The 60948-nt window shown below is 41.3% G+C and overlaps 7 protein-coding genes, 2 long non-coding RNA genes and 2 other non-coding genes across 14 annotated transcripts in view; 9 read left to right on the forward strand and 2 right to left on the reverse strand.

The window, feature by feature from the left end:
- The window catches only part of LOC109635715 (fibroin heavy chain-like), a 17401-nt gene extending 12104 nt beyond the window's left edge, over window positions 1–5297 (reverse strand). The window contains exons 1-5 of the mRNA XM_069510263.1: window positions 5148–5297; window positions 1808–1972; window positions 1266–1445; window positions 1130–1150; window positions 788–967 (exon numbers count right to left, since the gene is read on the reverse strand). Of these exons, the coding sequence (XP_069366364.1) occupies window positions 788–967; window positions 1130–1150; window positions 1266–1445; window positions 1808–1972; window positions 5148–5223 (622 nt within the window). The 5' untranslated portion in view covers window positions 5224–5297. The remainder of the gene's footprint in view (window positions 1–787; window positions 968–1129; window positions 1151–1265; window positions 1446–1807; window positions 1973–5147) is intronic.
- An 11775-nt stretch (window positions 5298–17072) lies between these two features.
- Window positions 17073–19154, forward strand: LOC109635776 (uncharacterized). The gene is made up of 3 exons (XR_011246195.1): window positions 17073–17242; window positions 18611–18724; window positions 19135–19154. It is a non-coding gene; the product is annotated as an uncharacterized lncRNA (long non-coding RNA).
- A 5844-nt stretch (window positions 19155–24998) lies between these two features.
- Window positions 24999–26684, forward strand: mrps17 (mitochondrial ribosomal protein S17). Its single transcript, XM_020097318.2, has 3 exons — window positions 24999–25156; window positions 25700–25843; window positions 26113–26684. The coding sequence occupies exons 2-3, from the start codon at window positions 25721–25723 to the stop codon at window positions 26434–26436; spliced, it is 447 nt and encodes a 148-aa protein (XP_019952877.1). The 5' UTR covers window positions 24999–25156; window positions 25700–25720; the 3' UTR covers window positions 26437–26684.
- Window positions 26685–27445: 761 nt separating this feature from the next.
- On the forward strand, window positions 27446–34189 carry LOC109635862 (protein NipSnap homolog 2-like). The gene is made up of 10 exons (XM_069539610.1): window positions 27446–27735; window positions 29025–29152; window positions 29284–29329; window positions 29434–29528; window positions 30411–30481; window positions 31117–31257; window positions 31348–31379; window positions 31882–31976; window positions 32334–32417; window positions 32892–34189. Exons 1-10 carry the CDS (start codon window positions 27644–27646, stop codon window positions 32954–32956), a joined length of 849 nt encoding a protein of 282 aa, XP_069395711.1. The 5' UTR covers window positions 27446–27643; the 3' UTR covers window positions 32957–34189.
- A 1324-nt stretch (window positions 34190–35513) lies between these two features.
- Window positions 35514–41385, forward strand: cct6a (chaperonin containing TCP1, subunit 6A (zeta 1)). Its single transcript, XM_020097344.2, has 13 exons — window positions 35514–35775; window positions 36414–36477; window positions 37132–37266; window positions 37390–37563; window positions 37869–37972; window positions 38066–38336; window positions 38691–38773; window positions 39377–39473; window positions 39578–39725; window positions 40143–40276; window positions 40433–40535; window positions 40832–40904; window positions 41003–41385. Exons 1-13 carry the CDS (start codon window positions 35639–35641, stop codon window positions 41073–41075), a joined length of 1596 nt encoding a protein of 531 aa, XP_019952903.1. The 5' UTR covers window positions 35514–35638; the 3' UTR covers window positions 41076–41385.
- On the forward strand, window positions 38470–38608 carry LOC138404920 (small nucleolar RNA SNORA22). The gene has a single exon (XR_011238662.1). It is a non-coding gene; the product is annotated as a small nucleolar RNA SNORA22 (small nucleolar RNA).
- Window positions 39872–40008, forward strand: LOC138404921 (small nucleolar RNA SNORA22). The gene has a single exon (XR_011238663.1). It is a non-coding gene; the product is annotated as a small nucleolar RNA SNORA22 (small nucleolar RNA).
- A 526-nt stretch (window positions 41386–41911) lies between the features above and the next one.
- On the forward strand, window positions 41912–44507 carry sumf2 (sulfatase modifying factor 2). Of its 2 annotated transcripts, XM_020097097.2 has the most exons (9): window positions 41947–42109; window positions 42190–42334; window positions 42414–42528; window positions 42954–42998; window positions 43102–43252; window positions 43440–43495; window positions 43609–43693; window positions 43865–44006; window positions 44091–44507. In XM_020097097.2, exons 1-9 carry the CDS (start codon window positions 42055–42057, stop codon window positions 44191–44193), a joined length of 897 nt encoding a protein of 298 aa, XP_019952656.1. In that variant the 5' UTR covers window positions 41947–42054; the 3' UTR covers window positions 44194–44507. The 2 variants fall into 2 exon arrangements, with proteins under 2 accessions (XP_019952657.1, XP_019952656.1); XM_020097098.2 differs by lacking the exon at window positions 42954–42998 and having other exon boundaries at window positions 41912–42109.
- A 1178-nt stretch (window positions 44508–45685) lies between these two features.
- On the forward strand, window positions 45686–52063 carry bicdl2l (bicaudal-D-related protein 2-like). 3 transcript variants are annotated; one of them, XM_020097236.2, is made up of 9 exons: window positions 45686–45937; window positions 47038–47088; window positions 47202–47275; window positions 47439–47969; window positions 48792–48911; window positions 49054–49212; window positions 49837–49922; window positions 50042–50162; window positions 51145–52063. In XM_020097236.2, the coding sequence occupies exons 1-9, from the start codon at window positions 45769–45771 to the stop codon at window positions 51505–51507; spliced, it is 1674 nt and encodes a 557-aa protein (XP_019952795.2). In that variant the 5' UTR covers window positions 45686–45768; the 3' UTR covers window positions 51508–52063. The 3 variants fall into 3 exon arrangements, with proteins under 3 accessions (XP_019952795.2, XP_019952796.2, XP_069395647.1); XM_020097237.2 differs by having other exon boundaries at window positions 45807–45923; window positions 47202–47327; XM_069539546.1 differs by having other exon boundaries at window positions 45807–45923.
- Window positions 52064–52303: 240 nt separating this feature from the next.
- Window positions 52304–57953, reverse strand: abhd11 (abhydrolase domain containing 11). The gene is made up of 6 exons (XM_020097241.2): window positions 57693–57953; window positions 55836–55971; window positions 55284–55457; window positions 54905–55075; window positions 54460–54641; window positions 52304–54193 (listed from the first exon to the last, which is right to left on the reverse strand). Exons 1-6 carry the CDS (start codon window positions 57815–57817, stop codon window positions 54058–54060), a joined length of 924 nt encoding a protein of 307 aa, XP_019952800.1. The 5' UTR covers window positions 57818–57953; the 3' UTR covers window positions 52304–54057.
- Window positions 57954–58714: 761 nt separating this feature from the next.
- Window positions 58715–60673, forward strand: LOC138413783 (uncharacterized). Its single transcript, XR_011246173.1, has 2 exons — window positions 58715–58911; window positions 60394–60673. It is a non-coding gene; the product is annotated as an uncharacterized lncRNA (long non-coding RNA).
- Window positions 60674–60948: the final 275 nt, after the last annotated feature.

The raw sequence follows: 60948 nt of genomic DNA on the forward strand, positions 1-60948 counted from the left end.
TAGCGTAGATGTGTGTGCTGAGTTGGCCAGACATTTGGTAAACTGGAAAGTGTGACATATAGTAAGAGTCTGTTTGCTGTGCTTACCCTGACCCCTTTCATACGCACCAATGGGAGGAATTTAAAAGGTTCCACAAAGCCAAGGCTTAACCTCTTAAAAATGGTTTGGATATTATCACCAACATTCCTGATCCTGCGTAGGCAACTCACATGTTCGGGGGGAATGAAAAACAGAGAGGCCTGAAATTCCAAAGCAAATCAGTCTTTCTGACTGACGTGATGATTTCCGTCCTTTATCTGGGACCTGCCATGCCTAAGACGTGAGTCGTTATCACTACATGTGAGTGTGTGTGTGCATGAGGGTGGATGGCTTTGAGGCGATGAGGAAATGAAATAGTAGTGCATGTATGCAATCCATATCCTGCGGCACTGAATTTACCAGAGGAACAATATTTACAGTACAGGGGCTGTTGACCACTGATCCATGTGTGCATGAAGTAGTTTATGACCTGATTCAGCTTGAATATTATTAATTTATGTCCAAACAAAGTAATTGCAGAAATTACACAATCTGTTTTTGTTAGTGACACTGATACGATTATAATTGCAGGAGATATAAATATATAAGAAATATACTTTTATATAAAATTGAAAGATTGTATCATTCAAAAAACATTTTAACGTATTTCATGCTATGCCTCTTTTGTGAAGAGTAAACCAACGTGCTTTCAGTTAAATAATTTTCATTACTTTATTAATTTTTTGTGACATTTTTATCGTCTACATACCTGTACCAGTACGGCCTGGTTGGAAGCCACCTGGCCCAACTCCTCCAGTTCCAGTTCCGTAGCCCCCAGGCCCAACACCACCCGGACCGACTCCGCCCTGTCCTAGTCCTCCTCCTACACCTCCAGCTCCCTGTCCTGCTCCAAGCCCTCCAGTTGTTCCTCCACGACCACTGTAGACACCTTCGACACACAAGTATGATCCCAAAATAAGGGGGTTAGGGTTAGGGATATATGTAAGCAGTGTTTTAAGAGTTTAAAACCATCTTGAGGATCTCTCCTATACCTCATCCAAACAGCAACGCAGGGTTGTGTCAGATCAGTGGACTAATAACACTGTCTTACCTGTTTTTGAAGGCTTTCCACCTGAAAGAAGAAAGTAATCATGACAATTTAATCAACAAGAGCATAATGGAAAATACACACCTCTACAAGAGGTGCAATTAAGAATCAATACGTCCACTAGCCGTATTTTTCTTACCAGCACCTCCAGGGCCGACTCCTAGAGCACCACTGCCTGGACCAAAGGAGCCAGGTCCGAAACCTCCTGGTACAACTCCACCAGATCCAACTCCTCCAAGTCTGAATCCGCCTGGTCCTACTCCACCTGGTCCTACTCCTCCTGGACCGACTCCTCCTGGTCCTTGACCACCATAGCCTCCTGAAGAATATGCACGATACACATGTAGATGAAGACAAAACAAGCCTTGGTACAGAAAGTGAAAGCAGCAGCACATCATACATACACTTTTAATTCAATTCAATTCTATTTAATTCAATTTATATGATTCATATACAATTCATATATCTGTGAGAACTCTAGCAATTCCACCAGCAACTGATTTCATTAATACAAAACCTCTTAATAATCTTAAATTGTATCATGATGCATTTGAAAGCTGATTCCTGTGTGTTGCCATGATTCTAGTCAACAGTTAAACATGTTACTCCAGATATTTATTGTATGAAGTTTAACAGATAACGCATCTGCCTCCACCAGCTCCTGGACCAAACCCCTGATACCTGCACCAGCTCCTCCCGGTCCGGCTCCTCCACCAGGCTGAAATCCAGTCCCGGCTCCTCCGTATCCTGTTCCAGTTCCACCTGGTCCAAATCCAGCTCCAGGTCCTGCACCGGCTCCTACACCAGCTCCAGCTCCTCCACCAGCACCAGCAGGTATGTATACACCTGATGCACATCATCATCAAAACCAAATGATTCATTAATTGCTTCAAGTTATAATAGTTTAGAGCAGCGCTCTTCTTGTAAAATGTTTTATGATAACTGTAATTTGTTATTGTTATTATTGCACTGTTCACTTTAGAAGAGCAGAAAAAGAGCATGACATCAGCTGTAAAAACGTGAACTGTGTTTTCATAGTTGCGGACGTCTAACACATGAGTCATCAGTAAAGACTAATGAGGCATAATTTTCTCCTCTTTGCCAGCACTTAGTAAACCACATTTAATTTGTATAAATAAACAAGAATTACATTTAACAAGTGGCATCAGCTGCCACACAAGCTGACTCAAAAAGTGTGTGTAGTGATCATCGGTCCCTGTGCTGAGTTTCTCTGCTGATGATAGCAAACAGCGCCTCATCCAAAAGGCATTCTTCTTTGGTCATAATTCTCACACTTTTCTGCACCTATATTCTGTTTCACAAATCACGATCGCTAAGAATAGAAACAGGGCGAGCAAACAACTATAAAAGGAATGGTTTTTTAAGATCCCACAGTCCAGATGTGAGAAGAATAGGTCTGTAGGGATTCCTGAAGAATGTAAGTTTCTGATCTCAGAGTAATGCCATGTACAGCACATTAACAGCGCACAGTAAATAACTTAACTGCTCAGTCATTCCACTCTACCCGCTGCATTCTGCAGGAGAGGAACCTCCTTCCCCTCAAGCTTTTGTTGTTTTGGGATCTTTGAAATGAAACGTTGCACAGGTAAAAGAGCAGCTTGACATGGTCGTACTTTTCAATTTATAAGTCATAATAAACAAATTTCATCACTCTTTTTTCTCTTTAGCCATTTGGCAGTGTATGTCTGTAGGAATGACAGTGTCAATGTCTGACATATCTCCACCATATCAGTTGGGTTGCCAAGACATTTTGTCCTGACAATAAGAACCCCTCCCCCAGAGAAGTGACTCTGGTGACACCCCTGATATTTCGTCTTGTGCCCGATCCAAACATTTCATATCTCAAATTGTTCCCATCCATCCATTATCTGTACTGCTTATCCTTTAAAGGTTCTGGGGCGGGGAGTTAGTCGGAGCCAATCCCACCTCACTCTAGGCAAGAGGTGGAGTTCACCCTGGATGCATCATCAGCGTATCGCAGGTCTGACACAGACAATCATGGTTGACTTAAATCTCTCAAGAACAGTTAGCAGTGACCGGGTGATTTGCTGCTGAAATTCATGGTTTTAGTGAATTTTTAGAGAACCCCAGATCTTCATCTATATTTGTTCAATAATTAGTTTTGTCTGTCTAACATTTTCATTACAATGAATATTCCAGCCACTATCTTGGCTGTAGACTCTGATACTCAAGCTGCAGAGCCATGAACGAACCTTCCAGGGTTGTGTCAGTAATACTCAGCAAACCCCAAAACCCCTCGACTCAACTCTTTACTGAAAGGACGAGGAGGAAATCGAGGGGATAGCTCCCATCCTCTTTTCAGCCAGTTGGAGCCTTTGAGCTCTGGGAGGTGCTACAGAGCCCCTCTGGGAACTAAATAAGTCTTTAGAAAGTGCCATAATTATTTTTAACTCCACAGAGGTTCTGAAGGTTCAGAACTCTCTTTAACCTTCAACCTCTTGTACATGATTTTTAACAACTGCCAGTTGGTTTTTTTATGGTGTTTAATGTTGTCGTTTGTCTTTAGGATTGTCTGTCCTCATGTTGTTTTATAGCAAGCAAAAGACAATATTCCACATAGGTGGTGAATAAGTTGTATTCTATTCTTAATCTGGTTAAAGGTTCACTGGTGCAGTCTTTTTGATTGTAAAATGGATCTGAAATGATGAAGTGCTTATGTTATGATGATTAGACAGTATACATCCTGGTGGCTGACTATGTAATCACATCGTACTTTGTTTTAGTCCAATCTGAGACCTTTGCTCATATCATCCTCTCTCTCCCCTCTCTTGCTCTACTCTCAGCGCCACTGTCTCCTCCCTGTCACTGTCCCTGTCTCCATCTTCATCTAAGTCTGTTGTGTCCAACATCTGCCCATTGCTGTTATCACAAATATTCTTTGTTGATAACATCTCAGTTTACTTATGACTATTCAAAAATATAGCAACCTAAGCACAAATACTCTTTCAGTCCATTTCACTAAAACCAAATCTCATAAACTTAACAACCAATGACAAGTCTTCTTACTCTTCACTGAGTTTTCACTGGCTCAGCTTGACCTTGTATGAATGGAAATTACACAACAGCCTGAAACACCCGTTTGAACCACCCACAATGCACCCATTCAAATGAGGAGGAGACTGAGGGTGATCTCCTCACATCAAACGGATTACAATTTAAACAGAAGAGGCAACAAGACAGCATGAGTGGATGAGGTCTGGAGCACATGGTCGAAGTTAGAGCTTTTTAAAAGATACAGTGCCTCATTAAAATATTTTTATCATAATTATGTTGTACCGATCTCTAACATTAATAACATACGTGTGCTTTGTGAAGACACAGAGAACTTTGTACTTTTACGTTTCATCCAAACAAAAATCTGTAAAATTAATATTGTGTAGCTCTGTTTAAAATCACATGTTAAAGTTACAGCAGCAACAAACTAGAAATCATTCAGCAGAAATGTCAACACAGGCATGTTTTCATTAATACCCAGAGAAAAAAAATCTGAGTGGAGTTGGTAGAGTTCCTGAAGAGTAAAAACCCATCCAACTCGAGCTGTGTTTGTTTTGCTCCACAATTACATTATTTCTAAAGACAAACCTGCAGAAATTGGAACAATGAATACAAATAATAATGATTCATTGACTTCTAAAATGCAAATACTTCTTCCCAGTGAAACCACACTAAAATTATTGAAACTCTGGCAAATGTCTGCGGTTTTTCGTATCATCAGATTTTCTTTTTATCATCATCAGTAATCTGCAGCAGCAAATTTCTTCTTATGTTAGACAACCTCATTATCATGATCATTATCTTCACTGTCATATTTCCTGCACCCCCCAAAATCACACATGACAATTAAAATGACTGAACTAAAGAAAGAAAATAGAATCTGTGTGCATGCATCCCTCTTCTACTTAAACTGCTGCATAAGTTTAATGTGACACCTGATGCACAGGTGCTGAGCTGCTGCACACATGCAGTAAAGAGGACCCACCTCCTTGCAGTGATGGTTTCCACAGAGCCAGGAGAAGGACTCCGTGTAGGTACGTGGCCACCGTCCCTCTCGCCATCTTGCTCCCAAATGTCCCTCTCTGCTCCTAAGCTCCAGGTTTTATCCCCAGCAAGCCTATCAGGGCTCAACGAGGCCTTCAGAAAGAAGGAGGGAAATGAGTGAGGGCAGAAAAAAATGGGAGGGGGGGGGGCAGGATGCAAGACAGGACACTGCGTAATTGGCTAAGAGACACGCAGTAGAAAGATAGATACGGTAAGAGGCAGAGAAAGCACAATGGATCACCTCATTATACCAAATAGGTTGTTCCAACCCCCACAGTGACTCTTAGGCTGCATTTATTTGGGTCTTTACTGCCAAAAGGAGGGAGTAGGCAGGGTGGGCAAGGAGACAGAGACGGGGGGAGACATGTATGAGATACAGGGGAGACTGTGAATTGTAAAAAATGGGGTTCCCTCCTTTTTCTCCAGTCACCTCAGAAAGTAAAAGCGAACGGTGCCAGAAATTCCTGGTGGATTTCCAAACAGCGTCATGTTTGAGTTGAAGGAAAACACAAGAGTGACTCAAGAGCTGCTTCATGAATCTTTGGTATGTATTTATGAAATACAGCTTTAAAATATGAATATATTACTAAAAATGAAATCATAATATAAATATTGTGAGGCCCACGTGTAACCCATAGATACAGATGATGGATAGAGACATACTATGTCAAAGTCTTATACCTGAATCTGGTGAGTTCATCTAACCTTTAAGTCAGATCATAGCATCTTCTGCACGGGTGAGACAAATGTTTAAGAAGAGTAAAGACGAGAGCAGAAGAAAGAAAAGAACAGAAAAGCAAAGATGGGAAAGATTTTCCTCCCCCTAATAAGAATAAGTCGCATTATGATCAGAGAGGTCATTTTACCAGTGAGTCACCTTTGGGCACGACAGCAACTATCATCACACTGCTGTGGTTTTTTCCTCACCACCTTGAGTCCAAGCGGTAGTGGGGCAACACACCGGTCAGCATACCTGGAAACAATCACTGTTTTTTTTTGTTGTTGTTTGGACCAGTGGTATCGCTGGGATTTTTTCTCCATGTTTGGGCTGGCTGGTCCTGTCCCAGCTCCTGAGGGCTGAGGTCTGTGTCTGGCAGGGTTCTGAAACATTTTCTTTGTTTGGTGGAAATGGGCCTGGAAACAGATGAAGTAAACGAGCTAATGGTACCAATACACTGACATGGTGAGGATCAGAGAGTGGGAGCAGGAGAAACCACGTTACAGAGAGCACAGTACTCATTGTTTGGCAAAAAAATATATATTTGAACTGTAGCAGGTCAGAGGTTATTTATTATTATTATTTATTAGAATGTGGCCACAGATCGAATGTGGTTTTGAGTGATCAGATCTCAGGATGCAGTTGGTCGCGTTCAGACGTGAAATCAGCTCTGACAATTCACACTCGCACCTTTAGACGATCTTAGAGGTAACTTATCTTAACCAGCATGTCTGTGGACTGTGAGAGGAAACACAGCGAGAACATGAAAACTCCAGTTTCCAATCATCAGGGTTTGAACCCAGAACCGTCTCGCTGTGAGGAACAACCATATGGGCTCTCAATATAAAATCTTGCCCCCTGTAGTCCTCTGATCCATAGCTCATGGCCACTTGACAAAACCTAGCAACTAACACCGACTCCTATCTCAACCATGAAATTTTAACATGAAACAATAGAAGCAGCAGCAGAAGCCAATGAGAGTTCCACTGGTCTGAATTGTGGAAGATGTTTCTGAGATGTGATCATGTAGACAACTCTTGAGTTCTGTCTGAAACGGCTCGATTAGTAAACAAGTGCTTCATCCGTATATTTATGTTTCTGCAGGAGTGTTTGCTTGCACTGTCGGGTTGTATATTTACATTTGTATGTTGGAGAGATGAAGGAGAGAGGCAGTGCTACCTGAAAACCCATAATTGGTCTTAAAGTGTAGTTTTATTGCTGTGTTTTCAGATTTGGTCTTTGTGCTCACATTTGATGGAGCTACATAGTTATGCAGTGAAATAATACAGAGAGAAACGAAGGGTAAAAATGAAATATATATATATATATATACCATATAAGAGACTTTTAAGCTTGAGGTCATTAGTACTTGAAAGTCCAGACTTAGAATAAACAAAAGACAAAAGAGTAATTTGTCAAATACCAGAGAGACATAATTGTCAGTTATTTAAAATTATGAATGACCATAATTTAGAGCTAGACGGTTTGAATTGGCCATATATCACTGTTATTGTACATAAAACCTACATGATTACCTGACACTCAGAGTGTAGTGTTCTGTCCTGTGTATCACTTTGGTGTTAAACCTTTCAAATAAGAAACTTGCGATAGTCTGACACCTGAGACGGGTTGAAAGTAAGAGGTGTTTCACGCAGCCTCCGTCAGTGGAGATCATCAGAATCAGTGTGATGCTGGGTGACTTAGTTTGTGCAATGATAGAATGAGACCTGTTTATTCATTCTGAGCACAAGTTTCCACCTTATGGTGACACAAGTACAAGTACACTGACGCCTGCACATGCAAACACAAAATTAAGCATTAACTCAGCTTGGTCAATAAGAGGAGTTTTTGTTTTTCATGCTGCTCTAATGTTTATGTGGCTCCCTGCCCAAAATCTTAACACCACGCATGTCTGGAGAGATGGAGACTGTAAGACTGTAAATGTGATGGACAGGGCCTCAATCTACATGCGCTCATATGTTCGTCTGATGGAGGAGAATGGGAGAGGCACTTCATTTCATCGAAGTCAAACATGTCACAAAAAACAGATTGATGACCAAAGCAAAGCTGTAACAGTCTTTAATTTATATTAAAAAGTTGGAAACCGTGATGAAGCAAAATACATTTCTGCTTTGTCTTGTTTTGACGCAAAACATTGATGACGCAGCAAGACAGATTTTAGCTAAGACAAGTGAGAATATGCACAAACACATAAAATGAAAGTATTGATCTGTGCTTCTTGTAGAAAAGATTTCTGTCTCCTCTGGTTTGACTTCAAATTATTCTCATGGATTATTATATTTGCAATCAAATAACATTGTACTGTTACTGTACTGTAAGTGTTATCATGGAAACATGCAGGCATGACATCATGTTGCCTGTATTTGGCCGGCGGTCCGTTGGAATGAGAAAAAAAACAACATTCAGAAACGGGCAGAGAGATGCAGGATCTGCTGCCAACATTTTTTATGCAAAGTTAAGGTGTTATTCTTCAAATGACTGCAGCTGTCCGTGTGGTAATGTGTGTAAATGTTGTGATTATTATTCGCTTTGACAGTCACTACTACACACACACACACAGACACACACACACACACACACTCTCTCTCATCCACCTGCCGTCCACTTCCCACATCCATCCACACAACCTGCGGAGCCGCGTGCCAGCGCGTATCAATGTTACAAATAAAGCAGCCAAGTGAGTAGTGCCTGTTCGGAGTTTACCTAACGTCTACCTAGCGTTTACCTAACGTCTGCTGCCTATATATGGGCGTGTGTGAGCTGGAGCACTGCTCGCCCCCTCCAGACTGGTAATTTACCCCTCTGGGTGATGGAGAGAGGGAAAGCGAGCGATAGAGAGGAAAAAAGGGAGGAAAAATGCAAGAGAAGGAGAAAGGGAGTGAGACAGACAGAAAAACAGACAGACAGACTCAGACGGGCACTTGTTTGACTTGATAAATGAACTGGACTGCTGGTAAATGTCAGGGTTAAGGTCTGGGTAGGATCGACTTTCACTGCCAACCCGTGCCAAAGATTTACATCTCCAAGTCTGATGGCAGCCCACAGGCCTCAAGCCCACCCACACTGACACACCCTTTAATAACTTGGTACCGTGGACATAAGTAATGTTTCACTGCATGGTGGGATCTATATAGAAATGTGATGGATTATCTATCAGGGTTTGTCTGTTTTACCTTTTGATCAGTTTAGTTTAATGATTGTGTTGAATCAGCAGAGAGGTTGAAAGGCCATATGTGTTATGATTATCATTAATTCCATAAATTATTTATAACTGACCCTGGATCTGCTGTAAGTGGTCTAATCCCTGCTCTGCTTAAAATGCTGCCTCTGATGATATTCCACCTCTTCTGAACTCAAACCTTCTGTCATACAAACAACCGTGTTTGGTTTATGGTAAAAAACTTGTGCAACAATCTGGATTTGATTGTTTTCACATAAGAAAGATAAGAAATAAGAAATATTCACCTCAGGATCATCATGAAATGATTTTTTATTTTTTCGACTGGCATGATGATACTGATAAGTGATTCAGAATGATGGCATGTTACCTCCTCAGTGGGTTCATGTACTATGATCACAAAGTTGTGTTTACTGGTTCAGTTTGCAGCAGGAGAGAGAAGCTCATCATTTGAATAACTTTCAGGACGCTCGTCCAGCGCTGCAGGGCGTCTCGTTCTCTTTGCAGTAACCTCTGCACACATTATGCTCTCCTGGTGAAAGTCCTCTGTGGCCCATTAAAACAAACAGAGCGGCTCTCAGTTGAGCTGCTCGAGGCTGTGGACTCCTAACCGTGTGCAGCAGGAGAGGCAGACTGTCCTCTACACTGAAGCACTGACTTAATTGAAAGTTGAGGTATGATCCAGTTATTACTGATCCCACATGGGGGCATTTAAACTGAAGACACAGTTTACCTAAATGGCGTAATTAGGTCGTTAAGGAAGAGTTAAATTAGAATTAAATGAGAATGCTTCAATCCTTAAAAGTGTTCTCTCCCCTTGCATGTAACATATCCACAGGAACGCGTTTTATATCACAAAATGCAGCGACGGAGTGTGACGTCAGATGAGTTATGCTCTTCGATGTCAACTGTTATAAGCAGGCCCCTTCCCATGACTCATAACGACCCTCAGCTCGGAGGGGAGAGGCTTCTCCTCCCACGAGGGTTGAAACAACACCAAATCAAGAGCAGCGCCTTACACAAACACTGCAGCACTGTAACATACGAAGGGGCCATCCATCAGAACGCAGCGAGGAGAAGACGAAAAGACTGAAAGATGAGGGACACGAGAAACAGCTGTGTTAGGAGGTCACGCAGTGAGGGATGAGGGGTCAGAGCACTTTATGTGTGTGTGTGTGTGTGTGTTTGTGTGTGAGGGATCAGCAGCAGTGTCTTGTGTCAACTGTGAACACTTGAGATGGAGAGTGTGATAGTGGAGGGAAATCAAAGTCACACTCGCTGTGCAGTGAGGCTGTGAGCTCAGCATTAATCACAAGATAAATTCCCTGCGATATACTGTTTCACATACAAGGACATGAGCATGTGTGTGTGTGTGTGTGTGTGTGTGTGTGTGTGTGTGTGTGTGTCAGGCTCATCAGATGTTTTGCATGAAACTTTCTCCTGAGGCAGACTGAAGTGGAATTATGACTTTAGTGCTTTCACTTAATGCCAGGCTCTCTCTCTCACACACACATTCCTACTTTACCAATAATGTATGGCACATTATTTGAAATCATTTTGATGAAACAGAACATCATTCTTATTTTCCTTTCATATTTTATATTATGGATAAAACTGTCTGTGTATTATTATTATGAAGCCTTGCAACTTTGGCTGATGTTTTCCTGTAAAGGAGAGGGCCTCTATAGTCTGTGGTGAATACAGACTGATATGACAAACTAGAGATCTTCAAATCTAAAGGAATCTTAGTGGAATAGTAATGTGATTGTAAATCTGATGATAAAGATACATTTTTCTACAATTATTCAAAGTTACTGTAATTTCAATATGAAAATCTTAATTTGTGTTTCACCCCGCTGCAGCTCAGCAAGAGAACTCTCATCTACTCCAAGGCCTCGAAAAACAGTGACTAAAATTAAACAGTAGGTGATACTGTTAAATCACTGGAGCTTAAGAGAGCAGTCATCTTAAATACAATGGTCAGCTGCAATGAACAGCACCTAGTTTAATGTTTCAATTAAACATACAATTCAAACCCATGTAATATAAGTAAGTCTACATTTTTAACTGAAGTTGCAGGTTATGTTGATTCGGGTTGAATAATTGCAATCAGAAATGCAAAAATAATCGAAGATAATCTTAGGAGACTGTTAGTGTGACTCCACTCGACACATTCTGCCTTCTACATATTGCTTTAGTTTTCGGCCGTCTTCCTGAGCTTTCACTTTATAACCTGCAGACATTTATACATCATATCAGGTCAGTGCCAGAACTGTAATCCACCCAGGGTTGTCCCTGGGTCAGGCGTGTAGCCCCAACTGATTGAATATGTAATTCTACATCCCAGCAATAGGAATGCCGTTCTTGCCATCTGAGGTCATTGAGCTTCCCGTTAAGTGGGGGGGTCACACAGCCGAGGACGCTGACGATGCGCCCCTCGCTGTCATCACTACAACATCAGGTCAGAGGCGCCCAGATGGAGGAAATTATGACGCGGAGATCATCTCATTCTTCTGCTGACATCATCAGAGGGGGCCAATTAGACAGCAGGCTCATCTATCTCCTCGCTCGATTAGATAACACTTCTGAACGTGCATGCTGAAAACCTGAGGCTCCCACTGTTGTCTTCTGGGGGTTTTGCGGTTCCTCTGTGATTGGTCACAGTCTGGGAGATGATGATGAGTTTGGTGATGTGACGCTGAGGATGAGTGCAACTCCACGGTTTTGTTTATGTCTGTAATGACAACATTCAGTCAGCAAGTGTGTGCGTGTAATCCATGAACGTACGTTGTGTGTGCCTGTTTGGAGTGATTTGTATTCGTCACTCCCTGGACTCTCTTCATTTGATTGAAGAAAAAAAAACAGCCAATCTGTAGCCACACCACCTGAAATCATAGCTCTTGGTCGTTTTCCAAGAGAACTGAGGAGGAGTTCATGAGGAGTGAGAACATAATTGTACCAGCTACAGGAAATTACACTCAAACACAGCATTTTACAGGCATAAGGAGGCCGACTTCTAACATCTGATAGCCAGCAATTACTCAAAGTGGAGGGTCCAGTGTAAAAATGATTCATGATGTTCTATTTAATCTTTTGTTGGCCTCGTGTTCTTACAGGGTATGAAACAGAGATATCATGACGAGGTCAGAGAGCGGCCTGATGCTGCAAGATGACAAGTTACCAACATGTTCCCCAGGACATGAGCAGCATTTGAGTCCAGTTTTGTTTTCAATCCCTGTTCCGCTCGTTGTTGGATTGCAGCGTAGTTTGTTTCTGATGCAGAACCAATTCTCCACCACCTCCGTTTCTACTCCTGGTTGTCTGAGTCTTTGCAGTAGTGAGCGTGAAGTGGAGCCAAGGTATCGTGGTCCAAGCGATGCACAAGTCCGACCAATCGAGAGTCAGTCTTAGTTGTCAGTCCTGAAGTTTCGCCCAATTTTTATAGCATCAAATAAGTTATTAAAACCAAACTTGGACTTACATCAGTGTGATAAGAACTTGACAGTAATCATCTTTGAGAAAAATGTATCTTTAAAACCTCTAATGCAGCCAGCCATCAGGGCTGTATAAAGATACTTATATACTTATACACAGAAAGTAATTTTAATTCAACACCACTCTATCTTGACCCTGGATCCTCGGAGGTGTTGAGTTCACCAGATGTCTGCGTTAACAGGCTTATTTCAGCGAGCACTGTTTCATTACAGCACCAGTAATACTTGTCGGGTCAATATGTCGCAGCACAGAGATCATAAAAATCATCAGCTCATAAATTAGACCTCATAATCACGTCATCAATCAGTAGCCTGTCGAGATATATAATATAGTACATACAGGTGCATAATGGCTTGTGTAACAGCACAGGTTTGACCCCACACACTAATTTAAAATAGCATGCAGCTAACAGACCATCAGAAGAGAAATCAGTAGAATTGATGCCTTTGTTCGGTGTTTACAGTAAATACCTGAACATTTGAGTGTAACTGGATCTCGGTTACTGCACAAAGAGACATTGTAGAAAGACTGTACTGACATTACATTCATTATCATTAGTGTAGACCAAAGACTGTACATAAAGATGGACGACATGACAACCCCCCAAAAGATGAAGTCAGTGCATCTCAGTCGCCAGTGGACCAAACAAAAACCGTAAAAATGGTTTCAGTCATTTTAAATGGTTCTAATCACACTGAAGCCGTTTTATTTCAGAAATGATCTCTGGAGGATGCAATTAGGTTCAGACTCTCCGAAGTTTGTTTTCATAAATGAACAACGCAGCAGGACATTTTCCGTTCAGACATGTTCACAACTATCATCATCCTGAGACTGTTTGTTTTCTTTCATTTTGGCATCGTGGCTGCATGTTAGAAACATCATCAACACACCCAGTCGCTCGCAGTGTCTCTTCTGGGGGATCTCCTGCTGTGTTTGAACATGGGGTCACTCTGAGTTTTTCCTCGGGTGCTGGCTGGAAAAACTCTGGAGATGTTCCGAAGCTTCTTACTCGTAATGCTATAGAAACAGGGTGAAACGTCATGACAGACAGCTGAGACTGAAAAATGGTCGGGGATGTTTATCAGCGGGATCGCGATAGTCGCCTGATCTCTACTGCACAGACTCTTGCTTCAAATGCACAAGATGGCAGGAATATATCTAAGATATTGTGGCTTCATTTCTATAGTGGGAAGAAGTAGAGACACATCATCCATCTTTATGTTACTTATCTAAGACTGTACTGACTTTAAAAACAGCATCATTAGTTCCGACCATAGACTTTCTCGTAAAAGGACATTCTTTAATGTAAGTGACGAAGGCGTTTTATCTGCCCTCTGTCTGCAGGGCCACAGTCAGGACTGAGGCTGTGGTTGGTCCTGCTCTATATTACCTACATGACATTTATTCAGGATCAAGACTTTTGTTCACGTTCCACTCGTTCACTCGAGCCTTTTTCTGTATTGCGTCTTCTCGCTGTAGCTAAGACAACAATGAAACAGAAATGAAAACATGGTTTCAAAGCCAACTCAAGTGTGTCAAGTGGGTCGTTGTGTGTAAGTAATGTGTGTGGTGTGTTTGAGTAATGTGATCAGTCTTGACCCACTGGACGTGATACGGTGAGAGACTGTGTGACTGCGATTCGTCACGTCTGACGGACCCACCGGCCGCTCCACCTGTCCACTGCAGCGGTGGCATTTAGACGACATTAATCACAACGATAAGAAGCTGGAACTTACAGACCACTTGGTTTGAGTATGAGACCACAGAGTCAGCAGTTACAGTGAGAGCAGAATGAGCAAATGGGTGTTCCTCTATTTTGTCGTTACAGTTATCAAGTGTTATCAAAACGGCTCCTCTGGCCATATACAGTGATGTTTTTACGTTTGCATGCACAGTCCAAGATACAGTAATAGATTTGAATAGTGAAGTTAAATACATACATTTTACATAAAGGGCTAAGACACAAAACAAATTACAACTTTTTGGTGGGATGCCCCTTATAAAGGCCTCATAACTGAAGCACGGGTGTTTCAACCCGACACCTCTGCAAACTCTGCAATTACAGTGTGTGACTATGCAGAGCAGAGACGGACATGCTGTCTCCACATGGTTGGGATTTTCCAGAGGATCTGTCAACAAAGCGAGAGGGAACTCCTCAAAAAATATTCTTATGTGACTTTCGGGTTGATGAAGAGGAGTTGTTTAACATTTATTGTTAAGACTGCGTTTATGTTTTCTGATATGAAAATGTTAATTTTAGAGAATCAACAAAGAGAAGAGAAGATGCAGTTATACATTTATACAGTTTTATATCTATGTTATACTTTAATGGCTGTTTGTTTATTTATTTGTCAGCAGGATTACACATGAACTACTGAACCGATTTCCATGAAATTTGGGAAAGGGGTTTTTCAATTTTCTTTGATTCCTCAGAGAATAATTCATGGATCCTCATGAAAAATACTGACATACTTAGGTGTGTACAGTAAGTCTGTGCAAGTAGGTGAAGATCCAAATCAAATCCGAATCTAGTGGATTAAAGTGTGGTTCACAAGAGGACTGTTGCAGAGGTTTGCATTCTACTGAGCGCCATTCTAGTTATCAGTGCCTTCTCTTGTGGATAAGAACTATGTTAAATGTGGAAAAGTCTAACCCACTTTAGTTAATGATTTAAATGATCTTCAACAATTACACCAAAAGCCAAAAAGCAACCGGAGGTCAGTCAGACTGCACAAACCAAAAACTGTTATGAAAGAAATTCTGGAAAAGGGAACGTTGATCAATAAGCAACAAATATTTCTTGTAGCCATAAAGAGACAAAAGGTCATTTCGATCATTCACTGTTATTTGTCCATAGTTTGCTTTTTACTCAGGAGACCAATGAACAAAGGCAGTCAGCTAATGACTCCATTCAAAAAGTGGGTTAGATTTGTGCCTATGAGAATAGATTCATGGCTTGTCAGATGACTTAATGCAGCAATTACAATTATCTCTCTCCAGTCTGATTGTCTGAACCCTGAGACTGAGAGCATAAACACAAAACTCTCTTGTCTACACATGGATGTCTGTGCAGAGCTGAGCGGTGCTGGCTGCCAACGCATGCCACAGCCATGACTGTAGAGGGTCTGATCTTTGAATCACGTCCAAAATGCAACAGGAGAATTTAATCACCTTGCAGAGAGAGAGAGAGAGAGAGAGGGAGAGAGAGTGAAAACGAGACAGATTGAAAGAGAACAGCAGGGAGGGGAGAGAAAGACATGAGACGTTTGGAGCGAGCTGCCACTCAAAGCTTTGGCAGCAGGATTTATGAGCTCTGCTTGTGGCGCATACCTGCGATATGTCCTCTCCTCCTGACCATACATAGAATCAGGCACAATCGGACAGCCGCGATATAAATATTGAGTTGAGACAGTTTGGCAGCTGTAGCTGTGACCTAAATGCTGAAACTATGAGCAGTGCTGACGGCTGTTAGAAGCAAGAGAGAAAATAAAACTAATGAAGTTACTGTAATCTTTTTATATCTGAGCTCTCTGGTTGGCTGAGCCATTAATCATACATGGTGACAGAATGCCCCTCGTTGGTTGGAAACTGGTTTGACTCACAGAGTTGCATGTAAACTCGGGGGAGACTTGTTTTGGGGAGATTCTGGTGGTCGACAGTGGCCATGGAGACGATTTGCTATTATTGTTTTTATCGTTTACACACAGAAACCATCACAACATACTGAACTGAAGCTGAGTCCCAGATACATAAACTATTACTCGTTCCTTTCTAACAGATACGTTTCCTTGAACGTTTTTACCTCCGCCAAGAAGGTTATGTATTCTTTTGTTGTTGGTTTATTTGTTTGTAAGTTTGTGCAAAACCTATCATACTGATTTCCTCCAAACTTGGTGGGTCAGTGCGGCCTGATCCTGGAAGAGCATAATACATTTGTGTTCAGATGCGGATAAAGGCGTGGATCCTGGATTTCAGCCTTGGTGGAGGTGTGTGCTCTGAGTGCCAATCCAGTTCAATCTGTTTGAGAGGCGTTCATTCAAATGTGTTTTTACTGCTGAGATTGTTGTGTTTTTTCATTACACAGACAAAACCAATAATCTTCTTCACAATCTGACAAACTCGTGTTTGTTCTTAACCTGTAAATTTAAATCAACTTCCTGACAACACATCATCAGAGCTGCTTTAATCATTTAATAATTTAAACTTGAATAATGTCTGTCACTAATAGAAAAGCAGACAAGACCTGGGAATGGAATGGAAGTATCTGAACAGCTCGATACAGCTGTTGCAACTTGATAAAAAAAATAAAACTGCTCTTATGCAGTAATTGCTAATCTGGGTCCAACATGCTGGCTCTGTAAATCTGCTCCAGAGCAGAATAATTTGACTGGTAACAAAGTCAGTGGAGACTGGAAGTTGTCTTTTCATGGTGATCAGAGATACAGCTCTATTATCTGTGGAGGTCCCTGCAGACCTCCAGCCAAAACCATGACCTCATTGCACTGTGGGAAATGTCGGCGGTATTCTGCCTCCCTCGCTGCTTAATTCAATCATGTTTTTCTCTGCTGGTTTAATAATAGGGATTCTCAGGGATTCCTAGTGACTCTTAAAGGACATCTAGTCTGTAAGTATCAGACCCTTAACCCATGTAAACTTAGAATCTGTCTCTGAAGTGTTTGAACGTTGCTCTTTCACACAGGATGAAGCTGTGGTCCGTTCGGGGTTTTGTTTCCACAGAATCCAATGGCGAGCCGAATTCATGACAAATTAATATACCATCCATCATTTTTACAACATAATCACAACTTTCCAATTTCGATTCACACAAACAAAAGACATTGTGACGGCCTCAGTTTTCCTAGTTGACTCGTTGATAAAGATCAGTCTGGTGAATTCAAACCTTCCAGTTCATCACACAGCCCATTTATTTTTAATTAACTCAAAAAACTCAAACATGTTTCCAATCAGTAACAAACAATTTACTTTCAGGAACACAGGCAACAAACTGCAGCCACACGCTACTTCAGTGGTTAAAACACGGGACCAGACAAAGATTAGTTTCTGTTTATAGAACTGAACATCGATTGGCTTTTACAATCCATATTCTTCTATAATAATAAATGTAGTGTGAAAACAGTGAGACAATGAAAGTATTTTCATTCACTCTCACTATTGTTGTGTTCAGCTGCAGCTGTTCTCACTATGCACGCTGCCAAACAGCAGACTGACAATGTTGGCTGTTACCTGGTGAACAAGGTGAAACAGATGGCAGCCGAAGAATCGGGTGTTTCCCTCAGGAGCCCGTGGAAACAAAACAACAAAGTGAACATTTGACGTGGATTAGATTCATCTGAGAGACAGAAACTTTAAATCAATGATTGATCAATGATTGCTCTCATCCTGCTGAATGAGCAACTGGGGAAGAGTGCGATGAAACATGTTTTTAAAAGTCCCAAATTAAAAAGAAAGCTGCAGTCTGACCTGTTTCGGAACCTATTCTGGGAATCCTTGTTTTAAAAGCCAGGTTGAATTTTTCTGGAGTTCCCAGGTCTGAAGTACAGACAAACACAATGTGCTCATGTTAATAATACTCAATTACAAATCATTTGTGATTGGATTGAACACACATACTCATCATTCATGGTGGAAAAAGAAATTGAATCTTGAAATTTAAATCCTCCCTTGACCTCAAACAAACCTTCTTGTGCTCAGTGATGGGGGTTTTTTTGGGTGGTGCAGAGCAGCGTGTGGCTTTGTGGAGCCATGCTCCTTGCAACCATGCACCTTGGTTTGTGTAGACTCAAACATTTTAAGCAGCTCCATATTTAATTCAGACTTTACCTGTGACTCTGTTTTCTGAATTGTCTCTTTTTCTACAAAGTTTGTGTGACCGTGGATTAATGACAGTCTCAACTCTTTGATAGATTTGTAACCTTTATACACAAACCAACAATTCTTGATTCTAATTTTCCTGAGATCTCACATTCAACAGATGCTCAGCAGACACTCATATTCTGGGAGTGTGGGAGGCTTGAATCCTGCAGAGGCCGCAGGTCCAACCAGTCAACAAGGGCGAAATGTTTGAAACATATCTTTTTAAAAATATGTGAGTATTGTTTTTTAAATCAGTCTCACACCTCCGATCGTGTTCTGTTCACTGCTCTCCACGTTTGTTAACTCCTGACTCCAGTTAGCTTTTGTTGATGTCATTAGCCTCGGGGTTCAAATTCATTTTTTCAAACTCTCCACTGTGAAAGTTTCAATAATGTATTCAATATGGACGAGAACAATTCAAGGATCTTTGTGCTGTTAGATTTAGATGAAGAACTAATCAAATCCAAGACAAATGTATTGTATGGTTCCACATATGAGATTTCACTGTTGTAGAAAGACAGTCTTCATAAACCCAATCAAAGTGTTTGACCATGAGTTTCAAACCGTAGCCATGTTGCTCTCCACGGGGGTATGACACACAGCTCCGATGGGAATACTGTATCTCTTGTGTTTCTACCACAGGTAACAACAAGGATATCAACGTACGCCCCATCGTGCGGAGAGGGCTGACCATTCGATGCCGGAGTATTCACTTACAACAGGCACTGCACAAGGTCAGGGGGCTGGCAGCGGAGACAGGAAGAGATGATGTCATCACCCGGGGAATATCTCTGAATCCCTCCCCACTTGGATGTTTAATTTACAGCACATTAGCCAAAGTGATTCCACATTGTTACATGTGACCTACTTTAATGTGTAATGTGCATTTGCTATTGGACATATGGCACCGAACATGACTCTGGTGCCGCTACATCCAGGGTGACATAACCTCGCCTTCCACTCAGCCATGACTTGTTAGTTTTAGCTTGTTTAATATTTATAATACACACTACAGTGTGTACATGTTTCTCTCTTTTCATAGTGTTCGCTAAATACATACTTTACACTGCAGGTGAGTTTAACTTGGTTGTGTCAGACCATACAGAGACAGTTTAATGAAGAGCGGTAAACATAAGGCCTGAGACGACAGAAATGTCTAAACTTAAGTCGTCATTTGTTTTTTAACACCACTGAAAGAGCTAGAATAGAAGTCAGTAGATAACAAACCTCTGCCAACAGTCCCTTACGTTCAATCAAGCTGCACCACACACTCATAGATATCAGTCTCCTGAATGAGTCAGATTTTTCATCAAGATCCATGAAATATTATCTGGGAAATCAATGGAAATGTTGAAAAACGACAGATCTCACGATAAAGAAAGAGAAAAAAGTTCCTGGATCTGTTCCCTGATTCGGATTTACATCAAAATTGAATTGGTTCGTCCTTGGGTCGTGCCCCAGCCTCCACAAAACTTCATCGAAATGTATTTTTATGTAATCCTGCTAACGGACAAACAAATTAGCAAACGCAGATGAAAACAACCTCCTTGGTAAATACATTTGTATGGACGGAGCAGACACCAACACAGTGTAGTAACTTTTATGCTTCCTCCACTGACTACTGAAAGTAGTTCCCATTTTACACAAATGTAGAATTTGAGATAATATAACTGAGCACATAAAGTTGTAAGTCCAGATACATTAAATTAAATCAAATTAATTAAACTGCACGTCCACTCTCAGAGATAGTCAGAGAATTGCTTCTGAAAAGTAAATACATACACATGGCTCATTTCTCAGCATTTGATCCAAAAGAGCTCGACATTATTTTTGCTAATACTCGATGATTTATGCTCCAGAGGACCCGGCGTTGGGTGTTGATGTAATAGCTCCATGTCTGTCAGGACGCAGACGGCCGGCCTCATGTGCACACCAGAGTAAACAGAGCACACTAACACATTCCCCTCACAGTCACTCACTGCATGCAAAATATGGAATTAACGGTCACTTTTAATTATTGTTATTAGCTGTGACAGGAGGAGGGTGAGAACACACGACAGCTGCACTTTGTAATGCTCCGTGTGATGGAAGTGGAGCAGACAGGGTCTCATGTGTTGTGACAATGTCGCACTGTCGAGGAGTGGAGCTCTCAGGCTTTTTAAATCCTCTCCTCTGTCTCAAACAAACTCACCTATGTTCAGGATTCTTAGATACGAGTGTTTTACAGCACAGGAACGACTTTGATGATATTAACTGTCTGTGCTGGATGTAGGGAGGTAACAGTGTCTCCTGATGGAAGATTAGTCCTTTACCCAAACAGTAAAAGAATACACAGATTTAGCAGTGGACATTTTAAAGGATTAAAGTAATTCAGAGATTAAATCATTTTTCATAACTTCTGATACCTAGATTACCCACAATACAACTCAAACGATTACAGTCGGACGCACAAGTTTATTATGTGACTGAGCTACTAGACTCAAGGGGAAATGAGTGAAGTGATCTACAGAGGTCTGATGAACTCACTAACCTCTTGTGTTAAAGGTTCATCACATCTATTTAACACTTAGATACTTGTGGGATTTACATGGAGTCAAGTGTTAGTATTCGTGCTACGTGTTAGTGTAAACTGTCAGCAGTGGCCAAGTGTTCATGTTTATCTGAGCTCACTGTCACACGCTTATAATAATGATCCTGTTTGGCTTGTGCAGATACTTGACTCCAAATCTGTAAGACAATAATGTCAAATATCAAACTTCTTCATATCTGTTGATGATTGTCAAACCTAAACCAAGTGTATGGGTTTATTACCACTAACAACGTGACATGACTGATGTGGTGCAGCAGTTAAGCATTTACAGTAATTTTATGGCAGGATTTAAAGAATCGTGCATCGAGTTAAATGCACGTTGGAGTTTTTCATTCTGATGGCGGTGAAATGAAAGCGCACTTTATTCGAGAGGAATAACTCAGCCACATAACTGAAAACAGGCAACATACTGTAAAGGAACCGAACAATGGAATCAAACCATGAGCACAAAACAATTATTCATGCAGGGCCAACGTGTTGCTTTAGCCGCGTGGCTTTGTGAACCCTCTGCTCTGAAAACATGACTAATGCGCTAATCTCAAAGTCAAATGTTCGGTAAGTGACATTAAAGCAACACTTACACTGTATCTGTGCTAAAGAGAACAAAAGAGGAGAGGACGTGCACAGATAGTCAGAGACGGACAGGATAACCATCTCTGTCTAATCATCACCAGCTCTGTTTAAACTTTGGCTGCAGCCCAAGAGGGGGAACACTTTCATTGACCCCCACGGTCAATCCACTGTGAAAACAAACACATCAGCCTGGCAGACTATATGAGTCACTGCCCTCTCACGTCGACCACAAACGCTCGCGCTGCCAAGCTTTTTCCTGTCCGCCATGCCTCGCCCTTCCTCGCCTCTCGCTGCCATCGCTCTGCTATCTCGCTCTCAACCTTTAACCCACATGTTTATTGGCCAAATAAAAGAGAGAAAGAGAATAGATAGAAAAGAAGTTGACTTCTTTTCTATCTATTCTCTCTGTGTGGGACAGTTGAACAGATATTAGCAGGTGTGTGATGTGGTCGTGCCTCCAACTTCTCACCCGCATGCAACACTGTTGATGCCTTTGAGGATAGAAAGTCAGCAGCTTTATCTTCGGCTGTACGATTCATGTGTTGAGACTATAACTGCACTCGTATATGTACCAAGATTAGCTGTACAGAATATTGCTGCTGCAGAAATGGTTTATTTTATTAGACACTTTTTCCATAACTGTCTTAATCAAATGCGCCCCTCTGTTTTTTAAATTGCAGTTGCTGATTATTTTTGACATTAAGGAGACAGTCTGTGAATCTACATTCATCTACAAACATACATTTATTTATTTTTATACTATTATATGTAACCTGTATTGCAGATTCTGTATATTCAGTATTTTCTGCCTGGAAAGAAATTCTGTTTTGGAGACGTGCCACCATCAGTGTGTGGAATCCTGTGGCCTTTTTTTTTTTTTTTTTACCTCGAAAACAACAACACATTCTCTCAGAACCAACCCCCGTCAGTATTTCCACAAAACAAGTCACTTAACTTTTTCCAGCTTGAAAACGACCCCATGCACGGGTCCTCCAGGCTGATTTTAATTCGGTTATAGTCCAAGTCGTACACAAACACTCGAGCTAAATCGTCTAATCTTTTTGAAAAATGTCCTATCTGGGGACCAATAACTTAGAAGATGTAAACCAACGTCGGCTGTGGTTAATCTGAAAATGTAGAAGTTGCTGATTAAGGGGTCAGTGTGTTATCATAGAAAACATACATGTGTAATCGCAGCGTCTATGTGCTATCGGGCCTCTGTCTTATGTCACGGCCGCCGCGGGTTTCACATGATTCAGAGCTGATAACTGAGCGTGTCAACTTTCTAATAAAAGAAAACACTGGCTGCGTTTGCAATTAGGTATGAATGTGATTATCTGTGGATAAATATTTTAATGTGGCCACTGATACCATGTGATGTGCACTCGTAGGCGTAACCACAGATTTGATAAGACGCTATGGTGGGACTGTGCTTTTTTAAACAATAAGAGCCTATACTCCCATGACTGTCAGTTACATGATGTGAGGCAGCCAGTGTTTGCATCATCATATGTATGTAGAGAGAGAACACGTATGAGAACAGTTGCTGCCACTATGTGAGTTTTCTCTGTGTTCTCGTACGAAGGAAACTAAAGTAGTCAAATGCTGTAATTCTGGCAGAGGTGTACCAACGCTGCACTGCCTTAAATGGGAAACAGAGACCCAGACCTGTGCTTTACTACAACGTGGCTCTGATTAAGACCAGATCGGTCTGCATGTGGTCGGTTCTGAGTCACAGCCAATTCATACTCAGGGACAGGACTGCTAATGTGGTGCTGTATGAATTCACATCTTCTACATACTGTATATCTGCCGTGGAGGAGATCAGCAGTTATTATCGTCACCAAATGACTTGACGAGCTTTTAAGTGGGGCATAAAAAAAATCAATATCAAAGAAGAGGCAGTAATTTCCACCATATGGATGTCAAAGGATGTCATTTTTTATTCTGTTATCCCAACATCATGATTTGTTTTCTTATAATTGTCGGTTAAGAAAACAAAAGACCTTTTCCTCAAGAGAGCAGGATAATTATCTCTCAGCACAACTTTTGTTTTCTTAAGATAACAAGATTATTTTATCACTTGATTCAAGTCAGTTTTACTCATTCAAGGAAGAGGCTCTCACAGGGAGACGTATCTCGCTGATACTCGTGGCTCCAGGGACGTCACGTTCATGATTCCAGTTCGTTCATGACATGTTGGAACCCCAGATTCTTTTCTTCAAAATGTGAGTTTCTAATCTGATGAGAATCCTGCCTCACCTGTACTTTGTGTTTACAAGTCAACTTCGTAAACTTAACTGCTTTTGACTGTGGGAGGAAACCAGAGCAGCTGCAGGCAGACAACATGCAATGTCCTCACAGAGGGGCTCAGGTCAAACTGGGGTTTGAACCCAGAACCTTTTCCTGCGGGGGCAAACTGTTCAACCGCGAATCACTAATTTAGACATGGTGAACATTTGACCTTTCAAATATCAGCATGTTAACATTGTCATCAGGTGGAGTGGTGGGAACAATCTGCTGGTCAGTTTTACATTCACACTAAATCTTTACATTATATTGTCTTCACTCAAATTCTTTACTTTAAATTCTCTCTGTTTTCTTCTCGGCTGCCACCTTGTGGCAAGAATAAAAATTTATTTTGTGGATCACAAAACACACTGACTAATATTCCCAGTTGGTCTAACAGTGTTAATGAGACACGCCAGATTTTAATTGGCAAGAATATAACTTCATTTTCATCTTGGCTGATAAATAGTAGCAAGGCAAAATATATAATATATATTTATGTTGTATTATCTTACTTGTTAAATCTGGTAAAGCATGTTTTGTTTTGATTTTCTTCTTAAATACTGAATCTTTATTTTTCTTGTTGAGAAAAAATCATTGGAGGTTTTTATCTGCTTTCACCTGTAATAACCCAAATTATAACATGTATATATATATATATTTATATCATGTTTGCATCAGTTCACCCACAGCACGTTGTCTAGCTTTAATACTGATGATGTTATTTATCTGCAGGAGAATTTTCCAGTTCTGGACAGACAATGTTTTTATTTTATTTATGGTGAACAAACAACATATAAAACAAATTGGATACAATTGAAAATAGTTTTGTTAAATCCCTCAACATCACTGAATTAAATGAAAATAAGATGTTAAAAATATCTGTACTAATATGGATTTTATTATTTATACACACAAATATTTACATTTTAATATATTGACAGATCTAGTTATTTTGTTTACTAGTTACAAATAATATGAGGTCATCTTGATCTATAGTTTCATTTAAAATCACAAGTTAAACTTAAGTTGAGCTTCAACTTTATTTAAAAAACGCCAAAATAAAGAACCTGCTTTCAGCCGCGCTCCTCATTGTGCCTCGTCACTGGCCGTAGTTGACGTCATCAAAACGGGCCGGGCAGACGCAGCATGGAGGCGCTGCTTCACTGAGGGATTTTGACCTTTTAACGTTTGTCCTACAGTAACTTGTCGGTGAGTTGGTTTGTTTGTGTGTATTTTAATTTCCCTGCTGGTCTGTGTTTGTGTGGATCAAAGTACGTGCAGCTCGTAGCCGCAGCTTTTCGGTGAATGTGTTTGTGAAGCTAAAACCTTCGCGAAGCTAAATGTAGCTGCTGGTTGTCATCTTCATTCATAACAGAGTTCTGACGTTACAACTTTGGACCTAAAATATAAAATGTTAAAATGATACAATACTTTACACGAAGATCAGAAAAAAGTCCAAAAACTGCAACAGAAATATGTGTAAGAATTTGATTTCCCTCTTTTGAGTTATTCCTGTCATGAGCCCTCTGATTTGTCTTGTGACCCTTTGGCTGGAAACCTATGAACTTGTTAAGAATCATCTCCAGCTAAAGAAGCAACAGTACTTAAGGCTGTGAACACAGTGATGCATCGGTATTAACAATCTAATAACAACAAATGCTGTATAATAGTGTAATTTCACTGCAGGTTGTTAAAGCAGAGCTCAGCCCCCCTCAACTGATCACCTTGTTTTCTTTGTCTTCTGTACTACAGGCTTAGTTAGTGTTTTCCAGAATGTCGGTCAAGCAGGCGTCGGTCCACGCCAAATGGATCATCGGCAGTGTAATAGGGACAAAGATGTCCAAAACTGCCAAAGTTCGAGTTACTAGACTGGTGCTGGATCCTTACCTGCTCAAGGTGGGTCATTCACTGCTTATACAGGAGGGACAGGTGACATGGTTGTTACTGCACAACAGTAATACCAAGGCCTTGTTAATGTCTTATCAGTTTCATATTATAATGAGGTGAAACACATCTCTATGGTTTATTGATTTACCTGTAGTCACATGCAGGACATAACTTTATTGTGTAGAACCAAATGATATTCAGTGTCTGATCAATGAGTGATTCCTGTGCAGCGATTACATATTTGAACAAGTCTAACGATGTATATTTCTCCCTGATAGTACTACAACAAGAGGAAGACTTACTTTGCCCATGATGCTTTGGAACAGTGCACCATAGGAGATATTGTCCTCCTCAAGGCTCTGCCTGAGGCCAGGTCAAAACACGTGAAGCACGAACTGGCTGAGATAGTGCATAAAGTAGGTCGGGTGGTCGACCCGCTGACAGGAAAGCGTGTTGCAGGAGATGAGTTCCTGGAACCTCTGACTGACCTCCCACTCGTCCTGGAAGGCGAGACAACGTTATCGGAAAAACTGCAGGAGCTCAACATCTCTGCCGCCACCACTGGAACCGAATCCCTGCCACCAGCTACTCCAGCACCATGATAGAAAACTATGTTCTTGTGTGTGTTAATATTAGTTCAAACACATGTTTCCGGTGTTGTTCATGTAAATATTCATCTCTAAACCATTCATCTGTAATATACGAAGTTAGACGGCCTGAATCAGTTTCCTCGCTGCCTGTTCAGGTAGTTTGAAGTCACACAATAAAATTACAAAACGTGCATTTCTGCTCTCAGACAAAAGATGGGAACAAAAAGTCTCAATAAAACAAAACACTTTTTTTTAATGAACATCAGTGACTGGTGCTGTTTTACTTGTTCTGGTTCAGATGTACATTCAGAAAGTCTGCTATGACTCCTGAAATTACTTTGTCGGAACTTCGCTACGTTTACTCGGTGACCAATAATTCAACTAATGACTTTTTCTGAATAAGACATGATTTTGATTATTTATTGATCAGAGTACTCACATACTTCTTTGATTACTGATTATTCTGACCATTACTCTGACCTTCTTCATATTCAGCAACATGCCAGAGTCTTGTTTAGAGTATTACATTAATTAGGTTAATATACTATTACTGTCCAAGTAAATATCGTTATAAACATGTATGAGTTTTTCAGTGAATGTGTCTGCTCATGTCTTCTTCCCTTTATTCATAACACAGTTCTGACATAACGTTACTTTAAACGTCTCTGCTTTAATCTTTAATACTGGAGTTACTACAGATAATTGAGTAATGTTTAAGGTTTAGTATTTAAATCGCTTTAAATCCCAGAGTTTTTTACCTTAAAGACTTTTTCTTTTTTTGGGAGGGTAATGTATTTTTACATTTCATAAATCTATGTGTTGTTAGTAGTTTCACGTAAAATACTTTTTGTTAAATCAAATTAATATTATACTATTGCACTCCAAGTAAATACAGTTATTAACGTGCCTGGACTTGTAGTGTTTGTTTAAGTTATATCCAGAATACAAAGTTACATTTATACGTGTAATAGAAGTTACTACAACAGACTGTGTTTAATCAGCTGCTGTGATAATAAACACTCCGTTAGCATCAGTCCTCCAGAGAGTCCGATCACCCGCCGTTCACTGAGCCCGGTACATTCACTTAACACCGGGGAAGTAACGTCAGCTCCTCCGGCTCCAGGCTGCTCTCTGACCCGGCTCCAGGCTCCTCTCTGACCCGGCTCCAGGCTCCTCTCTGACCCGGGACCACCCTCCTCCATCAGTGATCCGAGTAAAGATGGCGACCCGAGTCCTTCAGAGAGTCGGCTGCGGCCTCACACGGACCAAACACGGGCTCCAGGCGGGCGGACGCGTCGCTGTGGCAGCGAGGTGAGAGTTCTTACACGTGGGGGAGAGAACCGCTCCAGTTGCGGGGCTGCAAAAATAAAAACGTTTCGAGTCAAAGACAGAAATAAAGTCCGACATGCTAGGTGGCTAAGCTACGTCCGGGATGCGCGTGCAGCATAGTTAACTGGAGCTAGCCTCCAAACTTGCTAATCCCCCACCCCCCCCCCCCTGCTAATGCTAATGCTAACTATCAGCCACCAGGGTCAGAAAGTTGTTTACTTCTTCGTCGTTAGAGCAGAAGTAGGTTTACAGCCGCCGCGTGCAGAAATAATACAAAATAATAATCATACAAAGTGTGAGTGTGTGTGTGTGTGTGTGTGTCAAACTTCAAGGTCAACATGTTGCTGCACCGGAGTGTTTTGATTCAGTAAATATAGACTGTGTGTGTGTGTGTGTGTGAGTGTGTGTGTGTGTGTGTGGTTTCATGCTGCAGCAGGTTTAACCTTCATTAAACTGCAATGACAAAACTTTTAACAACTGAAATACTGCAAATAAAAAAGCTTTAGTTAAATATCTCTCAGTTTTCCTTCAGCTGTCAAATATCTGATTTTGAGGCACAATCATTTCACGGATTGGTTTTAAATAAAGTTTGTAAAGCACCAGGGAATTGAACACTGCACATGTGTTGAGGCTGCTGACACGTCCACTGATCCTCTGGTGTATGTACAGTATGTTCACAGCCCTCTCAGCTTAGAGCCTCCTCTGAGCCGGAACTCTTGGGCCATGAATGAGCTGCACAGTTTTCTTTGTCTGTGGTTGTAGTCTTTACTTTACATAGTGTTTAGACACTGATCGCGCTCTTATCAAGGAAGTTTTACTTGTTTTACACGGTTTATCACATGTGCAGAAGTAAAGCTTGATCTATAACGGATTTTTGAGGCTGGAATGTTTTTTAAATGTTATCATATTCAATATTTTGGATTAAATCTGCATTGAGTTACTATTGTTTGACACATACAAGACAAAACTTGCATATTGTGACAAATCATCTGCCTTGAAAATAAGTAAATAGAAAAGTTTCCAGTTTGCTTTTGAAATTGAGCAAAGTTGCAACAGATATCAGGTCATTACACAGTTTGTTTCAAAGAATTGAATGTGTTCCCATCAGACCAGCTACAATTAGAAAAATAACATTGCACTGAGGAGCCAAATAGCTTTAACGACTCTACATATTATTACAGAGTTCTCTGTTGTTTCTGTTGTGTGTTTTATTTCTTGTGTCGTGGACGCAGTGCTGACCTGCAACTTCTGTACTTTGTGTTTCACCACAGGAGCTTTACAGGTCTACGTGAAGACAGCTGGTTCAAGTCTCTGTTTGTGAGAAAGGTCGACCCCAGAAAAGACGCTCACTCTCATCTGCTCGCCAAGAAAGAAGACAACAATCTGTACAAAATACAGTGTATGTGTGGTTTGTGACTGACTTCATTCAACAAGATGACTATAACTTAAATAACACCAACCCCTGAGGTTGATCTTGCAAAATCTTTTAGATGATTAAATATCCACTCAGATTTTGTTGTTTTCCTGCAGTTCACAATGTCAAGCCTGAATGCCTTGATGCTTACAATGAACTCTGGTAAGAATCCCTGTTGCTTAACTGACTTCATGCACTTGTCAGGTCAAAGCACTGGTTAAATATGGACTGATAATATAGATGTATTTTCATGTGTATATCCTTAGTGAGGACGTCTTGCCTTCTATTCACGCTAACCCTGAATACCCCTGTGAGCTGGTGGGCACCTGGAACACATGGTATGGAGAGCAGGATCAGGCAGGTAAGAGCACACATGACGTTCTGTGTCATGTTCACATTAATCACAGTCTTCAATACCTGCAGTGATGAATCAGCTTGTGCAATGAACTCGTTGATCAATCAGGTAGTCCTCACTTCAACAAATACCTAAAAGGACCAGGGGGTTAAACAAGTAACAGGAAATTAATTTACAAGATCCCGTTGGGATCAGGGAACGTGTATTGAAACACAGAAATCCGTCACCTTGAAAATCTACTTTATTTCCTCACTGACCCTCTGATGTTACTTTACAACATTACAGTTGTTTACTGCTGCTGGGAAACACATTTTGGTTTTCAGGGATTTTTGGACTGTGACATTTTCTCCTCTCGGGCTCTCAAAGGATATAAAGACAGACATCTCATAGGAACATTGCAGTTGTTGTTGCTCCTCCTCAGTTTTACAAACCTGCACTTTCATATTGCAGTTAATTATAGCTGTGGGTGTATTCCACTGCTCTTCTCTTGTGGTGACCTTTGTCCTTCCTGTAACTCTAAAGTTAGTGTGAGACCTCAGCGATGATAATCCAACAGGCTACATTACACTTTACACAGGATACAAAAGTGGCTATGTAGCCTTAGAGTAATGAATACGTTCAAAGCTGTAAGAGGCTGCACACTCACTGTACTAACATACACACCTATACATTCAAGTGAGAGCCCCACAGTTGTGAATAGTGTTGGTATCTTATTTCTCATTGACCAGTGATTCATGGTTGAGTCTCATCATGCCAGCTCCACCTGGCAGGTAGTTTAGAGACATAAATAAATAACCTAGAGAAAAATATCTTGCCCAAATAATTTTGGACACACAGATATATTTGAGGGCTGCATTATTCTTGGCTCTTCTGCTCCTTCTACTCTAGTTCACCTGTGGAGATATCGGGGAGGATACCCGGCTCTCACCGAAGTCATGAACAAACTCAGGCAGAATAAGGTAACGGGTGCTCGGACTAGTTCAGTTAACTGACACCTGGTGGTCTGTAAGTTTCCTCTTCTGGCAGTGCACCCATCAAATCCGACCCTGAGAGCATTTTTCTGTTCCTGTGTTGTTCTATGATTTTTCAGCTGACTCTGATTTTGGTATAATTGTCTTTAAAGCTCACTTACAGAACTGTAGACTGTAAATAAGGCTTCGTGCAGTTAATGGACCAAATCCTGCCTGATCCATATGGTATATTCTTGTTTAATGGTCACATGACCTGCATTTTCTGTTTTCTTTTTGGTCTGATGTTTTCCTTAAACATTAAGAAATTAAAAAATGTTGATGTGACTCATTAGTGGAAATTCACAATTTCAATGAAGCCATTATTAAACTAAAACAGGCAGATTCGTGCTGTAAATTCCTTTTTAAAATACTTTTTACTCTTCTGGCTTTTCAACATCTCTTTTGTATTTCAAGCAAACTAAACCCATTAGATAATTAAAGAAGGGAGTTTGTGTGCTGGAGCTGGATGTTAACTTTTGTTGTCTTGACCCACGGAGTTTTTTATATTTTACACATGTTTTACGGGCTGGTGATCTGAGCTGGATTAACTGTTAACGTGTTCCTGTTGTTTGTCGTTGCTGTAGGACTTCACGGACTACAGGACAGAGAGGGGGAAGATGCTGCTGTCTCGTAGGAACCAGTTGCTGCTGGAGTTCAGTTTCTGGAACGAACCTGGGTCTCGTGAAGGGCCCAACATCTATGAGCTCAGATCGTACCAGCTCAGGGTAAATCTTCCTCTTACATTTTCCAGCCTCTGATGCATTCATTTCTGTTGCAGTAGCGAACGGTCTTTATACTTTAATTTCTTTTTTCAGCCTGGAACAATGATTGAGTGGGGAAATTACTGGTAAGACATAACTTTCTAAATCTTTTTGCTTTCATTGTACACACAGTTATGGAACTACCATTATCATTGTATGTACCATTAAAAAAAAAAAAAATCCTCACTATTTTATTGGTTTTCCAGATTGTAGCAGATGAATATGAGTCAACGGTATTTCTGACAGCAAAACCTATGCATGACTCCTGAGCATGACTAGATGTATCGCACTTCATTTGTAAATCTTAAACATAATTCTGGATTTTAATATGTATGTGTATTTGATTAACTCAATAATGATTATGTGAAATTTGCCTGTTAATGTAATTAAACCAAACATACTGAAAAGTTTTGAACAATTCTGAGGTTGTATCGTCAAAATTTCATGCTCTAATTTCTAAAGAATTTATTGGGATATTGGTGAATGTCATTTAAATCTGAAAACCTAATTCACACTAGTGGTTTAATCAGTAGGGTTGATTTTGAATTGAATGTTTTTCTTGTTTAACCCGTCTTTGATGCTCTGCAGGGCGCGTGCTATTGACATTCGCCAGCAGAACCACGAGGCGGTGGGAGGCTTTTTCTCTCAGATAGGGAGTCTGTACACGGTTCATCACTTATGGGGTGAGCAGCATTTATGAGTTTAATACACTCATGATATTGTTTTTACAAGAAAATACACATAAAAGTTAAATTCTATCAATACTAAAACACGACTGTATTACAAATTATTACATTCATGTATTTGTGACGCACTTACATGTTCACTGGGTTTAATGCCCGTCCACATTTTCTCAAGTTTTCTGTCAATGTGACTGTTCAGGAAATATATTATGTACTTTTAGGTCATGGAAGTTATCTATATAATTTAAAGTGAAAAGTAAAGGGATTTTTTAAGATAAGATTTTGCTGTAGGTACAGAAAAAACAGATGCATCGACTAAAGGAATAAATAAATAAACACACATTGTTTTTCTTTTAGCTTACAAAGACCTTCAGTCCAGGGAAGACACCAGAAACGCAGCGTGGCAGCGTGAAGGCTGGGACGAGGTTGTTTATTACACAGGTGAGTCGCACCTCTTTACATAATACTACAAATTCTGTTGTTCAAATTACTTAAATTTTAATTTAAGAACAACAATATTTGTTATTGAGGTTTTCATGTGTGAAGACTAGTAACAGTGGATCACAGTTCACTGTAGTAAACATCAGTTTGTCTATATAACATTATGATCTCATATATATTTGCCATGTCGTGATATTCTTATTTTATTTGAAAATAACTGGACGGGCAATTTCAGAAATAGGCCTTGTTCTTATTTAATACCGTGCTTTTTATTTCATATAATTTTTTGCAGCTGCACATTTTCAAACAGTGAAGAAAATGTCTTGAACATTTAGCTCTTTGTAGAAAACACTGTGTGATATCGTTCAGCACTTTTCAAATGCAAATAAGCTGAGAAGAACTCTTGGTTAGAAGAAGACTGACACGTAGATGGTGTAACTGATGCTACGCATGTTGTTTCCTCCTCATCCACAGTCCCTCTCATTCAGCACATGGAGTCTAGAATAATGATTCCCATGAAGACTTCACCCTTGAAGTAACCAGAGTCACAGAGAAAAACCTCTCAACAGCGACTCCGACTACCACACACAGATCTGTAGAGAGCGTACCCAACTGTCGGAGTGTGCACTGCCAGGGATGTGGATGTGACATCAACACGTTGTTTGGTTTCTGTTTTCTTTCTTTGCTCCTCTTTTCGTGCGTGGGCCTAGAACGTCTGATTTTGATGTTGCGCTTGAATTGATTTATCATCTTAAACTGTATGTTACTGAAGTTACTGGTTTACTGATCATGTAACGCACTGTGTCCTATCTGACACACTCCTCATTCTCAGAATCTCCATTATATAATATATTGTCCTTTTTTTTGTTTTTTTATTTAACGATTATCCAGAAAAATACTGTACCAGTGTTTGAGTGTTAAGATACAAGGAAGAGAAGTGACTTAGTCGGTTTGAGCAGTTGTAGTGCTCGTCATCTGGGCTAAAAATGTATTTCATAAAAATAAAACGTAACCTGACTTGGTTTAAGCCCCGTTGCACTACAGATAAAATAAAACGGCCTCCAGTATCTCACAACATAAAACTGAACCGAGAGCTCACAGTTCACCGTCAATATTAACAGAATGAGTCTATTTAAAAGTTACAGATGGTCAGTTTAACAAACAGGAGTGTGCTGTTTACAAATCAGTGTTGTATGATTAGTAACACTGATTAATAGAGTTAGTGGCCTGTGTTGCAAAACTGATTACTGTGTGCACCAGTGGTTTGTTTTCTTTCTCTAGTGTCCAGATTTATAGGTGATGTGCAGAATCAGGAGTTGTTTTCTCTGTTTGTGCCTCCTCTGTTAAACCGACCACATCTCCAACATGAACATCAAGCTGTGTGTGTGTCGGGGGGGGGGGGGGGGTGATTAATTAAAACGATTAGAAAATGTGTCTTTGATCAGAACTGAATCAGTATCCACAGTACAAACTTCCATTCATTGACTGGTTTGGCCTTTCCCTATATCAAGAAATGAATGAATGCCAAGCGAGTGATTGTGAGCAGAGATTAATGTTTTTTTAATGGTCAGATGATAGATATATATATGTAGTGGGCTTATTCACCGAGCCAGAGATATGGTCGATCCTGTATAAATGAAGTGGGGTTTTCGTATGTTGATAAACACGAGGACAGGAGAGGAGTAAAATATCTCAGTGTGATGAAAGTGTAATGCAGTGCTGTAAAAGGTTAGTTGTACATATTGAATTAAAGTTCTGATGAAAATCTAAAAGTCCAGGACTCTTTATTCTTTCATGTTTTGTGTGAAATGACGGTACTTCCTGTATATTGTGACTTCAGCTCTCCACCAGAAATCAACCTGATATAGTTTAGTTCTTAGAAGTAACCAAACTGCTGCTGCAAAGTGAAAATAACAATAAAAAGAATTCTGAAAATATTAGTTATTCAAGTCAAAAAAAATTAATGTGAAGCTTCACACTTCATCCACTAACAAGTTGACATCCAGGAGTGAATCATCTGAAGCTGCAGCTCACTTCCTCACAGCAGAATCAGTCATGGCTGGAAGGTTTTTCTGACCCTCGCTCTACATGTCAGTTTCACTTCTGCAGGTGGTAACCACAAACAGCCATGGTGCTCCTGAGCAGAAACTATGAGATCATAAATATTATATTATCTGGAAAATTTTTGCTAATCGACCAATAGTTTGAATCAAAAAGCACAAATTTCACCACCAGCAGCTTCTTGAGTATTTTTGTTTCTTGCTCAGACAATAAAATAAATCCTTTAACTTCAGAGATTAATGAGATTTCACTGTTTTCTGACATTTTCTATAACAAGATTTTGAGAGAAGTTGCAGAAGTTTCACATTAAGACGCAAGACTCTCGTTATATAGAGGACGTCATCACGTCGTCTGGGGTCTGACTAAAGCTGCCTTCACTGTGTGTCGGAAATCTGAGAATAAGCCTTAGTCACCCATTTTCCTCTAAATTTCAATTAGTTCTTAGTTTGGCTCTCCAGGTCTCACGTTTCATTTGTCATACATTAGTTAACACAGGGTCAACGCTACAATGAAAGTTGTTGGACGAGAAGAAATTTTCCAGCTCAGCAGGGCAATAGTTGAATCGGATGTGGTAGATGAACATTTAGATTATATATTTGTATATGTATAGATTGCTGCTGTATATAGGTATTCTCAATTGTATTTTCAAATTGCATATCTCACTCGAGGCCATCTCTTTTTGCATATTTTATATTGTCGCTTAGTGTATGTGTGTGCATGTATGTGTGTTTTAACTGAGACGTGTATGACCACATGAATTTACCCTTGTGGGATAATAAAGTTTATATTGACCTTAAAATAAAACCAAGGAAGAAAGAACAATGTAGTGAACAGTTATTGGACATGTACACACACATGCAATATCTGTATGGCTTCAATCACTGTAAGAGAGGCAGCGTTAATGGATTAGCAATGTTGTTTTTGTAAAAAACATAAACTAAGGTGGTGAGGTTTTATTTTTTAATGTCACAATAAAGGAAGCCCTGATGTAAACAGTGGACGCTTTGTGAGCAGCAGAATGTCGGAGCTCAGACGGGTCCGTGAAGGCAGCAGGAGAGCACGTGTTGGACGCTTCTGGAAGCTGCTTCCTCTCTCTGGAGCGTCCGGGCCCGACTAGTGCGGACTCACACCCAGCGGCTCCTTCCAGCTCTTACCTCGCCATGTCTGCCGTGAAAGCTCTCAACCCTAAAGCGGAGGTGGCCCGGGCCCAGGCCGCCTTGGCGGTCAACATCAGCGCCGCCCGGGGGCTGCAGGACGTGCTGCGGAGCAACCTGGGGCCGAAGGGGACCATGAAGATGTGAGTGCTGGTGGAGCTCTTTGTGCAGCACGCGTGTTGGGCTAACCGGCTAACTAGCTACCGGCTAACGTTAGCGTCAAAAGTTCCCTGGTCGCCGCCCGGTTGCACAGTTATCTGAAAACAAACATTTCACCACCCTCCACATCCCCGGGGTAACTCTTAGTCACCCCCCCGCCTTGGGGTACTTCACCACGGGTTGAGTTAGCCGAGGCCTCCGGTGGCTGATCGGATTTTCGCGGTGCACGTTGCCCTGCCCAGTCATCGTCACGATCGGCTTTGGCAACCATCAAGCTATCGTTAGCATCACGCTGTTAGCTAATGATGCTAACGCTGAGATCGACAGAATGAATGTCGGTTAGCAGTTAGCTAGTCTTTATAATAACACGTGGGATTAACGAACTAATTAACGACTCAATTGTTAGTTCAGTGGTTTTAGGTAGTTTTGGTTAATCGCAGCTAATTCTCCATCATGTCTGTCGTTGCGGGTTTCTAACCCCGACTTCCCGACAGCTTCCACCGCTGCTCATCATCTCATGCTCGTTAACTTGTTAGCCCACCTCGGGCTGTGGTGCACCGGCCGCGGCTCCGCTCGGTGCTCGGTCTAAACTCTAACCCTCCCCCGCCTGTCTGATCCGCAGGCTGGTGTCTGGTGCAGGAGACATCAAGCTGACCAAAGATGGCAACGTCTTGTTACACGAGATGGTAAGAAAGTGCTGTCGCAGTATTTCTACACAATTTTTACTTCATTGTTTGACAGTGACCACACCCCTTGTGTTTGTGTGTGTAATTAAACATGATTTTAATTGTAGTCCTCCTAAGGTCTGATTCACTGGGGTTACCCTGGGAAGCTAATATTTTGGTTCTGGCTGATTTGTGTCTGCAGCACAGAGTACTGCTGGGTAATAAAGTGTATATAACCAGTGCAAAATAATTGTCATCAACAGCTAAATAAAGCTGCTTTCAGACATGCACTGAACTCTGGGTAATCTCCTGACATCCTCAGGAGAGGCTGCATGTGAGAACACAATTCACTGAGTCAGAGGAAAGATTTTTTCTCTCCTGCCAGCCCCTTTAGTGAAAGCACCAGATAATGTCAGGGTGAGGGAAACAGCAGGAGATCATCCTGATGCGTCACCACGAGCGAGAGGAGGGTGTTGATTAAGTTTCTAACATTAGCCAAAAAACACCTGATCTCCGCAGCGGTATTTACAAGCAACATCCTGGCTCTGCATGTTGTGTTACCTCTCATCTGAACGCTCTGGAGATTTGTGTTGTCGTGAATGCATCTAAGCAGAAAATCACCATTAAAGGCAATTCTGCTTTTAAAGTTGCACTGGTTTTTTTTTCCCTTTACAGCAAATTCAGCACCCGACAGCATCATTGATTGCAAAGGTTGCCACAGCGCAGGATGACATTACAGGAGATGGAACAACCTCCAATGTCCTCATCATCGGTGAACTGCTGAAGCAGGCTGATCTCTACGTGTCAGAGGTAAAACAGAGACTTAAAAAGCATAAAGATCTCAGGTCTGGCTGTGTTTTTTTTAGTAATGTGATCTATGTAATACAAATATCATCAGAATCTGTCTATATCGAGTATGTTTTCTTGCTGCAGGGTCTTCATCCAAGAATCATTGCTGAGGGCTTTGAGGCAGCTAAAGAGAAAGCCTTGGCTGTTCTGGAAGAGTTGAAGGTGACTCAGGAAATGGACAGAGAGACGCTCATCAATGTGGCACGAACCTCTCTCAGGACCAAGGTCCATGCAGAGCTGGCGGATCTGCTCACTGAGGTGAGACATGAGGGAATGGTGTTTGGAACACGAGAGCTGAGACTCAGTTTGACTTCGAATTCAAATGATCTTGTTGTCATAAGCTCCTACAGCCCACAGTGCTGAGTCAGTCAAAAACCCACACAAGCAACTCTTTGCCTGAGAACCAGTTAGTCCTTCAATAAGATCTCTGATTCATTTTTAACACTTAAAATGAAAATATATTAAATATCCAGAGACTTTTACCCTTAGTTTTAATTTATTTTAAAGGATCCTACTGCATTAATATATATTTATTTATTTCTATAAATATTTTTCTTCTTTAGGCTGTAGTAGATGCTGTGCTGGCTATTGCTAAACCCAATGAACCCATCGACCTGTTCATGGTGGAAAGCATGGAGATGAGGCACAAGACCGACTGTGACACACAGTGAGTTTTAAGACAGCTCATCCTTTTACTGAAGGTGAAGTGTTGTACAGGGTCCCTAGATATCTAAAGGTCTTTGTCTTTCTTCTTTCTCAGACTGATCAGAGGTTTGGTGTTGGACCACGGTGCCCGACACCCCGACATGAAGAAGAGGGTGGAGGATGCGTACGTGCTGACTTGCAACGTCTCTTTAGAGTATGAAAAGACAGAAGTCAACTCTGGCTTCTTCTACAAGAGCGCAGACGACAGGGAGAAGCTTGTGGCTGCTGAGAGGAAGTTCATTGAGGATCGAGTGCAGAAGATCATTGCCCTGAAGAACAGTGTCTGTCCCAATGGGGAGAAGGGATTTGTCGTCATTAACCAGAAGGTATGCTTGAGGGATTCACTTATACTCTACTTTTCAGATGGTTTAGGGATTCTTAGAAGACTTGAATATTACACTGGCTACTTTAAGTTCCACTAAATATGAACCCAACTCCTTTCATGAGCAGTTATATTCAATGCACAGGGAACACCCAAGGGTGCTAATGTGGTTCCCCCTGGTCTTTTATACCTGTGCTACAGTAATTTTCTGATCTGTACCTCTGCATTAGAAGAGCCCATTCCTCTCCTACATGTATTCAGCGGATCAGAATAATCTGACAGGAGTAAACAGTGAAACAAGTATTTCTTGAATTGATCATCTTATATCGTTTGTTTAATGTTTTTTTCTCTTGTTTAGGGTATTGACCCATTCTCCCTGGATGTCCTTGCCAAGGAAGGCATCGTAGCACTGCGCAGGGCTAAGAGGAGGAACATGGAGAGGTAATAGTATTTACTGTACAATAAAACAAGGTAGCCATAAGTTCATTGCAGTTATTACAGTCGTTACTGGGACTGGTCATTTTCACAGCACACTTCATTAACAGTTTGACTCTGCTAAGCCACAAGGGGGCTCCCTTTAGCCTGTTGTTCTGTCTGTCAAGCTCCAGCTTATAACATTCTCTCCTTGTGTCTCTGAACCGCCACCAATTTGTAGCAAAATGAATTTTTATTATGAGACTGATGATAAGGAAACTTACTTTCTTACAACTGCACATGTTGTGTTGGTTTTACTTTATGATGTGCAACTTCTCGTCCCTTCCAGGCCCATTGAGAAACTTTTCCCTCACTTTCCCTCAAAGTATAAATCATGTTTACTGTCTTTAGTCTTTCAATCAGAAAGGTCAACATACATCTAACATTTTGGAGCAAACTTTCAAAGTAGCAGAGATGCAGCATCTTCATTAGCCCTCAGCTTCTGACTCCATCTGGACCTGCACTGGGGACTAGTGCTTTCTAATGCAGCTTTAGTTTGGTTGACAATGTTCTCAGCAGAATCATGTTTTTATTATTAAAGTTATTATAGGTGAGTTTTTCTCTCGGCAGGCTCACCCTTGCTTGTGGTGGCATTGCCATGAATTCAGTTGATGACCTCACTCCTGAGTGCTTGGGACATGCTGGGTTGGTCTATGAACACATACTGGTAAGAATTAATCTTAAATTGCACCGTAACAGTTTGTGTGTGTGTGTTTTACATGTTCAACATATCGAGGCAGAGCTGTTGATAATCCTGGATCTTGTTTGCAGGGAGAGGAGAAGTTCACGTTCATCGAGAAGTGTGGGAACCCTCGCTCCGTTACTCTGCTGATAAAGGGACCCAACAAACACACTCTCACGCAGATCAAAGATGCTGTCAGGGATGGTCTGCGGGCTGTTAAGAACGCAATAGAAGATGGTAAAACACCTGAACTTGAATGTGTTCCTGTCACTCTTAGCTATTGCTAGCTCCAGTCCTTTCTCTTGATTCTGACCGTATCACAACACTAATAAATATCAGTTTATATATTTTTTTATTCTTTGGTCAAATGCTGTTAGTCTCATTTGCACAGCGAACACCCAAGGATGCTAACATGGCTCCCCCTGGTCTATCACGTCTGTGCTACAGTAACTCTGGTCTTTTCCTCTGCATTAGGAGAGTTGCTGTCTCCCCTACATGTATTCAGTTGATCAGAACAAACTTGCTAATATTTATTTTTACCACTGAATAATTTCTTTTAAATACACTGATCTGAAGCACTTTTGCTTCTTTTCTTTTTTCTTTTTTCTTTTTTTTTTTCACCCTTAAAAATCCTCGTCATCTTTGTCTCCTCAGGAAGTGTTGTGTCCGGCGCAGGTGCGTTCGAGGTGGCTGTGGCAGACGCTCTGGTAAAACACAAGCCAAACGTGAAAGGCAGAGCTCAGCTGGGAGTCCAAGCATTTGCAGATGCTCTCCTAGTCATCCCTAAGGTGATTCCCCCCCACCCACAAACTCTCTTCTGTCGTGCCACTCATATCTTTTCTGGTCCCCATCGTTAGACAGGAAAATTGTGAAAGATTTGTAATCTGTCAGTATTCGTTCTACTTGAACCTCTGTTGATATCAGTTATACGTCCTCCATTGTAGGTTTTAGCCCAGAACTCTGGCTACGACCCACAGGAGACCCTGCTGAAGCTGCAGACGGAGTACAAAGAGTCTGGTCAGCTCGTCGGAGTTGACCTCAGCACAGGTCAGGACCTCAGCACACTATTAATAGAAAATTGTATTCAACTGGTTCCAAACACAATCACATCATAGTAATATAAGACTGTTAATTCATCAACTCAAATTTAAGTTAAGTACTCAGCATCAAGTACATACAGATGTCAAATGGCAATGAATTGGCAAAAGGTTTAACTCTTAGACATCAGATGAGCTGGAGCGTATTAAAACTCCTGCTTGTTTTTATTTTGAGTCATGGTTTTATTATTTTATGCCTTTCGAGGTTGATTCAATTACATCATAACCTTTACTTGTTGTTTTCAGGGGAACCCATGGTGGCAGGAGAAGCAGGTGTATGGGACAATTACAGTGTCAAGAAACAGCTTCTCCATTCATGGTGAGATTTGAATTTCCAAACTATAAATGACCAGTGGAATGTTTAACAAAAATGCATTGTTGAAGCTCATCGATACATGTGTGTTCTTGTCTTTACAGCACGGTGATCGCCAGCAACATTCTGTTGGTAGATGAGATCATGCGAGCTGGAATGTCTTCTCTCAAAGGTTAAAGGTCAAGTGAAGAAGCCGCAGCTGTTTGTCATACATACACAGGGATAGCTCTTTCCTGGCGGTTCAGTCCACGTGTTCCTGCTCTTACCACTCTGAAGAACCCCAGTCTGAAGGACTGCCTGCTGTCAACACCACTGTGTCCATCAGTGTCCGTCAGAAACCATCGTTCTCCTAGTCATTGTTCGATTTCATGAATTTGTTAACGCCTCCCTCTGATTAGTTTATTTATGAGATTTTTGTTAAAAGCACTGACCGCCATTGCCATTCAATTTTGTTTCTGCCCATTAAAGGTTTTCCTGGCTCCTGAAAGACTGTTTGTGTTTCTGTGAAGAGTGAATGGATTAAAAAGTTGTTTTTTTCCAATGAGTGACTGCTTCAGCATTATGAGCCACTTCCAGACTAAACTTTACAAACAGTAACATCACCAAATGTAGGCTGAAATTCATTTACTGAAAAATATAAATGGCTTAACACCATGCGGCTCTATGAGACTAGATGAAGTTACAGATACAATAAGGTAAAAACACTTGTTTTACTTACATTTAAATTCCTAGTGCAGTTCTCGGGTAACGTTACTATAAATGTGTTGAATGTGCATTATTTTTCTTAAAAGTTTAAATCGTTTTAAAGATGATTAACTTGTAATGCAGGCGTCAGTAGTTTCATTTGCCAAAATATGAGATTTCAATTAAATAGGTTTCAGTTGTCAGTTATTTCTGTATTTTAAATAGACCATGTAAAAATCTAACACTAGTTCCAGCAAAGGAAGAAGTGATATTTTATTGGCTTTAATATTTTGTTTGAAAATACACGAAGCCAAAATTTAAAGCGGAACCAAAATATTCATACACGGAACCTGTTCATCGCTGCACCCTCTGTTGTCACCGTGAAATCTGTCCGAAGCATGAATCTTTGTTTCTTCTTCTGTCTCTGAAGCTTCTCGTTAAATGGCTGTTTGCTCAGTGAAGCTCATTGAAAATGAAGGTTAAAGTAGCGTCGTGCATCTCTGCTGTGCTTCTACTGACGGTGGCAGGTGAGATCTCACTCTTAAAAACTTTAATCCACATATTTCCCACTGATCGTCGTTATAAGTGAACTTCCTCCCTGACACAGCGGCAGAGATGGTGTCTGTACCAGGAGGACACATGTTGATGGGAACCAGAGCAGCTGATGGGAGAGATGGAGAATCCAACACTAAGGAGGTGCAGCTGGGACCTTTTCAAATGGACAAGTATCCGGTCACCAACACTGACTTCAGGTGATGTAACCTCAAACCTCAGCTCATGGTGTGGACGATAAGTTGCATGTTAACGTCCTTCTGCCTTGGTTCTCCACAGAGACTTTGTCAGAGCGCAGAAGTACAGAACTGAAGCTGAGACGTTTGGCTGGAGCTTTGTGTTTCAAGACTTTGTGTCTGAGGAGCTGAAGAGTAAAGTCACACAGAAAATCGAGGTACTGTGATGATACATATGAGTGTTTGGACGTTTCCTGTGTCTTAGTTTGAAACTTGAACGACTTATACCAACCTAAATTTCCCTCAAACTTTTTAAAATTAAGATCCACGCATTGCATCCTGCGGAATCTGTGACAATAAAAGAAAAACTGGGGGAAAAAGTTCCAGGATCTGCGTATTTGTCGTAGCAACATTTTAAGGATACTGTATTGATCCATGTCTCATCATTCCACAAAGTTTTGTGGGTAATCTGCGACGGTAGTTTTCAATGTTTCTGTCTGAGCTTATATTTGATGTATGAAATATTAGGATTTCTGTTTGACTTCATGTGTCTGATCTAATTAATCTAACACATATAAACAGTTTTCCCAAACTATAAACAACACAACCATGTCCATAACTTTCACTTTTGTCTCCCCTCCAGTCTGCTCCCTGGTGGATGCCTGTAGAGCGAGTGTTTTGGAGACAGGTGAGTGTTTTGCCTCATTTTCTTATTTTCCTTCATTTTCTTTCATTTCGCCCATCGTGCCTCCATCGGCTCCCTCTCACCCGTCTGACTCTCTGCTGCTCAGCCTGCAGGACCGGGGTCAGGTATTCGGGAGCGCCTGGACTTCCCGGTGGTTCAGGTGAGCTGGAACGATGCTCAGGCTTTCTGCCGGTGGAAGGGCAAGAGACTGCCAACTGAGGAGGAGTGGGAGTGGGCTGCACGTGGGGGGATGCAAGGTACACTTTACTCAGAAAACATACAATTGTCCTTTATTAAACAGAGTAAATACTATTTTTATTCTACATTGATGCGTCTGGTCAGTTCCAGACCAGAGTGCTTAGTTTTATTGATCATTTAGCTCAGTAATCTAATCACTTCATTGTTTTCTGTCCTCTCACCTCTTTCCTGCCTCTTGTGTTTCAGGTCGAACTTATCCGTGGGGAAACAAGTTCCAGGCCAACAGAACCAACCTGTGGCAGGTCAGCCCACTACAGTGATACATAGTGAATCAGCTTTCATTCACACTCTCACATGAAGTGGGTGAAATGAAAAACACTTTGCAATAACTGGTGTTTTTTTCTGTGTGGTTTAGGGATCGTTTCCAGATGGAGACACTGCGGAGGATGGATATCACGGCATTTCACCGGTCACTGCCTTTCCTCCTCAGAACAGCTATGGTAACTGACCCTGTATTAAAATAGATAATTAGATGATGTAATGTTCCAGAACTGTAGTAACAGATATACGTGATTTAGTTGAGAGAAATAGCCTGAAAGACTCTAACCCTGAAAACCAAATATCTAGTTATCATAACAATATTATAATAACTCAGATGATTCTTCCTGCAGGAATTTATGATATGATGGGAAACGCGTGGGAATGGACGTCCACGCCTTTTCCCGGAACGAGTCCGATGTTTGTGCTGCGTGGTGCCTCCTGGATCGACACGGTGGATGGGTCAGCCAATCACAAGGCTCGAGTTACAACCAGGTGGGTTATTTTTTACAGTGTTTCTGAGATCTCACAGACTGCGGCTGTCCTGAGTGACCGATGTTGTGATTGTGTGTCCTGCAGGATGGGCAACACTCCCGACTCTGCCTCTGATAACCTGGGATTCAGATGTGCTGCCGACCACGCACAGAAACAAGGGAAGAACCAGGACAAAGCAGAGCTGTAGGAACTCAGGTGTTGATCTAATATGGATCTAATGACTTTCAAGTTGAGAAGGGGCAAGAAAAAAATGACAGGACCAAAAAATACGTCAGCCATTTCCCACATGAACCCGTTTTCCTGCTGTAATCTCAAATGGGCTCACTCTGATATTTTCTGGATATTTCATGAGGGGGCCGGTGGGAAAAATATCTGGAGCAACTGACTCGCACATTTGCATTCTCACATGCAGCCCCCCCACCCCGGGTAATTGATATGTTAATGAATAATGATGATGACAAAAGATAGTGTAATAATAAACTGTATTTCTCCTGTGGAGAACATAGATTTTTTTGAATACAAACACACTAACACATAATATCAAGCAATAAATAATTTTCCAAAAAAGTCTATTCTCACTGTTTTTATTTTGTAGTAATTCAAATACAAATCTCAGGCTGAGATCTTTAGAAGAAGGAGTGAACACTTGAATGGATGAAACAGGACACTGGGACATTGGAGGTCTTCCCTCCACATCCTGGGATCTGTCTTTTGTTGGGTCTTTTTATGTGACTGGAGAGTAAATTGGATTCTGGTGGTTTGCTGAAAGCCTTGTCTAATCCCGTCTTTGTCTTTTTGTTTACCTCTGTGTCACGTGTCACCCACTCAGTGGTCGTGAGGACTGATTCTGTTTAATAACACCTCAGACATTTTAACACAACTTTGTTTGAGTATCAAGTAACTGAAAAGCCAAGTTTCTATTTCTGTTCTTTAGAAACGATCAAATGGTTTTGAGCCAAACACACAAGCAGTAACATTGAGTGAAATTCAGTTGTTGGTGACTTTGAATGAATCTCTTCATTGTGAAATATATTTTTGTTTTTTCTGGAGGACAGTAATTTAATACAGATGCAATGAAAATTTGAACAGAACTAGTTTTGTAAATGCAGAATATGGAATACTCTTTCATAACAAGCCCCACACTTCTCTCTCCCTCTCCACTGCATCTGAGCAGCCTGATATTTTCACTGGACACCATCACACTTCTGCAGCCTGTGCAGCGTTTCTCCAGATGTGAAGAACTCCTAACGGTGGATGATGCAATGTAAGAAAGTTCCTCAACACCAACGCAAATTCATTCGAAAAAAAGGCAATAAGAAAGAGAGAAATATATAAAAAGATACAAATACATTTTAAGAGTAAAATAAATGCTAAGTTACAATAGAATAACTGGCAGAACATTTTCTGTTTCATGAAAAAAGGCCTTGAAGGTTTAAATTAAAGGACTAAATTACTTGTTGACAGGTTCTTAATTCACTGAAGAATAATGATAGATAGTAGATGTGATCTATTAATCCTGGAACGTACTGTTGTTGGACCTGTTTTGAGTCAATGGTAAAGAAGGTGCAGGTGAAGGGGCTGGGAGAGCACCTTCCCCTGCACCACAGAGGATCAGTCAGCGCAGGTGAGAGCTGTTAGCTGATTGAGCCTCATGCTTGAAAAGGCAGCAGCAGAGCTGCCTCAGGGGGACACACTGGGGAAGAGACTGGACTAGCCACTTAAGTTGAGTGTTGGTGTAAGTTTCTGTTTTATATTAATAAAGATGTTGCTGAGCCCCGAATGGCGTAACTGGTTCGTCTCTGGCTGTCGTGGTGGGAACCCCGTGGCATGGTCTACTGCCACAAAAACATTTGTGGCAAATGGCTCCGACAGGGACCTGAGAAGAGAAAAACACTTGCTGCATCAATACCAGAACTGGTGTGTAATTAAAGGTTATTATTGTTTTTTTTATACAGTAGGGTGGGGGAATACAAACGTGACCTGACATTTTAAAACTGGCAGAACATCATGTCACGTATGAAATAAGGAAAGAACAAACTGATGATAATATAATTGTGGTGTATGTTAATGTACTTTGGCCACAGCCTTTAAAACAACTCCCATCTGCCTGCAAGTTATATATTAAAAAAAAGAGTCAGTCGGTGAATGAACAACAAAAAACAAACAAACAAAAAAACGAACAGAGAAATAAATGAGTTCATTAGATGATGAAAAATCATATTTTTATATTCATTGTCTCAGAGCCACAGAGTTTATGTTTTTACCAGTGGGGGGGGTGTGACTGGATAGTGTATGTAATATTATGCAGCTTGATTGACTGTTGGACCTTGGCAGAGCTATGGGTTTATTTAAGTTTTTTTTTAAATTCTATTTGATGGGGAAATAGTATAAAATACTAAATTTAAAAATATTCTGTAGTTAGAAAGAACTACTTTTTTACAACCATTGTCTCTGGGCAGGTAACAATACACAAATAGAAAAAAGGACAAAACAGCCCAGTGTGTAAGATTTAGGTGAAAGGGATTTACTGGCACAAATTCAATATAGAATAATCCTCATTTAAATACCTTATATTTACTTTGAGGGGGTCTCGTCTACATAAGTCCAGACCGGACAAACTAAACACCTTTTGAGTTTTTATGACAACTGAAGCTTTCACAGGTTCTGTGTCATGTTTGGGAGGAGAGGGGGAGGGGAGGGGTGTTCAGCTGCAACATGCAATTTCAACACTGGATATCACTAAATTCTACACACTGGACCTTTAACCCCAATTAAAAGTTGTCCTATGTAACTTTTTGTCCTTCTCTTCTAAAATAGGACATGTATGTGTGTCACTGGCTCATCTCTCAACATGTATGTGGAAGGTTTTGTCACCACAGATGTCCCAACAACAACAGTGACTGTTAGGTGTTGTCACCAGAGCCTTTCAGTTTTGACTTTTCCATTTGAGCGTCAGGATTAACTGTGATCTTGGCTGTGACACCGAATATAAATATAATCTTTGTTTGTTTTCTCTGTTCACCATCTCCAGGCCTGAGCTTTGTGTATTCAAGCTGCTCCATAGAAGTGCAGTCTAAATCAGGTATCGTACGTCAAACCTTGAGAATTTGATTGTATGAAAAGAATATCAAATAAACCTCCGCCCCTTTGTCGCCATGCCGCTCTGGTATGTTTGCACGTCATGTGTTTGTGTAGGGACTGAAAAGGAGGAAGAAAACCCAGACAGACCACATGAAGCCACGGCCTCCTGTGACATCACATCATGCCATGTCAGTTCTGAAGAAGCACACAAGTCAGGAAAAACCAGTTTGAAGACTTTCAGTTAGTCATCCTCCCTCCAGCCTGCTTATCTTGTCTTCCTCTGGCTCTGCCTTGTTTAAATATCCTCACTGCACTGCAGATGGTTTGATTGATTCTTCCTCTACCCGGCAGATCATGGACTTCTCTCAGTCGTTCTCAGCCCTCAACGAGAGGCTGAAACCTCGATTCACCACCAACGAGCAGCTCTGCACCTCCCTGAACAGACTGGAGGACAGACAGCAGAGCTCACTCTGGAGCAGGACATCTTACCAAACGACAGTTCTGCCTGTGGAACCAAATGTGTCAGTGACCATCACAGAGCCACACGATCCAGAAGAACCTGAGGTGGTCTCTGACGGCCTGGGAGAGGGAACCTGTGCAGATCTGCGGTCCAACACGTGCCTGATCACTGAGCTGAATTTAAAAGATGTGGGCGATGAGGAGCTGGCTGACGAGGACAGCAGCTCCACAAAGTCTGAGGAGAAGGACAGTCAAGGGGAACTGACCACAGAGGGGACGAGGGACTCCTCAGGGTCGAGACCCTCCAGCATTGGAAGTGGGAGCTCCATCCAGATGAACTTTGTCGATGGGACTTTACCAGACCTGCTGAACAGCGGCAAACCACTCAGCAGACGCAGGACACTGGGACATGTCTCAGCCACGGTAGGACAGCAGTCTTTGAATGTCAAAATAAGAGAGAGAGAGATTACATACACATAAATCTACTAAGTGGAGGGTGAATGTTATTATTGGGCCTCAAAGAGATTTGTTAAACAACAAGAATAAACTGGAATATATGGAGAAATCTGAAATTGAAAATACTGAGTTTGTCCATGAACAACAAATAAATATTGATAACTAATGTCACTCAGTAGATCACATTTACTTCCACCAAGGTCCAACAATCCCATTGGGTCATGTCCCAACCCTCACAAGACAAACAAACGCAGATGCAAACATACCTTTTAATTTCCACTTACACTTCATCTGTCCACCAAGTTTCATGGAAATCCATTCAGTTTGTTTACATTTTATCTTGTTTACAAATCAACAACAACACAAAATCATAAATTATATTGTGATATAGTCAAAATGAGTTTGAAGCCCTGACATACAACTCCTCTAAACCTCAACACTTTATTGCCTGATATGACAGGACTTGATTTTAAATCATGAGAGTGGAGGTGGAAACTGTTTTGTACCTCATGCTTTAATTTCTCAGTCATCTCAGTGTGTTTCTATGAAAACATTTATTTCTGCATATTTTCTCTGTGTGTTTGTGAGCGCTGAGCAACAACATCTCAGCCGGTACGACTGGATTTCTCCTCCACAGTTTCACCCTGCAATCTAGATGAAGCAGTTTCTATTTACACTCTGCCAAAAAAATGTCTAGGTTGTGCTTTGTCAGTGAGGGCCTGCATTTACCTGCACTGCAGCAAATGGGGGTGTCATTTGTTCACATGATGTGATGTTTGTTTTGTGCAGCTGAACGAAGTTCGCAGAGAAGTGGAGCTGTCCCGCAAACGAAGCATCAGGCTGAAAGCTCAGGTGGACAAACTACAGGAGAGCAGAGCTGGGAGAGGATGGAGTCAAGACAAAGAGAGGGTAAATAAACACACACACACACACACACACACACACACACACACACACACACACACACACACACACACACACACACACACACACGCACACACACACACACAGGTGGATTGCTGTAATTTCTCTCTGTTCATTTCTGTCCCAGGTTACAGAGGAGGTCCTGTCTGCTCTGCGGCTGCTGCAGCCGCTCATGGAGCCAGAGTCCAGCCCAACCCAGCCCTCTAAGGACGATAACTGCCTGGACGCTGCCCTGGCCCAGCTGCAGAATGTGGCCAGAAATCTGGCAATCAGCCACACCAAACAGGTCGGGGCAACACCCACGAGCTGTCAGAGAAAAGATCCTCACCCTCACCAGTTTCCTGCAATCTCAGTCTGAGTTGATTTTAGTGGGACTGTCACTCAGAGGAATGTTTGCTTTGCACGTACCTTGTTGTTGTCACACAGAGCAGGTGACAAAGGTCGATTTTTATTTAGATGTAGAAGTTTTTATACATATTCTGACTTTATTAACCTGATACTGTAGCTGCCTTATTTCAAGATGCTTTCATGACTCATATACTATAAAGATAGTCATTATCAGAAAGGTAATTAAATACTAGAAGCCTTAAAAGAAGCCTTGAGGCCCGTCTGTAGATTTTAATACACGTGAGAGACACCTGTGTTCCCAGAACTAAGTCGTCCTCATTATTTTCTTGATCTACTGACGTCTCCACTCAGGCATTAACTCTCAGCTATGTGGTCTGACAAGTTCACATCTGACAATAGTGATCTCAGTCATTCTGGTATTTACAGTGTTCATCAGTTTAGAAAAGGTCACGAGGTGTGTGAGCGATGGAGGGACTAGATTTGAGATAAGAGAGGGTTCAGTCAGTGAGGTTTAAGTTGGGATAAAACATAACCAGTGTCCTCTGCTCGCTCGCCCCTTCAGGAGTTCAAATCTGGAGGAGGAAGAGGAGGAGAGGAAAGTGCCATTCTTCAGCAGGCACTGTGGGACAGAGATGAGGCCATGGAGAAGTGAGTACACAGTCATCTTCTCTAAATACCAGATGAATCAAGATTTAAGGGGGAAAAGGGAAGTTGACAGATGCTATTTATTTGGAGGAATGTGTCATTCTTTCTGTTCCGCTGCTCAGGAAAAAGGGGATGGAGGCGGAGCTGCTGCGGAGTAAGACAGAGATGATGTTACTGAACAACCAGCTGCTGGAGGCCGTGCAGAAACGTCTGGAGCTGTCGCTGGAGCTTGATGCCTGGAAGGTAAATCTGAGTTCAACCTCGATCAGATAAAAACGATACCTAGCAACTTACAGTTGTACGTCTCCACCAGCCAATCAAGTTGATGTTTAAATCAATGTCTGACAAGACTGTAGTGAAGACACAAGTGTTTTTTATGATAATAAGCAGGTCAAATCTTGAGTTATTGCCGAAAGCTGACACGGTGGTGCCTCACAGCAAGATTGTTCATAGTTTGACCAGGATCTCATGTACTCCCCGTGTCTGTGTGGGTGTTCCCCAGCTTCTTCCCACAGTCCAAAGACACGTGGAATTGGGGTTAGATAAAAGTGGAGACTCTAAATTGTCCATAGGTGTGAATGGTTGCTTGTCTCTGTATGTTGTGTGTCTGTGATTTGCTGGCGACCTGTTCAGGATGTGATGGATGGGTGGAAAACAGGCCTCCGTGCCAAAGGTGTTGCCGGGTGGAGGCACAACAACACATGTATAAAGTGAACGAGAGGTGTACACTGAGCAAACAACAGACGATGGGAACATTTGGTATTTGCCCTAGAAAAATATGAGTGTTAATTACACGTTTCTCTCAGAATGGGTTAAGCTGTAAAACACGCGCACACACACGCCTCAAAATTTAGCCTCAGGCTCATGCACATGCTCATCTGGTGAGCGGCACGCTCAACTACAATGTTGAACCAGAACTGTATCGCATCATGTTATATTACTTACGTACTGTAGAGGCTGCTTCAGACCTTACTTTTTAAATACACAAGACCGACAAGACCGGTTTTATGAAAAAGTGTGCAGAATAAACCCTTTTGGATCAAACAAACCTCTGAAGGAATCAGATTTTCCTCCCACCAACAGAAAAGAAAAATACATTACTGTCCCCTTTTCTGATCACTCTTTATCCCCTAGTGCCATCCCTGTGTCTCATCATCACTTGTGTTTCCTCCCAAACATATCTGTGTTCTATGTGTTCTGACGTCCTGTTCTTTTCTCGCCACAGGAGGATGTTCAGCTGATCCTCCAGCAGCAGGTGCAGAATCAGCAGCTGGCGGAGCAGGCCCAGAGGAAGCAGTCCCGAACCCTGGGCATCCTGAGGAGAAGCAACCGACCACCCATCCAGCGGCCGGCCATTTTCTCTTCGCCTACGCCTGTGCCTCCCACAACCAACTCAAACCAAATCTTCATCCCCAGAGCTGCGGTCTCCACTGCTCCGACTCCCAGCACCAGCAGCACGTCTTCTCCGACCAGCACTCAACGCAACTGGAGAGACAAGCTGAGGAGGGGCAAGAACACGCGAGATGCAGCGGGGCAGGGATCAGAACGGGGCAAGGATGACGGGTTCCAGGTCGTATCGCTTGATTGAAACAGTGACAACTCTGTACTTTCACTCTCAGGCACAACTGAGTCTTCCTCCAGTCACAAATGTGTTTAAGACGAACAAGCAGCACTCTGTGACAACTTGTTTGGAGGCAGCTTATGTGAAGACTAAAAATCTCCAGTGCAAACACACCTGGACACAGAGTTCATCTATTACCTTTTGAGATGAACAATATTTACATTTTCATACATTGTGCATTTTATTCTTTTATTGAAGGAGGAACATTTTAAGAGAAGTTAGAAAAACATAATCGAACACAAACTAACTGGGAACAAATGCTTTAGATCTTTGACTAATGTAATGTGTACATATTTAAAATGAGCCATGTATCTGTTTAATACTGTTAACACTTGAACACTTTACACTATCTCCTAAATATTGTTGTGCTGTATATTAACTTCTCATAGGAAATCTCTTTGTGAGTGACACTAGAGTTTATTTTGTAAGAATCTGTCACCATATCAACTCTGATCCTTTGTTCTCTGCACTTTTGCTTTCTGCTTTTTCAATATTCAGAAGAAAATAAACTTTGTTGCAGATATTTGCCATTTTATTGTAGAATATCATTTGTACATTTATGATAATATATATATATATATATGTATATATATATATATATAATCCACTCCTATAAGCATCTTGTACATAATAAAATGTATATATGCAATTAATGTGAAACAAACTGAGACGTACACAGCACAGCAAAGTCACAGCTGATGACAATAGAGAAGGCATGCGCACGATATACAATCCTAAACACACGATTACAGTCTTCAAACTGTTTCATGTTACTGAATTCATTTATTTTTCTATATTGCTGACACAAGTTCCTCTTTCACATGTTCTCGTCCCACTTTAACGCTACAGACGCTGAAGCAGGACGTGCATTCAAATGTCAGCACGACCACCGACCCCCCCACTGCTGCGGCTGAGGAGGGTGAAGGGGTGTTTCTCCACTAACTGGAGCTTTAAAAAAAGAAATGGGGATTTTCACTCAACGTCATTCGGATGATTCAAAGCCTAATAGACTTTCATGTTCACATTTAACATCAACTGCAGCAAATGTCTAACGTTGTGAAGGAATACACCCTCACTTGTTAGGCCTCCTTGTGAAAAATTCACACAGAACTGGCAACCCAGCTGCCAATCTAATGCCTGATAGTTAACATTGTAAAATAAAATGTTTTCTCTTTATCAAGTTTTAGAGAAATGGAAAAAGTAGCTCTCGACAAAAGAGGCACGTACAAATTTACAACACCCTGCTTATTCATACTGATGGCAGTTTTACTACTGGACTGTTCAAACCAACTGAAACAGAAGAGACGAACACTGTTAGGATACTATAACGACGTACATAGTTGCAGCATATATCTGTGGGATATTACCCATATAGCTTTGCGCCTTAGTTGTAAAGATAAAGAGAGATACAGTTAATAAATCAGTAAAATATGTTTCATCAAAACACGGATCGGACTGAACAAATACAGAGACACAACAACTTTACCACAGCGTACCGCCACACATACAGAATAGTTTAAGAGTATAATAAGTAGCATATCCAGTTGTAACCTGAGATATTCAGGAGACAGATTGTGACATTAATGCTTCTGAGCATTTCAGCTTGGTTTTCATAGATGGTTACGTAGCCATTTAAAATATAATCAGTGCTCTCGATAAGCTCGGGTTGAGTCAGAGCAAGCGACCTGTAATATTCTCATCTCTCACATTCGGCAGACACACAAAGGAGTAGAAGGGGTTTTGTTTCCTCCGTCTTTATTAACTAGTGTGGTCTTTCAGTTTGAGCTGAAGCTGGAGAGCAGGTAATCTAAACGCAAAATCTGAATGTGAAATCAAGAAGTGCTGCTCTCAATCTAAAAGACCACACTCTAATAAAGACAGGAAAACCACCCACAGAATTAAAAATCCTGAATATATCACTATAATTACATTTCTACAATAAAACATCATCAAGTCTGTATTACAGGCTCATTGAAGAGCTCAAACCTCCTGACACACGATACCAAACTCCGCCTTCAACTCTCTCGCAGAAGAGCTCCTCAACCTTTATGCAACTGTCTCGCTGCTGGTCCACTTCAGTCGTCCCAGATTGTACTTGGTCTAAATCCACTTTTCTTTTTATACTGGCATAAATGATTCAAAACAAAAGAAAGCACTGTGCAAATGAGAGTTTCTTTGGATTAGTATCACCTCCAAAACAGCCCCATTATGTTAAATATGTTAAATTCAACACACTTTCCTTGTTATTGTCTTCCGACGGATCTAAAAACCTAGAGACCAGCCAATCTGGTAACACTAAACGTTTGCCTACATGACGCTACACTACACATCATTTGACACTGGGCAAAGAACTGACAGCTGTAAAAGTTTTGGTCCAGTGTTTGCAGATATTAGCATTATCATTGATTCCGCCCGCTCTCGCCGAAGCTGCTGAATTCTCACCTTCGTTTCGGTGAGCGGGCGCTCTGAGGCGCAGAGCGTTAAAAGAAAAAGTTCTGAGTTGTTGACAGGAGGCAGCTAGGACTGCAGGAAGGAGCTGATGGAGCTGATGAAGTCTAATGGTTTATCTGCGTGGATCCAGTGGCTGGCGTCTGGGATGTACTGGATGTCAGCCATAGGGAACAGCCTCTGGATTTCTGGGTAATCGTCGGAGCTGGATCAAGGGGGAAGACAAGACGGAGGAGGAAAAGAATATCTGGTAAGATGAAATGGTAAAGAAGTAAAAGAGACAGAAGGAAGAGTAACAGTAGACTGAGCCCTTATGTACAAAACAAATCCGTAGTCAATTCAAATTAAAGAAGAGATATACACCAAGACTGTCACTAATATATTACCTTTAATTGTTTTCTAATGAAAAGCAAAGTTAAGGCCAATTCTATGATTTGTAAAATACATACAAAATAAAAGGTCTGTTTATACCTGATATAAGCAGAACTGGCTCCACCCAGAAACAGCGTAGGTCCCTCATAGACTGTGTTAAAGCTGGGGAAACTCATGATGTTATCAAGGTGCTCCGAGATGGCCTCCAAGTTGACCCTCCAAGCATAGTGTCCGTTCTGCTCCACGAGGTTAGTCAGAAGGAACTGACGCACTGAGCGCTCCTGATTAACAGAAGGACAGTTTTCAGGATCAGAGTTTGCAGCTACAGAGTCACATCAACTTTACTTCGAGAAGTTCACAGCCGTGTCAAATTATCACAACTTATCCTTGCTGCCCCCAGGTGGCTATAAAATTAGCTACTGCAGGTTAACATTCAGATAAAGGAAACAGATTGTCAAACAGCACATATAAAGCCAAAATAAAGTTGCGTGTCCCAGGTTAACTTTCATAGCGAGCTTTGAACTCAATCAAAAACGTTCCTGACCTTTACTAAACTGCGCAGCTGATCCTCAGCCATCCGTCTGGCAGTGGAACGTGGGATGTCACTGGAGATCTTCACCTTCTGCAAGGCCTGGATGTAATAACGGAAGTTGGTGCGTGTGGTGGTCTGGGCTGGACTGATGTCCACAACCACCAGCCGCTCAACTAGACCAGGCTACAGGCAGAGAGACAGACAGATTGTAAACATGTAAAAAAAGAAAAAAAAGAAAGAGGGATATAAAATGAAGAACCACAAAATGGAATGTGTTGCAAAGAGAGCAGCAGAGAATTATTAATTTCAGATTTGGCAAAGGTTAGGTGACATCCAGCGAGGCGACTGTAGCGTCATGATTAATTCATGCCGACATTTCTCGACTGCTAACCTGTGTGAGGGCCGTCGTCATGGCCGTCTTCCCTCCCATGCTGTGGCCAATGAGGACGCACCTCTCGATGTGCAGCTGAGCGAGGAGGTGTTTCAAATCGCTGGCCATCTCCTCGTAGGTCAACACCGTGCTGTGAGGGCTGTTGCCATGGTTGCGGGCATCTACAGTCAGCACCTAACTGGTCAAAGGACAGTTAGGACACTTGGAAAAGGGGGGAAAGAAGCAACAGGGTGGACACAAAGAAATGTTTGGCTGCGACTCAGGAAAGTGACACAAGAAACAAAAGCTGTATTGTTCACATGAGGTGATGAGGTTCTTTAAGGAAGCAAAAGAGCAGATTATCTCAGTATTTATCACAACAGCACAGAGTGACGGGGAGTTGTATCAAATGACTGACAAGACAAAGACACACACACACACAAACACACAGACACACACAATGCCTGCTTTTGTTAGAGGACCATTGTCGGGCTGCTTCAGAAACAACTCAAACACAAAGGAGAATTGGTTGTAACAACAGACCAGCATCAGGTGTCTTCATCACTGCATTACCTTTCGGCCTGTGCGCTGAACCAAGGACTTCGCTATTGAGTGGAAGTTAGATTTGCTGCCAAAAAGGCCGTGAAGAAACACCAGGGGAGTGCTGTCCCCCTTCCCATCAAAGACATCGTAGGTCAAGTTGACTGGGCTGTGGGAAAAAAACAACATGCTGATTAATTCGAATCTCCCCGACTACGTCTGTGCTGAGAATTATGTCACATCAGAGGCAACAGTGACACGTCTAAGTGAAAAACACTGTGCAAACTGAATAAATTCAGTGAAAATGAAGAGTCGACTGCTTCATCTCTCAGTGAAGAAAATTGTGCAGAACATATTAATTAAAAGGAAATCGGGGGGGTTTAATTTAAAGAGAAAGATATAAAAGATAAAATATATTTTACATCATTTACAGCGTGTAGAATTTTGTGATATCTAGTGTTGGAGTGTCATGTTGCAGCTGAACACCCCTCACCTCACCCTCCACTTCCAAAAAAGAACCTGTGGTAGCTTCAATTGTCATAAAAACTCAAAAGGTGTTTAGTTTGTTCAGTCTGGACTAATGTAAAAAACTAGGCGGCCTCCGTAGAGAGGGTCCCCTCGATGTAAATATAAAGTATTTAAATATAAAGGGCCTTTTCTGGGGTAAAGAAAAGTACAATTCATACAATTTAGATGGAACGAACTAGTGAAAACATCATGAGGATTATTCTACATTAAATTTCTGCAAATATTTCCCTTTCACCTAAATCTTACACACTGGACCTTTAAGTAAGAGTTGTCACTGTTAAATAAATTTAAGTGGTCATTCGAATTCAATCTATACATGGAACAATTTTGTGAAAAATGGATAAGATATCAAATAAACACAGAAAAAATAGAAATACACTCAGTAGATCCAATATGGCAAAAAATACAGTGATAAAATAAAACCAGGATCTGCTGTAGTTTTATCGTGTTAAAAATTGCTTTATGTCTTCTGTTTATAACACATAGAAATCTTCAGGAGAGCGTAATCATAGAAGAAAATAAAGCTGCACCTAAAAAAGTACCTTTAAGAGCAATAGACCTGACAGTCATTATGTTTGATGATCAATCTGGGTATTGACAGACTGATTGTTCGTTTCAGCTCTAGATTGCTGGCTTGTTTCTCATTGTGTAAGGACAGGGTGAACTGTGCAGCAGAGATTTATGGGGGCCCAATCATATTTTTTAGTCCAGGCCCCCATAGGAGGTTAATCCGGCCATGGTTGACCTGATACAAATACACACAACACTTAGCATTCATGTAGCATTGCATAATAAACAATCTATACATAACAGCACTGATCCACTAATCATCTCAGCTCCACATTACTGCATGGTTTCTCATTGTGTAAGGAAATGATGAATTATCCTGGTGGAGATGTAGGGGGGCCAAATAAATTGTTTTAGCCCAGGCCCCCTTTAGGGGGTTAATCCGGCCATGGCTTACCTAATACAAATACAATGTACATTTAGCATACATGTAGCATAGCATAAACAACATATACATACGATCTCCTATCGCTTAATGTCTCTAAGGAATTGGTTAAGTTGGAAAAGGGAAGCGTCCAGTACGTTATCTACGTTATCTACGTTATCTACGCTCATCTCTGTATGTTAACCGTGATGCTAACCGGGCGTCTGAATGACATTCACGTAAACTCTGCGAAGTTACCGGTAAATAAAGACGTGAAGACAAAACATGGCGTCTGTTTCTAACGGTTAAACAGCTGCCTGTGTTACTAGAAGGAGACGGAGGGGTGTGATGTCCGTCCAGCACCGCGGCACCACGCTGCACCTCAGGCGGACAGAGGGCATCGGTTAGCCGGGGGAAGCTAGCGGGGGTACCTGGATGAGCTGGCGGTCCGCACCGTGAGGGCAGCCGCGCAGACGTGCTGCCGCCCGGCGAAGAAACGGCACCACGCTCCCCCGCCAGGCAGCCCCCTCTGGATCAGGCGACACAACGCGCTCATGGCAGCAGCTCCGGTAGCGGCCCGGTCCACAAACTACATGAGCGGCTCACACACACGGACACGGGGGCGGCGGGGACCCGGCGACCGGAGGATGAGGAGCCACACTGTCAACAGCTGATGGCGAGGCTGCGTCATGACGTAACACGCACAGCACGTTAGAGGTGTCGCAGGCCCTGAGTTTGGTCTGTCAGGCTCCTGCGGTCAGGCTCCGATAACTTAGACCTGAGAGACAATAAAACACATTCGTCTGTATAAAAGTTCAGTGTGGCCGAGGAGGTACACAGAGTTATTGATAAGGCTGTAAGGATATTAATCAATCAATCTATCAAGCAATGAATCAATCTAACATCAATCAATCAATCAAACCTTTATTACTGTTAACCTCTCACAATTAATTTGTTGATCATATTTTACATTATAAACTGATTATGCAGATTCGCGCATAAATAAAGTTATGAAATAAATGTAGTCATTGTAGAAGAGTAAAGTAGAAATACTCAAGTTAAGTGAAAGTACCTTAAATTTGGCTACAGTGCCTGTGTAAATGTAAATACAGGTGATTCATCTCCCCAATAGTGATTTAGTATTTATAGTTTGAACCTTCAAATATAAAGGTAAACATTTATAAACCCTTAATGAAATTCATGTCATTAAATAAAAAATATGTCTATGCAGCCTATGTTAAGATACAGAAGCTGAATTTATGTGCAAACATATATATATATATATATATTAGAGATGGAACGGTATATAAACCGCCCGAACCGTTCGGTTCGACTGTCTCGGTTCAATTCGCGTGTGTTGCGTTCGGTTTATGCGCTGCTCTTTTTTTCTCATAGGCGAAGCGTATACACTCCAGAACAGAAGGTGGCGGTACTGCGCCTAAAGCCAACCACCAGTAGTAAACAACAAGAAGAAGCGAAGCAGCGTAGCCGGGTGTAGCAGATATTAAAAGAGTCTTGGGTCAGTTGTTGTGGAGAATAGTTTGGGTACGGCGAGTGGGAAAGAGCCAGAGTTAGAAGATGCGCCAGCAGCACTTTCTAGGTCTGCTGTGTGGGACCACTGTGCATTTAGAGTGACCTGCGACGACGGCGGTAAGAAAGTTGTCGACAAAAGTGCGACAGTGTGCAACACGTGTAGTTTACGCTAACAGCAGCACGACCGACATGTCAGCTCACCCGCGGAGACATCGTCCCAGTGAGACAATTGGCAGCGCAAGGAGGAGAGGGAGAGAGTCGTCAGGACAACTTCTGCTCCCCTCAGCTTTTAAACAGCCATACGGTGACGACATTATTTTTGAGTTAATTTCAAACAAAGGGTCTCCTGTCTTGCAGTGCCAGAATCTCACCTACATTTAACCTAAGACTGTCACAATGATGTATCAAATGTCAGACTGCTTCATTCTTTCAGTTTTAAGCTGACTATACAAGACATAATTGATTTTCCTAACAATCAACATATACCAAACCGTGACCACAAAACCGTGAACCAAACTGAACCGTGGATTTTGTGAACTGTTCCACCCCTAATAAATATATATATATATATATATATATATATATATATATATATATATATATATATATATAAAAAGGCCCAAACACTTCAAATTGATTCTATATAATTGTGTGCTCTCCTGGATGTGGTTGTAGGTGATTGTAGTGTGAGCCACATGGTGGAGCCACAGTGTTACATTAAGGGACATTTCCTTATTGTTTTGCATAGAGCTGCTCCCTGTGAGAGCTGCTTTCAGTAAATGAACAGCGGGAACATTAATAAAATAGACACCATTGTCCTTAATCAAACCTGTGATTGTTCTGATATGTGTCTACATCATCAGCCTGCTATAACACCATGTTTTGCCCTAGTGCTGCAATTTAAGTTTTATACACTTATATCCTGTGTGTCAAAAGTTTAAATTATAGTCCAACTATAGTGATATACTGTATTATAGTTATAGTTTATTTTTTTCATTTCTGTACACATTCTGTGTCAGTGACTCCGTGTGTATTGGGTCCCATATTCCTCCAGCAGCATGATAATGACCCCAAACATACAAGCAGATATTAACAAACAGTGGCTAGAAGAGGAGGAGTATTGCAACAGGTGGTGTCACCCTCAGAAAACCCAGATCTCAACACCACAGAGTCAGTCTGGGAGATGAAGAGACAAAAGACACACAAAAATGAAATCCACAGAAGAACTGTGACAAGTTCTCATAGATAATTGGAGCAAAGCATGTGCTGAGAATTTTAAAACACTGTCGGCAAGTGGACTCAAAAGAACCTCTGCTGTTTTAAAAGCAAAGAGAGGTCACATCAGGTTTTTTTTTCGTTTACTGCACGTTGCAAGAACTAAATAATAAATATGAACTATTACTAGATAAAAATACTGTATAAGTATCTCAGTAAGGTAATCAGCTTCAAGGGAATGTATTTACAGGTGCTCCTCATCCTGCGCTGTGCAGTACTGTAAATTATACATGCGTCATGAAACAAACTCATCTATAGTTTACTGGTTGTATCCAGGTACTCTCTCAGATAAGTTCTTTTTGCCCTTGTGTGTGTTGTTGACAGGACCATGAAAACAAACCCTCGGTTTATGGGCTTGGACAACCTGGCCTCCCTCGCTGCATCTCCAAAACATTCATCGCTATGGGAGACAAGTCTGCTGGGATAAAGCACGCTGTGAGCTGTCACCATGGCGACGGCATGAGACAGAGGCCCGAGGGAGCTCAGGTCCAACTGAAAGAAGAATGGAGCATTCAAAGATGAGTGTGCATTTTCTATACAATTAAAAACACTGTCACAGCTCCAGTTTTCCTTGAACCAAATATTTAAAAAAAAACTGCCAGCACAAGGTTTCTGATGTATTTTTTTTCAACCACACAAGTGGAGAAATTATTTGACATACTGCTGTTATTTTTCCATTTCAACTATAAGTTGTGGACGTTTGTCTTTTCTGTTTCAACAAATTGCAAACTTTTCTACATTTATATGTTAAAGAAACGTTTTCATTTGCTCCGGGCCTTCTTGCAGTCTTCAGCCTTTGGCTCTAAAAAGTTAAAACAAAAACCAGTGGGCCCTTTATACAGGAAAAAAAACAAACAGTTTCCTGGAAATCTCTTTCTC

The sequence above is a fragment of the Paralichthys olivaceus genome, chromosome 15 (genome assembly GCF_024713975.1).
Source record: "Paralichthys olivaceus isolate ysfri-2021 chromosome 15, ASM2471397v2, whole genome shotgun sequence".
NCBI classification, from domain to species: Eukaryota; Metazoa; Chordata; class Actinopteri; order Pleuronectiformes; family Paralichthyidae; genus Paralichthys; species Paralichthys olivaceus.

Excerpts from the sequence above, each read along its gene's own strand:
- sumf2 (XM_020097097.2), top strand. The coding sequence starts at position 42,055 with ATGAAGGTTAAAGTAGCGTCGTGCATCTCTGCTGTGCTTCTACTGACG. Across the intron at positions 43,253-43,439 it reads TGCACGTGGGGGGATGCAAG|GTCGAACTTATCCGTGGGGA; the intron begins GTACACTTTACT and ends CTTGTGTTTCAG. Across the intron at positions 44,007-44,090 it reads AAGGCTCGAGTTACAACCAG|GATGGGCAACACTCCCGACT; the intron begins GTGGGTTATTTT and ends TGTGTCCTGCAG.
- mrps17 (XM_020097318.2), top strand. The coding sequence starts at position 25,721 with ATGTCGGTCAAGCAGGCGTCGGTCCACGCCAAATGGATCATCGGCAGT. Across the intron at positions 25,844-26,112 it reads TGGATCCTTACCTGCTCAAG|TACTACAACAAGAGGAAGAC; the intron begins GTGGGTCATTCA and ends TCTCCCTGATAG.
- cct6a (XM_020097344.2), top strand. The coding sequence starts at position 35,639 with ATGTCTGCCGTGAAAGCTCTCAACCCTAAAGCGGAGGTGGCCCGGGCC. Across the intron at positions 37,267-37,389 it reads CTGATCTCTACGTGTCAGAG|GGTCTTCATCCAAGAATCAT; the intron begins GTAAAACAGAGA and ends TTCTTGCTGCAG. Across the intron at positions 40,536-40,831 it reads CGGAGTTGACCTCAGCACAG|GGGAACCCATGGTGGCAGGA; the intron begins GTCAGGACCTCA and ends TGTTGTTTTCAG.
- LOC109635862 (XM_069539610.1), top strand. The coding sequence starts at position 27,644 with ATGGCGACCCGAGTCCTTCAGAGAGTCGGCTGCGGCCTCACACGGACC. Across the intron at positions 29,330-29,433 it reads GATGCTTACAATGAACTCTG|TGAGGACGTCTTGCCTTCTA; the intron begins GTAAGAATCCCT and ends GTATATCCTTAG. Across the intron at positions 31,258-31,347 it reads TCAGATCGTACCAGCTCAGG|CCTGGAACAATGATTGAGTG; the intron begins GTAAATCTTCCT and ends TTCTTTTTTCAG.
- abhd11 (XM_020097241.2), bottom strand. The coding sequence starts at position 57,817 with ATGAGCGCGTTGTGTCGCCTGATCCAGAGGGGGCTGCCTGGCGGGGGA. Across the intron at positions 55,972-57,692 it reads CGGACCGCCAGCTCATCCAG|CCCAGTCAACTTGACCTACG; the intron begins GTACCCCCGCTA and ends TTTTTCCCACAG. Across the intron at positions 55,076-55,283 it reads TGACGACGGCCCTCACACAG|CCTGGTCTAGTTGAGCGGCT; the intron begins GTTAGCAGTCGA and ends CTCTGCCTGTAG.
- bicdl2l (XM_020097236.2), top strand. The coding sequence starts at position 45,769 with ATGTTGCTGAGCCCCGAATGGCGTAACTGGTTCGTCTCTGGCTGTCGT. Across the intron at positions 47,970-48,791 it reads TGGGACATGTCTCAGCCACG|CTGAACGAAGTTCGCAGAGA; the intron begins GTAGGACAGCAG and ends TGTTTTGTGCAG. Across the intron at positions 48,912-49,053 it reads GGAGTCAAGACAAAGAGAGG|GTTACAGAGGAGGTCCTGTC; the intron begins GTAAATAAACAC and ends TTTCTGTCCCAG.